The sequence below is a fragment of the Schistocerca nitens genome, chromosome 8 (genome assembly GCF_023898315.1).
Source record: "Schistocerca nitens isolate TAMUIC-IGC-003100 chromosome 8, iqSchNite1.1, whole genome shotgun sequence".
In the NCBI taxonomy this organism is placed as follows: Eukaryota; Metazoa; Arthropoda; class Insecta; order Orthoptera; family Acrididae; genus Schistocerca; species Schistocerca nitens.
The window spans coordinates 285,824,563-285,896,651 of NC_064621.1; the positions used below are offsets into that span (position 1 = coordinate 285,824,563).

General features: G+C 41.7%; 2 protein-coding genes across 4 annotated transcripts in view; one reads left to right on the forward strand and one right to left on the reverse strand.

Annotated features, from left to right (window-relative positions):
• Positions 1-16,461, forward strand: part of LOC126198422 (FAST kinase domain-containing protein 1, mitochondrial) — a 41,059-nt gene extending 24,598 nt beyond the window's left edge. For 2 of the 3 annotated variants that reach the window (XM_049934726.1, XM_049934724.1), the window contains 4 exons: positions 564-687; positions 14,670-14,783; positions 15,445-15,517; positions 16,213-16,461. In XM_049934726.1, coding sequence (XP_049790683.1) covers positions 564-687; positions 14,670-14,783; positions 15,445-15,517; positions 16,213-16,441 — 540 coding nt within the window. In that variant the 3' untranslated portion in view covers positions 16,442-16,461. Of the gene's footprint in view, positions 1-540; positions 688-14,669; positions 14,784-15,444; positions 15,518-16,212 lie in introns of those variants that run through there. The other variant, XR_007540072.1, reaches the window with a different exon arrangement.
• Positions 16,462-26,913: 10,452 nt separating this feature from the next.
• Positions 26,914-28,077, reverse strand: LOC126199525 (piggyBac transposable element-derived protein 3-like). Its single transcript, XM_049936446.1, has one exon. The coding sequence runs from the start codon at positions 28,075-28,077 to the stop codon at positions 26,914-26,916; it is 1,164 nt and encodes a 387-aa protein (XP_049792403.1).
• Positions 28,078-72,089: the final 44,012 nt, after the last annotated feature.

The window sequence follows — 72,089 nt, forward strand, 5'->3', positions numbered from 1 at the left end:
CTGCCTTTCTGTTGGTAACTAATTTTCACTAGTGTAGTGATAACTTTGGGCTTAGTTACCTTTTGCTGTGTGGAGGTGCTAGTTTATGGCAGATGTGTTGTCTACCTGCATATGCCCCACATACTGAGATTTGGGTTATCTCTGTCATTAAATTTGTGCCTTGAAAATGATGAGATGTGCACGTGCCAAAATATTGCCAGTTTCTGAAGGCATCACCTGGCTGCATTCCCATAAGTTATTTAAATATTTTATACGTTTTTGTGTCAGTCTTGTTATTGCAAATCAAATTGGGTGATTGTTAACACCATGTAAAAGAAGAAAAATTCATCCACATTCTTTTATTTATTTGTCCACATACAGAGCAAAGTAACTTGTCAGTATTTCCTGTGTGTTTTCCATTGTTGAATGAAAAGGTTGATTGGCACTAATTATGCTGTAGTTGAGTTTATAATATGCAACGAATCAGTTATGGATCGTTATTTAAGAATTTTGTTAATTTCTATTAATATTCCTTGAAGATGATACATTCTACATTTACAGTTGGTGATTCTGCTGAATTGCAGGATACTTATCCTGTCCGTGTTCGTCATAATTTGATGGAGCTTAACCGTGCAGTTTGTTTGGATTATCCTGATGCTGATGTACCTTGGTTTCATAAAAAATACTGCCAGGAACTTGCTGTTTCAGGTGAGTTTGGCAGTTTGTTTACTCAACAAAAAAAATTTTAATACTTGCCCTTTCTTGGCAAATATCTATGATGAAATCTACTCAGGATATCAGTCACATAGCAGTGCCATCTCAGAGCAACATTTCCGTGAGTTTCCTACATGATATCCTAAAACAAAATCACCTGGAAATAACGTAGGAAACTGACTGAAATATTGCTTCAAGCCAATGTTGAGTTTTGGCTGATATCCCAAAATTTGGCCAAATAAGCATAGTAAAAACTTAATTACATGACGTTTATGCTGCAACATTATTCTAATTTACACTCCAACTACATGCATATACATTTGTATGTCATCCCAGTCACACCATTTCGCTTACATATCACTCACTGTTTCATGAAATACACTTTTTCCTTGGCAAAGTTTGCTTCAGCAGTCTTCTGTCTACTTGCTGCTGATGTTGTTATTGAAGAAGTTGTAGAATTACAGGATGTATTGAGCAATACAGAAAACATGTAGGAGACATAAAATCCTGATTGCATCTTGTATAACTTCCCTTTGGGGGGAAAACAATGTTAAGAAAAAAAAAGAAGATTTTCATTACACTGATGTTTCATTCGTGAGTGTCAGTTTTACTTTTACTCTGTTTTGACAGGTAATAACACTCAAAAACATTACACGGAAACTCAAGGAAAAGGAGGGAAATTTGTGGTCAAAGTAAAAAAAAAGAAAAAAAAATGAAAAATAAGGCATACAGAAAGTTGATGGGCACAAGAGAGAAACATGAAAGAGTGTAAAAAAGGTAACAACAGGAGAGACAAACAAGTTGATGTGAGGCCCATGGTGCTAATCAGGCTCATGATTGGAATTGGGGTCCATGTCATGCATAACACAATGAAGACCTATGGTTTTTGTACAAGTGTGCTGGTACATGAGCTATAATTAGAATACCAGCTGATTTTAATTACAAGTACAATCGCAGCCCTACTTCAGGGCTTCCTTTGCAGCATGTGCGAATGTGTATGCCCACGTGAGACTGAAAATAAGTGTTCAGCAGTTCTTCTCAGTATAACAGTGACTGCTTCTTCACTGGTCTATCCTCTCATGACACTGATTGACCATGACTCAGTCATTCTATCCACTTAGCCAAGATACTAATCAAATTTAAACTTGGATTGAACCTTTCAGAATCATCTGATATGTGCATTTAGTAGACTTTCAGTCTGTATGCTATCTACATTAACTCATGATTTATTCATGTTGCTGCATGTTTCATTAACAGTGTTGTATAAATGTCCACTTATGGATCCCATTTGGATTATTAAAACACAAGATACAATGCAGAGCTGGCTTCCATTTACAGATCTCCGGAGCATTAGAACCACCCAATAGATCTATTCGATGACTCAGAAAGCTAACAAGCAAAAATATGAGGGGTTCAGAGCACAAGTGGCATAACTCCACCTATGGGTTTTGAGTAATAGGAACATTCATTAAGAAGTGTATAAACAATTATTAATGTTAATAATTTATTTGTGTTGATAAATACAGGATAATATGCACAAAAGTCTCTCTAAATTTATTAACAAAAGAGAATATCATACAGGAAATGTGTAGGAAATGACTTGTTAAACAAAAAAGAAAGGAGTTACTTAGTTTGTGCACTGAACACTTTTGTCAGTCATCCACTTAACTGTACCTTGTGTGGATACAGGTTCATTGTATCTGATCCTGGGAATCTGAACGTCAAGTACGTGTCTCCGTAGGCAAGTTCTCGAAGAATGCATGATACACAGGAGGAATAAATTTTAGAAGATCAAGCACATCCTTCTTGTTGGTTGTCACAGTCCATCTGGTCTTGTAAAGTCTTCCTTGTGTCACTGATGCAAGGTTCTGGAGAGGTGTGCCTAATGTATGCTTATGAAAGTCCACCTCATGAAATTCTTCACTGTGATGGAAACTTGATTTAAACCTCATGGACAATGGCACTGCCTGTTCTAATTACATCCATGTGACTTGCTGCCCATTTAATGGATTCCTGTCAGTAGCCCCTTTCCTGATCAATGTGCTGCCTAGCTGCTTCTTTGTTGACACAAAGTCGTCATTCTTCATTATGCGAACAATGAAAGGCTTTTTCTTTTTACACCCTTGGATAATATCTACGCAGTCACCAGCTGAGTAAATATATTGTTTTTTGCGACTGGCTAATTCAATCAGACCAAAGTGTGCATCATTGGGCAGGTAGCTATGGGCAGGTATCATACATTTGTTGTTTATTACTTCCACTTTCATGTCTGCATCTTGTACTAATTTCATCAAGGAACCACACATGTTACAATTATACTTATGTGGATATGGTGTGTGTTCTTGTGGACATGTCCGAAAGAACAGACACCATACCCATATAAGTATATAGTTCTGGCTACACTGGCCATGACCTTCTTCTTCTGTGCAGATGCACACATATTCCCCGAACTCTTACGGGACTTGGTCAGAATGTCTTCCATGAGTAACGAGTGTGTTGGGGTATGAATGTAGTGTGTGGACATACAAGGTGAGAATGTGGGTCTCGTGGGAGGTGTGTGCGAGATGGTCCCTGCAGTCGCGCTATCCTCTGTGCTCTCGGTGGCTCAGATGGATAGAGCGTCTGCCATGTAAGCAGGAGATCCCGGGTTCGAGTCCCAGTTGGGGCAAACATTTTCACCTGTCCCCGTTGATATATATCTATGCCCTTTAGCAACTGAAGGTATTAATATAATTCTAATTTTGTTACAATTATGGCTCTGCCTTGTACATGAATCAGAATATGCAGTTATTACTTTGTATGTATGGCATCCCAGATTATACACATATAAATTTCTCTTATAGTAGGCAATAGATGTCAGCAGCGTTGGAAAGGGCAGTGCCTTTTGTAAATCAAATGCAAACATATAGTGGTCACCAGATACTGTGTTTCTGTCTTGTTTCATCGACTCTTCAGCCTGTGCTAAGTGTTCGTCCTTCTTGTTTTGCAGCCTATGTCTCTTTTGTAGATTGTCCTCAGTAGCAATCTTCGACTATAGTTCATCACACGTTGTACAAGTATCTTTGGATGGAGGCTTGAAGTGTAGATTAAATTTTGAACTGGAAACATGATAGTAATATTTTGCTTTCACCAGTTCTTTGCCAGTGTTCCTACACCATTGAATATAGAGTTCATACATTTTTCTCACTGTGAGGTCTTGGCTGAGATATTGTTGATCAGGATTATCCTTTCTGGTATAATGGCTCTGGTATGATGGAACCAACTTGATATGTTCTTGAACGCTACTGTCGTCTATTTTATTTCCAGGTGTTTTTCTTCCTCGTGAATCAGTCACAGCAAACACTTTTTCCTTTCCTAAACAGCTGTATAATTTCCCTTCATTTATTTGCAGTGTCCTTAAGAAGTATTTTTTGCACACCTGTAAACTGTTATTTCCTACCCTAAGAAAATATTTGTATATGATAGCTTTTGGAGAACAAAATCCACCCTTCAACCATTTTATTTGTACTGAATTTGACTGAACAAGTCGCCATATATACACATTCTGTTTGGAGTAGTCTGCTAATTTCTAAAAATTTTCGAATATTTCTTTCCTCTTACTACTTGCCTCAATTTTTGCATTACGTTCCCTCCTGCAGTTACACTCCTCATCCTCAAATATCTTTTCTGGAACGATCTTACCAATATGAGATATATACGATTGTCCGCTGTTCCTGTTGTTCTTATGGATGTTCCGTTTCCATGCATTGAGAGTTCGCATCCTTTCATATCGCTGGCCAGAGTGGCTGAGTAGCTCTAGGTGCTACAGTCTGGAACTGCGCGACCGCTACGGTCGCAGGTTCGAATCCTGCCTCGGGCATGGATGTGTGTGATGTCCTTAGGTTAGTTAGGTTTAAGTAGTTCTAAGTTCTTGGGGACTGATGACCTCAGAAGTTAAGTCCCATAGTGCTCAGGGCCATTTGAACCTTTTATATCCCCTATGCACTTCCTCAGAATCTAAAAGTATGATAAATAAAGTTACGTCAAATACTGTAGTTCCGTGCTACAATGCAGTTATTGTATGTTCACAGTATACACAACACGTAATTGTTATAAATTGCACTTCTGTTCAGGTTATATGTAATGGTAAAATGCAGCACCCATTGACAGGTTAGGTTAGAAACAGTATCTTATTTATTTTTGCTACATATAGAATATTATTAATTATTATTGGTGTGACTTACCTGTCATAGTATCATTCATAGGAATGTTTTCCTCACTGCCTGGTGGATATTCTGAACAGCACTCCATAAGATGGTCACTACAAGAACCTTTACATTCCATCTTCTACTGACGTACGTACGTTGTGCTCTGAACAAAGTCGGGAAACGGTTAAAGCACTAACACAGTGCTGCACTCTGTGCAAAGATGATGAAACCTCAGAGTTATGTACGTGTAGCTCTGAACTGTAAATGTCTCTCTGTTAACGAATATCTCTGTAACTTGTTTTCAACGAAAAGTGCAGTTACGTCACTTGTGCTCTGAACCCCTCATATATGTCATGTTGTTGCAGTTGATGCTTTTGTATGAGTGTAAGAAGTTATACAATTTATAAATAAAACAGATTAAATCATATTAATGTGAATGAAATTCTTAGGACAAATGTGTGAGGAAATATGAGAATATCAATTATCCTGTTATAAAAGTAAATAAAAATTTTATGGATCCCCCTATAAAAGTAAGCTGTGATCTGAAATAAATAATGTAATATTATTGAGAAAGATCTTCTCATCAAGTGGCAGAAGAATGACCACTGTCTCGTGTGTGTGAGCTGCATTTGTATAAATGTGTGTATCCTTTTCATAATATCGTAAATTTAAAAACAAGTTTTTTTTACAGGCAACAGCCAGTTTTTAAATAGAAATTCATCTATGGAATAGAATGCATTGTCCAAGATAAATTAAGTTATGTTAAATTTAAACCTTGCTTAGCTACCTGTCGTACATTCTATGTTATTGAGGAAATGATCAAAATTTTTGATGTTGCATATTAAACTCCTCCCTGACCCACTGACAGCTGTAATAATGGGTAATAAAGGTCATTTTTACAAGTGTTGTAGGTGTAGACATCACTGCTCTTCTCACATTGTGATGGATTATTTAAGACGAGTTTCATTAGCGAATACATGAATTGAATTGTGACAGTGCAGTGAAAATATGTAACTTCATGAAGAGACACTAACATGACAAGTGTGAGTGAACACCACGTATTATTCTTACTGCTTGCTTTTATACAATCAGTATTTTTTTTCTGAGTGGTGAGTTACCATAGAAGATTATCCTGCAAGACCTTATTGTATGGATATACGCAAAATTTGCTAGGAGGTTGATTCATTTGTTTTGAAGTAGCAATTATACAAAGAGCAAAAGTAGTTTAACTTAAGTGTTTGAGAAGCTCAGTAATATTCTTCTTCCAGTTAAAAGTTTTCGTCAGTATGTACACCCAAACATTTTGAGCATTTTATCCTGTTGACTGACTCCTGTTCATATGCTCCACCAATTGTTGGTATAACTCTCTTTCTTATATGAAATTGAATATTGTGTGCGTGGTGTTCTTTTTTTTTTTCCTCAAAATTTAGGAAGAGTCCATTTTCAAATAAACACTTGATAATTCTTTGAAAAACATCATTAACAATTTCTTCAGCTGCTTTCTCTGCAATGGAATTTATTATAATGCTAGTATTGTCTGCAAAATGTACCAGTTCTTCTTCTGAATGTTAAGTGGAAGGTTGTTCACAAGTTACACAATCAAACACCTGGAAAAGATTACAAAAAATAACAACTCATGATATTTTGATATTTAAAGCATGTAATATTTGGTGAGTAGGGCAACCTCTCTGAAATCCAAACTGTGATATGCTGAGTAAATTGTTTCCTCTCAAATATGAGGCCATTAATTAAATTTCTGATTACTATGGAAAAAGACGTCAGTAAGCAAATTAAATGATAATTATTTAGGTCTTTCTTGTACCTTTGTTGCAAAGATATAATGTAATTGGATAGATAAAAAAGTCTAACCACAAAGCAGTGGTAGGAGAAAACATATGTGAAGGTTAGGTAAGTGTGCAAGCTTTCAGAGCCGGTGGCTCCTTCTTCAAGCAGGAGGGTTGAAGAGGAAGGAAGAGGGATGAAGGAAAATGACTAAAAAGGTTTAGAAAATGGGAAGAGTTCAGAAAAATCGCCCAGAACTCTGGATTCAGGGAGACTTACTGGACAAGATAAGGAGGAAAGACTTATTGTTGAGTACTGACTGGAATGGGATTTGAAATCCAGAGAGTTACAAGTGGAAGATAGGGTAAGAGGCAAACAGAGAGTACTGGCGAAATGTTGTGTAAAAGTTAATAATAGCAGAAGGCTAAGTGTATTGCATATGATAGAGGTTGAGGACGGAAATATAGACAGGTCAGAAAATAAAATATATAAAAAACTAAAAGGGAGTGAAGGAAGGAATAGTTATTAAGAAGAAATGCCAAGACTGGAGAAATTGCCCCAAATTAAGGCAAGGTGGGTGGTGAGAACCAAGGACATGATGTACTGCCATTACCTATTACCTGTGTAGTTCTGAGAAACTAGTGTCTGGAAGAAGAACATAGATGGCACTTGTAGAGCATGCTGTGCAACAGGAAATTGTGTGTGACCAGTATACACCCTCTTGGTAACGGTTGGTGGTAGCAATACCAATGAAGAAGGCCAAAAAATGTTTATATAACACCTGTACATGATGTGTCATTTCACAGGTGGCTCTTCCTTTCATAGTATATGCTTTGTCAGTTACAGGACTGGCATAGGTGGTGGCAGAAGGTTTCATAGGGAAAGTCTTTACAGCAGGGATTGTCACAAGTTTAGGAGCCGTAGGGTTGGGAAATGGATGTAGAATGAGCATGGAGTCTAACCAGTGTATTGCAGAGATTGGGTAGGGGGGCATGGATGCCATAAAGCTATTTTAGGTGGGAAAAATGTCGGGTAGAATGGACCTCATTTCAGGGCATGATTTTAGGAGGTCATAGCCTTGTTGAAGTAGCTGATTAATACGTTCAAGACCAAACAAATACTGAGTGACAAGAAATGTACTCTTAAGCTGTTTTTTGGTGGGATGAACAGTACCAAGATGGGATGTGATTAACCATTAAATCTGCTTTCAATCGAGGCTGGTGGGGTAATTACTTCCAGTGAGGGCTGAAGTGAAAATAGTAGTGCATTGCTGTAAAGAGACTGCATCTGAACAAATACTATTCCCTTGAATGCCAAAGCATTGTAGGAGGCAATGTTTGATATGGAAAGGATTGCAACTGTCAAAATATAGGTGCTGTTGTTTGTTAGTAGGTTTAATTTGAACAGAGGTGCGTAGCTGACCCTCGGTGAGGATGAGGTCAACATTGAGGAAATTGGCAAGGGCTTCAGAATAGAAACATGTAAAATTTGATTGGGAGAATGTATTTAGAGATTCCAAAACTTTAGCTGGTGACCTCACCATGAGTTCATATGGCAAAGATGTCATCAGTGCATCTAAACCAAACCATGGGTTGAAGGATTATGGATCCCAGGTAAGCCCCCTACAAGTGGACCATGAAAAGGTTGTCATAGAAGGGAACCATCCTGGTTGCCATGGGGGGAACCTTGATTTGTTTGCATGCCTTGCCCTCAAAGATACACTAGTTGCTGATAAGTATAAAATCGATTAAGATGAGCACGTAGGATGTCATAGGTTTGCAGTCAGTGAGCATTGTTCGAGGTAATGTTCAGCAGCAGATAGATGATGTATCTGGGGGTGTTGGTATAGAGGAAGGTGGCATCAAAGGCGACAAGCAAGATGTGGACATCCTGTCAACAACGAGGTCATTAGAGATGAGAACCAGCTCGGATTAGGGAGGATTGGGAAGGAAATCAGTCATGCTCTTTCAAAAGAACCATTTGCCTGAAACGATTTAGGGAAATCACAGAAAACCTAAATCAGGATGGCCCAGAGACAGGTTTGAACCGTCGTTCGCCTGAATGCGAGTCCAGTGTGCCAACCACTGCGCCACCTCACTCAGTAAGCAAGATGTGTGATGGGAGTAGGACAGGCACAGTTTTCAGAAGATCTAGGAAATGCAGCAACTAAGGGACACTCTGGGTGGTGACTGGGTTTGTGGATCATAGGAAGAAGGTAAAAGGTGAGTTGTGTAGTTAAATAAAAAACACACAAACACACACACACAAATTTCAAGCTTTCGCAACCCAATGTTGCTTCATCAGGAAAGAGGGAAGGAGAGGGAAAGATGAAAGGATGTGGGTTTTAAGGGAGAGGGTAAGGAGTCATTCCAATCCTGGGAGCAGGAAGACCTACCTTAGGGGCAAAAAAGGACAGGTTTACACTCGCACACACACACATATACAGACACGGATGGATATGTGTGTGTGTGTGTGTGCGCGAGTGTATACCTGTCCTTTTTTCCCCCTAAGGTAGGTCTTTCCACTCCCGGGATTGGAATGACTCCGTACCCTCTCCCTTAAAACCCACATCCTTTCATCTTTCCCTCTCCTTCCCTCTTTCCTGATGAAGCAACCTTGGGTTGCGAAAGCTTGAAATTTGTGTGTTTTTTATTGTGTGTATATACCAGCGCTTTCTCGTTCGGTAAGTCACAGCATCTTTGTTTTTTATATATAATTTTCCCACGTGGAATTCTTCCTTTGACAGGGGCCTGAGGTTTTAAGGTGGGACTGTAGGCCAGTTTGTATCACAGGGATAGGATCTTGATGGCCGGTGCTGTACATAGAGTTGTCAGACAGCTAGCACAGACCCTTGCTTACATACTCCGGTCAATTACCACAGTGTTAGATCCCTTGTCCACTAGGAGGATAATGATGGAGTAGTTAGATTTAGGGAAAGAATAGCCTGGTGTTGTGCATAGGACAGGTTAGCGACATCAGAATGAGATTTTCACTCTTTAGCAGAGTGTGCGCTGATATGAAACTTCCTGGCGGATTAAAACTGTGTGCCGGACCGAGACTCGAACTCGGAACCTTTGCCTTTTGCAGGTAAGTGCTCTGCCATCTGAGCTGCCCAAGCACGCCTGACACCCCGTCCTCACAGCTTCAATTCTGCCAGTACCTCGCCTCCTGCCTTCCAAACTTCACATAAGCTCTCCCGCAAACTTGCCCGTGAAAGGCAGAGGTCCCGAGTTCAAGTCTCAGTCCGGCACACAGTTTTAATCTGCCAGGAAGTTTCATATTAGGGACATGTACGTACCCAAGAGAGGATTGTGAAGCAGTGCCTTATTAGGGATTCTTGGAATGCTTGTTAGGGATGATTTTGAGGTAGTGGTGGTGAATCATTTTGAGATCAAGCTCAGAACTTTTCAAGGCAGAGTTCAGTGCCCGCTGCTGAACATTATCTGATTGTAAACCTATGATTCCTTCAAGCTCACCTTAATCAACTTTATACTTAACAAAAACTATTATACTTTTGAAGGGCAGACATACAAACAAATAAGAGGCACAGCCATGGAAACCCGGATGGCCACTGCCTATGACAACCTTTCTTGGGTCACTAGTAGGGGGCTTTCCTGGGATCTATAAGCCTTCAGCCCATGGTTTAGTGTAGATACATTGTGATATCTTTGCCACATGGACTGATGGTGAGGCTGACCTGTTAAAAATTTTCTGGATTTGTATATACATTCTCCCAATCAAATCTCATGTGGTTTTTTTACTCAGGATCCCATGGCACTTTTGTTAACGTTGACCCTCATAGAGGGTCAGCTACACACTTCTGTTCACATTAAACGTACTAACAAACAACAATGCTTACATTCTGACTGCTGCAGTCTTTTCCATGTCGGATGTTGCCTCCTATACAGCTTTGGTATTTGAGGCAAGTGTATTTGTTCAGATGCAGACTCTTCACAGCAACATACCACTATTTCCACATCAGCCTTCACTGAATGTAATTACTCCTCCAGCCTAGTTCAAAAGCAGATTTCCCGGGCTGTCACATCCAATCCTGGTACTGCTCATCTCACCAGAAACAACTTAAGAGCAATCTCTTATCACTCAGTATTTTTCAGGTCATGCATGTATAAACCAGCCACTTTGACAACGCTATGACTTCCTGAAATAGTGCCCTGAAATGAGGTTCATTTTGCCCACCTAGAATAGTTTTATTGCATCCCTTGCCTCTCAATCCATGGCATCCCTCCCACAATCTCCACAATACCCTGGTAAGACCCTGTGCTCCATTTCCTTATGCTCCATTTCCCTACCCTACGGCCTCTAAAACTGTGACAATCCCCGCTGTAAGATTTTCCCTGTGCATCCTCCCATCTATACCAATCCTGTAATTGGCAAAGCATATACTGTCAAATAGAGAGCCACCTGTGAAATGACACATCATGTACAGTTGTTATACAAACACTGTTGGGCATTTTACACTGGTATGACTACCACAAATTTATCAGAAGGTAAATACTGGCCAAATGCAATTTCCTGTTGCAGTTCATGCTCTAAAAACTGGCAGTTATGACTATGGTGCCTGTTTCACCACATTTACCATCTGGAATATTATCCCAGACACCAGTTTCTCAGAACTCCGCAGGTGGGAATTGGCGTTACAACATATCTTTGCTTTTTGCCACCCACCTAGCCTTAATTTATGGTAATTTCTCTGGTCTCAATATTTCTTCTCAGTAACTATTCCTGTCTTCACTCCCTTTCAGTTTTCTATGTATTTTATTTTCTGACCTGTCTATGTTTGCCCGCCCTCAACCTATACCGTATCCATATAAGTATATAGTTCTGGCAATACCTGTCATGACCTCCTTCTTCTGTGTGGATGCACACATATTCCCTGAACTATTACGGGACTTGGTAAGAATGTCTTCCACGAGTAATGAGTGTGTTGGGGTGGGACACTATGAATGTAGTGTGTGGACATATAAGGTGAGAATGTGGATCTCGCGGGAGGCATGCGCGAGATAGTCCCTGGAGCCGCACTATCCTCTCTGCCCTCTGTGGCTCAGATGGATAGAGCATCTGCCATGTAAGCAGGAGACCCCGGGTTCGACTCCCAGTCGTGACACACATTTCCACCTGTCCCGTTGATATATATCAATGCCTGTCAGCAGCTGAAGGTATTAATATAATTCTGATTTCTTTCTATACGGCTGCAGGTCATCAATAGTGTCTATTCTTTTGGACATGTCTGAAAGAACAGACACCATTTCAATATAAGTATATAGTTCTGACAATACCGGCCATTACCTTATTCTTCTGTGCGAATGCACACATATTCCCTGAACGCTTACAGGACTTGGTAAGGATATCTTCCAAAAGCCGGCCGGAGTGGCCGTGCGGTTCTAGGCGCTACAGTCTGTAACCGAGCGACCGATACGGTCGCAGGTTCAAATCCTGCCTCGGGCATGGATGTGTGTGATGTCCTTAGGTTAGTTAGGTTTAATTAGTTCTAAGTTCTAGGCAACTGATGACCTCAGAAGTTAAGTCGCATAGTGCTCAGAGCCATTTGAACCATCTTCCAAAAGTAATGAGTGTGTTGGGGTGGGACACTACGAATGTAGTGTGTGGACATACAAGGTGAGAATGTGGGTCTCGCGGGAGACATGCACAAGATAGTCCCTGCAGTCACGCTATCCTTTGTGTACTCGGTGGCTCATATGGATAGAGCATCTGCCATGTAAGCAGGAGATCCCAGGTTCGAGTCCCGGTCGGGGCACACATTTTCACCTGTCCCTGTTGATATATATCAACGCCTATCAGCATCTGAAGGTATTAATATAAGTTTAATATACCACGTACAGTGCACTTCACTTTCTGCTGTTATGAAGTCTTTTATGGTGTTTTGTCTGTATGCTCTGTCTTGCTTATTATCCTGTGTTCCACCTGTAAGCTCTCAGGTTTTCAAATCTCAGCCGGTGCTGTCCACCAGCCGCAATCCTCACTACAGTTTGATGCATGGGTCGATGTGGGTGATGCTTGGACACTCTATAATAGTCACACAGGAACATCAAATAGAGCACCGAGAGCTAAGGATCACTCACTGGGCATCTAGCCAGAGGTCACTGGCCCCCATCCGATTATGAGCGACTTGGGTGCAGCATGTCTCTTCCTGTAGACTGACTATTTAAGCCAACCCAGGGACCACAGCAGACAGTTCCCGTCGGCAAGAGCTGCCCGAGTTACGTGCTGACTGCTTGCAGTCCATCACTTAAGCTCTCATTTGTATGCCATCGGAGAAGACTGTGTCATGCCGATAAGTTATGCTTCTTAACGGGCAACAGTTCTTTGAGTGGAAGGAAGAGGAATGAAGAATCCCAGAGCAATCAGTCTTTCTGTCTTATCCTGTTTGCTAAGTCTCTCCTGACTCGGGATTCTGTGTTACTTTTCAGAACTCTCCTCGTTTCTTATAAATCTTGCCAGTCCTTTTCCTTCATCCCTCTCTTCCTTGTCCTTGAACCTATCTGCCAGAAGAAGGAGCCACTGGCTCCGAAAGCTTGCACATTTACTTAACCTCTGTACTTGTTTTCTCCTGCTGCTGCTTGGTGAATAGATTGTTTTATAAGTACAATTACATTATGTTTTCAAAAAATAATTACTTTCTTGTAAAGAGGCCCCCAATGGCATATTTTAATCTGTCTCGAAAAATTTCATTGCCAGTGATGCAAGATATGTATCACTAAGGACATTACTTATTAAGTTAGAACAACATTCCAGAATTCTGTTTGAAATTCCATAACACCTTATGAGCTTTTGTTCTTTAGAATTTTTATAAATATGTTAACTTCAGTGATGGATATTGGTTTACTTCTAGTTGCTTAAAGTTTAGTGGAATGACATTTTTAATATATTCTCTTGCTTCTTTAACTGGACTCTTAAATCCTGTTTTTGCTGCTACATTTGGAAACTGTTTGTTAAAAGTTCACACAGCTTGTGAATTATTAGTCACAACATTTAGTGTAATTGTTGTGGCATCTCGTACATTGACTGGCTGTCCTGTCTCCCATTTGACAGTATCCCATGTAGTTTTAATCTTACTTTCTGCTTTATTAATTTCTGTCAGGAACATACATACTTCTTGATGTTTCAGTGACTTTCCTTAAAATATTACACATTTTTTTTGTAGTATGCAAGTTATGTTGGGTCTTGACTTATTCTGACCTTTAAACAAATTTCCCTCTACCTCTTACATGAGATTTTAGTTATTTGAATTATCCATAGCTTACTTATGTTTTTTAATGGATTTTCTGGCTAACTTTTTAGGAAAGCCAACTTTCAGGACCCAACAAAAAATTTAATTTGGAGTTTGACATGAGCATTTCTTTCACTATATTCCTTATCCCACATAACTCATTTTAAATCACTCTTAAAACAATGTATCCTGTTCTCATTAACATGCCTCACTGCTTTATATTCTCTATGATGCTACTGTATATTGCTTATTTCCATTACTAATTGCATCATGATCAGATGCTCCATTAACGAATGGGCACATATTAATTGTTTCAGTCTGAGCACTGTAGACAAAAATGTTATCAGAGCCCTACTATTTCGTTGCCCACAAGTCAAAAAAGTTATTACCGAAATTAGATTGAAACACCCAAGTAATTACTCCTGTCCATTTTTCTGTCCCTATCTTTTAAGAAATCTACATTGAAATCTCCAGAAACCACTAAGTGTTTCATCTTGTCTGACAGGTAGCTCAATTATGCATTATTTTAATCAACATACTTATTTTCCTCTGCTTTGTTCACTCTGAGCAGAGTATAGATGATTTCTACAGTCTCTTTGTTAACGGATTTCTCCAGTGTGTCAGTCACTGTTGATATTTATTTTCCCCACAATTTTATGATCTTTGAGTTGGTACTAATAAATTTTTGCAGGAATGATGTTTTGAGGCAGGATAGCTATGTGCTGTTATAATGTTGTTACTTCATTACTTTTTTCCAGAACCAAAACTGAAGTCTGTTTTCCAGCAGGATGTGCTGAAGCATCTCATCACAGTTGTGGGTGGAAAACAGTTTATAGAATCAGATGTGTTTTCACCATATTCATATAAAATTGGTAAGCTGTGCTTCTTAATGTTCTGTGAAAACCTCTGTATTTTCAGTTCCTTAAGCATTTGTGTAAATGATTGTGTGTTCACATGGACAGAAAAAACTTTTCAGTAGAGAATAATTTTCCATTGTGGTTGTACACACAAAGTAACCCAAAAGTGAAAAATCTTCACATTGTGCTTCTTTAGATTATCCCACTGTATTTATTGACAGAATAGTTAGCAGTTGTACTGTCAGTACTTGGTATACTATGGGCACAATATTTTGGTGAACAATGCTGTCACCATCACCACTTATTGGTAGTGACAGGGCTGCTTCCCAAAATATTGTGCACATTGGACACCAAGTACTGACAATACACCTGAGGAATGTATGCTTTTAATGACAACAAGGAGTGATGAAGTGTGTAGAGTGGGACTATGCCAGTCTTCTTGTAACAACATTAGTTAGTTATTGCGAACTTAAGTTCATTTACAATGTTGGTGTGGAGAGCTAGTCTATCAAATAAATTATTATTGGATACAAAGAACTAAAAATGAAACCTTTAAAAATGATGGAGTTCATAATATTATGATGTCATGTATCAGATTTCATGTTGCCGCTAGATATTGATAACATTTGACTTTCAGTTATAATGAATATTAATATTATTTAGTCACCTGTTTCAGATTTCTTGTTGCTGTTGGATGCTGAAAACAATCCTGTCAACACCAAATTCATCTCAGATCATCAAATATCAAAGTAAGTAGAAACACTTTCAATAAATTGCCTTTTTTATGAAATTCACTGTGAAAGAAGTAGGACTGATATTGTCTTACTTCCAATAAACATACGTGATAGCAACATAATCTGTTGTTGCAAGTTTGTCAGAAGCTGTTCAAAGGTCTCCAGTGAAGAATACAAATAAGGGTTTTAATAATTTGCCATCTTTCATGGTATATATTTTGGCAGCCTTATGATTGACACAAGATAATCCTGTATAGTACTTCTTCTATTCCCAATAGTAACATTATTGTGTAATCCTTAGTATGTAAACATCTCCTATTGCTAGCTTTCTTTTGTTTTGCTTACTCATTTTGGTCTTGAAAGCAGTGCTGTCAAATGCAGATCTAACATTTACGTTGTTCAATTTTCTGAATCCGTTATTTTGCTGCAGATGTGGTGGACTGGGAAAACACAGAGAAGAGTGCTTTATAGAGATAATGCTGAACACATTTTGTGAATGTTCCCTTTCCTATTGCTCTTTAATTATGTAATGGAGATTATAGATAGACAAAAGAGACCAACTAGTCCAGTAACCGTTAGCTCATGAATTCACATGAAGTACTTGCAGTTTTGGACTCAAGATTTGTTTTAATAATTAGACATGATATTTTGAATAAAAAATAATTATTCAGTTGCTGTACCCAATTATTAAGTGTGATTACTATTTTCAGAATTGCCGTTTTGTTGCTGAGAGAAGATGCATTCAGTGGAGAGCGGTTGAAGGGGCCCCAGCAGATGAAGCAACGACACCTTGAGATGTTGGGCTATCGTGTGGTTGGCATTGCAGCACGATTGTGGCAGTCAATGTTCATGGCAGAGCCAGAGGCTAAAGCTAGATTCCTAGAAGATTGTATCTTTCAGAAACAACCTACTAAACAGTCTGAATTATACATCAAATAAAGAAACATTGCCTGTTTTTATTCATTCTCTAATTTGGGGGGGAGCAGAGTACAAATATTCTATTACTTTATGTCTCAATAATTATTACATTACCTCACCATGAGATGAGTAGAGTGTTTCAGGGAGTGCATTTCTTGTGTGAAGTTGCAAGACTCTTCATCTGAAAAGCAGCATCCTAAAATGAGAGAGAAATGAGGATGTATACTGAGGTAACGAAAGTCATGGGGTAGCGATATGCACATACACATTTGGCAGTAGTATTATGTACACAAGATATAAAAGGGCAGTGCATGGGCGGAGCTGTCATTCATACTCGTGTGATTCATGTGACATATAGCACATTCCATTTCGGAAATCATTAGGGAACTCAATATTCTGAGATACACTGTCTCAAGAGTGTGCTGATAATATCAAATTTCAGGTATTACCTCTCACCACGGACAATGCAGTGGCCAACGTCGTTCACTTAATGACTGAGAGCAGCAGCATTTCTGTAGAGTTGTCAGTGCTAACAGAGAAGAAACTCTGTGTGAAGTAACTGCAGAAACCAAAGTGGGACATATGATGAACACATCTGTTAGGGTATTGTGATGTTATTTAGCATCAGTGGGCTAGGGCAGCAGATGACTGATGCAAATGCCTTTGCTAATAGCATGACATCCCCTGCAGCACCTCTCCTGGTCTTGTGACCCTGTCAGTGGCACCCTGGACAGCTGGAAAACCATGGGCAGTTCAGATGAGTCCCAATTTCAGTTTGTAAGAGCTGATGGTCAGGTTTGCGTCTGATGCAGACCCAATTTGACAACAAGGTTCTGGGTAAGCTGGTGGTGGCTCCATAATGGTGTGGGCTGCATTTACATGGTTGGTCCTCTGATCCAACTCAACCAATCATTGATGGAGTTTGGCTACTTGAAGATGATTTTCAGCCACTCGTGGAATTTTTTCCCAAATAGCTACAGGGAAACTGGTATTTTACATTTTCGTGTGATCCGGATTTAATAAACATAAAATTGAGGATAATGCAGAATTGAGGAAAATGTTAATACCACCAAAATATGAGCAAAAATATATGTAATAAGCATACATGATTAAAAATCGTAATCCTCTCCAATACATTGTATAAAATCTGTATGAGAGAAAAAAATTAAATTTACAATACCATGTTTATATAATAATGTGTGGTAATGAATTTAATCAGTTCTTAAAAAGTCACAGGTAGAAACTCATCAAAAAATTTAAATTTGTGTCTGGGTACAAGGTAACAGAGATTTTTCGTTTGTGCTCACCCAGAAAAAATCAAAAATTGATGAACATGCTAAATTAAACCAAAAACTGTGAAGTGCAACGAAAGGCATCGGAATCTAATGTGTGGGCGTGTGTGTTCCTTCTGTAGCCAATGGCAGCACAGCGTACTCTGCTGATGTGAACACAGTGACCTCTAGTGTATTGCTTGTAAACTGCCATCGCAATGCATTGAACACCACTGAGGACTACAACAAAGATGCAAATGCCATCCCACAACTGTTCACTCCCACATATAGCAAATGGAGCAGCCTACGTTGGCTGCAGTCAGTAGTGGCACAATATGTTCCACATTCTGTCAACAGCAGGTTGGTAGTGAACAGCATAAATGTTGGGTACTATTTGTCAAAGAACGAAAGTTTACACATTTGGTGGGTTCTATTTAAATAAAAGAATTTCTGACATCTTGAGTTGTCGGGTGTTCTGCCGGATATCAGCGTCGTACTTGCATGATATTTCGGTCATGTAGCTCGTAACCTTCATCAGGTGCAACCTGAGACTGCTCCTCGAGTGGACCTGGTCCAGTATTTATGCCTATGGCCTTCCCCCTCCACCAACGGCTGCAGGCGCTTCCTCTGTGGTCCGCGCCCATTCCCTGCGACCTGCTGGAGTGTTGCTGCTCCCTTTTCCGTCCGCTGCGGTTCTAGGTGTTACCTCTGCGGTCCGCGCCCACCAAACCCGCTCCTGGGGGTTTCATCTACTGTCTGGGGTACCAAGCGTTCCCCCTGCGGTTCGCGCCCGCTCACCACGACCTGTTGGAGCATTGCTGCTCCGTTTTTCGTCCGCTGCGACTCTGGATGTTCCCTCTGCGGTCCGCGCCCACCAGTCCTACTTCTGGGTGTTCCATCTTCGGTCTGGTGTGCCTGGCAGTCCGTCAGGGGCTCGTTTTCCATCTCCATGTCTCTGGTTCTTCTGTTTGTGTAGTGTTGCAGCTGGCCCCCTTGCTCCTTTAACAATTCCAGAGCCGGATCCCAGGCTCTGCTTAGCTGGTACCCTGTGTCACGGTTCATAAGATCGTCAGCCATTTTAATTTCTATCGATTCTCTTATAACACTGTCCCAAAATCTGGGTGTTTGTGCTAGAATCTTGGTATCCTCATACTTCATGGCATGATCTAGTTCTAGACAGTGTTCAGCAATGGCTGACTTAGTCACCTGTCTTAATCTAGTGTGCCTCTGATGTTCCTTGCACCTGATCTCCACAGTTCTTGTCGTCTGGCCAATGTAGGACATGCCACATTGACAAGGTATATTGTAAATCCCTGGTTTTCGTAACCCCAGGTCGTCTTTGACACTCCCCAGCAGTCCCCCGATCTTCTTGGATGGACAGAAAACACACTTGATATTGTTTACGGAGGATCCTACTGATTCTGGCAGAAATAGAGCCAGCATAGGGCAGATATGCCACCGTCTTTGCTTCATCTTGGTCTTCTTCAGGAACCTGTGGTATAGTGGCTGGTTGGAGTGCCCTCTCAATTTGTCTGTCCGTGTATCCATTCTTGGAGAAAACTGTTTTGAGATGTTCTATCTCTATAGGTAGATTCTCTTGGTCTGACAGGGCACGTGCTCTGTGGACCAAAGTCTTCAGAACCCCATTCTTCTGTGCAGGGAGGTGACAGCTGCTGGCCTGCAGATATAAATCAGTGTGTGTTGGTTTTCGGTACACACTGTGGCCAATTGATCCATCTGCTTTCCTCTGGACTAGTACATCCAGAAATGGCAGCTGGCCATTCTTCTCCAGTTCCATGGTGAACTTGATATTAGGGTGGCATGAGTTAAGATGTTCAAGAAACTCATTGAGCCTGTCCATCCCATGTGGCCAGATCACGGTGTCATCCACATACCTAAAGAAGCATGTGGGTTTAAATGTGGCTGTCTCCAATGTCCTCTCCTCAAAACTCTCCATAAACATGTTGACAACCACAGGGGACAGTGGGCTGCTCATAACTACACCTTCAGTTTGCTCGTAATATTGGTTTCTGTACAGGAAATACGTGGATGTCAGTGTATGACTGAACAGGTCCAACAGAGCACCGTCAAATTTCTCTGCAATCAGTTCTAGTGAGTCCTTCAGTGGGACCCTGGTGAACAGCGATACCACATCAAAACTAACCATGATGTCCGAATCTGTGATGTGCAGTTGCTTGAGGCGTTGCAGGAAATCTTCTGAGTTGCGGATGTGGTGAATACATTTCCCCACATATGGAGACAGGAGACCTTTCAAGTACTTGGCTGTTGTGTACATAGGTGCCCCAATATTACTGACAATTGGACGTAGGGGCACGCCCTCCTTGTGTATTTTAGGCAGACCATACAGTCTAGGTGGCACTGGCACTTTTTCCCGTAGTTGTCTGATGATCTTATCGGGCATCCCTGTTTCCTTCAAGAGAGCACTAGTCTTCTTGGCCACCTTGTCCGTGGGGTCAAACTCCAGAATTCTGTATGCAGGGTCCTACATCTACATCTACATCTACATTCATACTCCGCAAGCCACCCAACGGTGTGTGGCGGAGGGCACCTTATGTGCCACTGTCATTACCTCCCTTTCCTGTTCCAGTCGCGTATGGTTCGAGGGAAGAACGACTGTCTGAAAGCCTCCGTGCGCGCTCTAATCTCTCTAATTTTACATTCGTGATCTCCTCGGGAGGTATAAGTAGGGGGAAGCAATATACTCGATACCTCATCCAGAAACGCACCCTCTCGAAACCTGGCGAGCAAGCTACACCGCGATGCAGAGCGCCTCTCTTGCAGAGTCTGCCACTTGAGTTTATTAAACATCTCCGTAACGCTATCACGGTTACCAAATAACCCTGTGACAAAACGCGCCGCTCTTCTTTGGATCTTCTCTATCTCCTCCGTCAACCCGATCTGGTACGGATCCCACACTGATGAGCAATACTCAAGTATAGGTCGAACGAGTGTTTTGTAAGCCACCTCCTTTGTTGCTGGACTACATTTTCTAAGCACTCTCCCAATGAATCTCAACCTGGTACCCGCCTTACCAACAATTAATTTTATATGATCATTCCACTTCAAATCGTTCCGCACGCATACTCCCAGATATTTTACAGAAGTAACTGCTACCAGTGTTTGTTCCGCTATCATATAATCATACAATAAAGGATCCTTCTTTCTATGTATTTGCAATACATTACATTTGTCTATGTTAAGGGACAGTTGCCACTCCCTGCACCAAGTGCCTATCCGCTGCAGATCTTCCTGCATTTTGCTACAATTTTCTAATGCTGCAATTTCTCTCTATACTACAGCATCATTCGCGAAAAGCCGCATGGAACTTCTGACACTATCTACTAGGTCATTTATATATATTGTGAAAAGCAATGGTCCCATAACACTCCCCTGTGGCACGCCAGAGGTTACCTTAACGTCTGTAGACGTCTCTCCATTGATAACAACATGCTGTGTTCTGTTTGCTAAAAACTCTTCAATCCAGCCACACAGCTGGTCTGATATTCCGTAGGCTCTTACTTTGTTTATCAGGCGACAGTGCGGAACTGTTTCGAACGCCTTCCGGAAGTCAAGAAAAATAGCCTTTATCTAATATTTTCTGGGTCTCATGAACAAATAACGCGAGTTGGGTCTCACACGATCGCTGTTTCCAGAATCCATGTTGATTCCTACATAGTAGATTCTGGGTTTCCAAAAACGACATGATACTCAAGCAAAAAACATGTTCTAAAATTCTACAGAAGTTGGCGTACTTTCTCATCATAATCCACCCGCTGCAAGATGACAGTGGAGTTTCCTTTGTCTGCTGGCAGTACCACAATGCTGTTGTCTTCCCGGAGTTTCTTGAGTGCAAGCCTCTCCTCGGTTGTGATGTTCGATTTCGGCGGCCTGGCCTTGGTGAGGGCCCTGCAGGTCTCTCGGCAGACTTCCTCTGCCACATTAGGTGGAAGTGTGGCTGCAACTTGCTCTACTGCACTGACGAAACCTGCAATGGGTACGTTTCTAGGGGTTGTAGCAAAGTTGAGACCCTTGCTGAGTACCTTTAAGGTTGTATCATCAAGAATTACTGTAAATGTGATGCAATGAGATGGACTTTGGCAGAAAGGAATCAATCTGGACCCAGAAATTTTCAGCAGCTACTAGCTAAAGTGTCTTTTTTAGTTCTGTAGAATAAGTTATGAGGTACAGTAATTTTTATTTTATGCACTGTATATGACTAAAATAAAGTAGCAAGGAAAAATATAAAATATCACAGCAGCTAAGTGGTTAAACTATAAGCAAAAATGCAGGCATCTGCTTAATGACAAATTTGTCACCATTGCTATTATTGTTTAACACTTTTCTTATGAGGCGTGCACTTCATATGCTCACCACACTTCATATGCTCCACCCTGTCAAAGTGTTATTTTAGGCTTGAAGAGAGAAACAGAGAAGTGAAAAAATGTGTTTACTTCCCCAATTTACTTTAAAGCTTATTAGAAGTTGGCTTGGTGAATTTCTGTACACAGCGTAAAATGTAAATTTAAAAGAAAACTCGGGCACTACAGTTTTTCTTCATGCCGTCTGTCACTGCTGCCAACCTTTACGATATACAGTGTGTGGCGCAAAGTATATACACGAGTAGTGTATGTAGTTGTTGCAGCTGTATCGTATCAGATTTGCAAATGAAAGTCTTTAAAAACCCTTATTCTATTTCTGTGTGACATCTCTGTCATAGCACATGATCTGCATGAAAAGTATATTTTCAGCACTAAACAAAATGCTTTCACCCTACCTGCACTCTCGTCATTGAAGGGCCACTCCCCCTCTCCACACATCTAGCAGGCAAGCCCATTTTACAAGTGTTAGTGTTTTGTTGTGGCTGTGCTGGCTGTCAAGTGACATAACAAGTCATCAGCCAATAAGAGCTCCTCACTAACTGGAAATGGCTGATATTTCCTTGATTCTGACCAAGCATACATTTTGAGACTCATTGTTTGAATTTAAAAGATTGATGATAGATAATTGTTGCTGAATACAGTACATCGAAAACACATGTAAAAAGACAAGACCAAGTTGTAAATGGCACAAGAATATCTGGCCTCTGGGCCCCTTAATCACATATTGGGTCAGTCCTGAGCACTTTCCATCAGCTGTCCTGTTTTTCCCTTGCTGCCGTAACATAGCAGTAGTTGTATCATAAGTTGTGTTGATAACGCCAATGGCAGATTATGTCAGCATTTCCTCGGCCATGTCTCCCCTCTCAGCATCGGTCTAAAATATTCCCTTACCTTTGCCGACACTCATGATGCAAACCGTCTTGTCCTTCGTGCCACTTACGAGAGTAATCCCAAAAGTAAGGTATACTTTTTTTATAAGTACATAGACCTGTTTATTTCTATAATGTTTTACATCAGTTTACAGCTTGAACATTTAGCTATTTTTCGACATAATTACCATTTCTGTCAATGCATTTTTGTATACACTGTGGCAGTTTTGTATGCCCATGTCATACCAGCTCGCCGCCATGTTGTTTAGAAAGTTATGAACCTCTTCTCACTCCTCATCATTGGAGCTGAATCGCTGGGACCACAATTAACACTGACAGGTACTGTGAGACTCTGAAAAAACTCCAACGGCAATTCAGAACCGGAGAAGAGGAATGTTGAGCAAGGGCGTACACATTCTCCATGACAACGCTCACACACACATTGCTTGGCAAACTGTTGCTCTCCTGCAACAGTTTCAGTGGAACATAATCACCGAGTCACCCTATAGTCCTGACTTGGCGTACAGTGACTATCACCTGTTCTCTAGGTTAAAAGAACATTTGGCCAGAAAGCTATTCAGCTCCGACAACGGGATGAAAGAAGAGGTTCATAACTTTCTGAACAGCATTGCGGTGATCTGGTATGACATGGGCATACAAAAACTACCACAGCATTTACAAAAATGCATCAACAGAAATGATGTTATGTCGAAAAATAGCTAAGTGTTCAAGCTGTAAACTGATGTAAACCATTGTAGAAATAAACAGGTCCATGTACTTATAAAGAAATAGGAGACCTTACTTTTGGGATTACCCTCGTATAACTCAATCAGTCACATCAAATGTCAATAGGCAGAAAATGGGATGAAGTCAAGCAAGACGTCGAGCGAGAATTTAGAATCGGGGTAAAACTTACTAGGAAGAAACATCAAATTAGGGAATTTTTAGCATTGATCTAATGGGTTTTTCACAGGGGCTACAAATTTTATGGCATAGAATTGCGAAAAATGTACAATCAGATAAAGTAAAACTGAAGTTCCACTGTATGCCCCACAATTGTTCACAATTAGTTTGAAGAACATTCTGGACAATTTGAGCAAATGATTTGGCCATCCAGATAGCCAGATGTGAATCCCATGGAACCTTTATGGGACATAACTGAGATGTCAGTTTGTCCACAAAATCCTCCACTGGCAACACTTTCGCAACTATGGACAGCTATAGAGGATGTGTGGCTTAGCTCTTCTGCAGGGGCCTTTCAGTGAGTTGTTGAGTCCATGCCATGTTGAGATGCTGCAGTGCACTGGGCAGAAGGAGGTCTGACATGATATTAGTAGGTATCCCATGACTTTTGTCACCTCTGTGTGTAATTCCTTGTTGACATGTATCTCATGCAGACATAAGTACCACTAAGACAGTTCAGTCACAGCATCTTTACTGTAGCAGTTAATTCTTTCATATTGATTTCAACACCAGTTTCCCACAAAACACTGTACAAACAATAAAGAATGCAAGTATTTGCACAATGTTTTGCTCAACCACAGCTCATAGTCAAGCTTTCACCATATTGTTTGAAGACCTCCGCAGCCTCACTTAGGCCACTACGGGTAGATGTGACAAGGCATAGTGGCATATGATTACCAGAATACAATTGCTGTGTTATGGCCACTTGGCATAACATTTGAAAACCCCTGTTTACCATAACACTGTGGGCTATTGTACAGCAGGAAATTTTCTATAGTGCAAAAACTGTAACATGTTGAAGAGGCTTAAGGAGGTAACCAAATTTATCATGTTATGAAGAAGAAGTCATCTTTGCAAGCTGTATTTGAAGAGACAGAGAAAATATATGAGAATATTGAACAGGTAATGCAGTATGTAAGAAAGATCAAAATGTAATAGTCATGGGGGACTGGAATGTGGTTGTAGGGGAAGGAGTAGAAGAAAGGGTCATGGGAGAATATTGGCTTGGTACTAGGTATGAGAGAGGAGAAAGACTGTTTGAGTTCTGTAATAAATTTCAGCTAGTAATAGCAAATACTCTGTTCAAGAATGAAAATAAGAAGAGGCATACTTGGTAAAGGCAAGGAGATAGTGTAAGATTTCAGTTAGATTACATCATGATCAGGGGTTCCGAAATCAGACACTGGGTCGTATGGCGTACCCAGGAGCAGATATAGACTTAGGTCACAATGTAGTAGTGATGAAGAATTGGCTGAAGTTTTAGAAATCAGTCAGGAAGAATCAATATTCAAAGAAGTGGGATACAGAAGCTCTAAGGAATGAAGAGAGACACTTGGGAGTTTTCTAGGGCTATAGATGCTGCAATAAGGAATTGCTCAGTAGGCAGTACAATTGAAGAGGAATGAACATCTCTAAAAAGGGCAATCACAGAAGTTGAAAAGATAAGCATAGGTACAACGAAAGTAACTGCAAAGATACCATGGGTGACAGAAGAAATACAGTACTTCAGTTGATCAATGGAAGAAGGAAATACAAAAATGTTCAGGGAAATTCAGGAATACAGAAATCGAGTAATTGAGGAATGAAATTAATAGGAAGTGCAGGGAAGCTAAGGTGAAATGGATGCATGAAACGTGAAGAAATTGAAAAAGAAGTGATTGCCAGAAGGACTGAGTCAGCATATAGGGAAGTCAAAATAACCTTAGAATTTAGGAGCAAGGTTGGTAACATTAAGAGTGAAATTAGAAGCAAGGTTGGCAACATTAAGAGTGCAATGAGAATTCCACTTTAAATGCAGAGGAGAGAGCAGATAGATGGAAAGAGTACATTGAAGGTGTCTACGAAGGGAAGGTTTGTCTGTTGTGATAGAAGAAGAAATAGGAGTCGACTTAGAAGAGATAGTAAATCCAGCATTTGAATCAGAATTTAACCCTACACTGCCTGAATTTATTTTTAGTTATCAAATTGTGGTAAAAAAATAATTTTAGTAATTTTGAGCGGAAAAAATTAATTATAACTTTTAAGATTCCTTAAATTTTCATTTATTATTGCATTATGGGTACAAAACGAAAAATGTGCAGAAACACTACATCATGCAGGGAGACTAATGTTTGATATTGTACAAAAATGCTACATCATGCAGTGTGACATGAAATGGGTTAGATTAACACCATTTAACAAACTGTACAATCAATATTTCATAGCTTCTAAGATGTAATTCAGCACAGTATAGAAAAATAGTCATATTTTTGCAAAACTGTCAGTCACCATCAAATATTTAAAAATAAACATTGTAAAAAATGACCCTTATTCAATGTGATAAATTTTGAAGCAATCAATGTTCTTCTTCATACACAGAGCTATTCCACACTTTTCACACTGGACTACTGTAAATGTCTTGCAGCTGACACGCTTACAATGTTGACACTTTTGGCCAATGACCAACACCATCTCTCCGTACATCAATTGTTAGCTGAGCTGCAACAGGAGACCTTTTCACTTCATTCTGAGGACTGGAAGTTGGTCTGCCTCGCTTTCATTGTGTTCCTCCTACTTTGTAGAGACTTCTCCTAATGTCCATCCGAAATTCAGACAATTTTAGTGTTTTTAAACCAGTGTTTTGCTTTGCAACACACTTGTAGAGAATCCATGCACTGGTGGTTGCAACATCTATTAGATGATAAAATAGTCTAAAGTACCTTTTTTTGCTCCTCATTACAGTTTTGTAGCGACCAAGCAGACTGTCATGAAGGTACACACCCCACATGTGTTTGTTATATTCCTGTATCACATAAGGAACATTTATCACTTCCCTCTGTTTCTTCTTGCGATTGTACCTTTCGGCTGCGCACCTCGGTAGCTCCCCTGCATATGTTGAAAGTAATGTTACACCTTTAATGTCTTTCCATACTACAGAAGATACATCTGTTCAACTTATGTTTGTCACATACTCCACAGATGTTCCCCTTGACTCCTTTTGCAAATCATCATCAGTTGGTACAGTCTGGAATTCTGTTTCTCCTAACAGTTCCCAGAAACAAAATTCCTTGAGAAGCCAAGAATGTCATTAGATGTAAGGATGTGTAGTAGTTGTCAAAGTACGACGTATGACCCACGTGCTTTAGAATAGATCGTGTTAATCTGACAACCACATTGCTACTGGCACCCAAATCCGGTTCATCTTGCAAGCGATGTGCTGGAAGATTTTCCTGTCCAGTATAGATTTCAAAATCATAAGTGAAGCCAGATATACCACACAACATGAAAATTTTGTAGCCCCATTTGTGTGGCTTATCAGGCATGTATTGCTTTAGATGGTGCCTTGATTTTGTTGCACACATCTGCTCATCTACTGCAAGATTCTCTTCTAGTGGTATTGTGGAAAGCTGCTCCTTTAGTGACTCTATGACTGGGCAAATTTTGTGCAGCTTATCACAATTTGGCTGATCATGAGGAATTTCCTTGCTATTGTCATTGAAATGCAAAAACTGCCTCAATTTCTCAAATTCATTCACTGACATTGTGTCGCATTTCACAGATAACCCCACAGCTGGGTTCCAAAACAGCCTAGTGTTTCTTGATGACATAACTGATGATAAGATAAAGATTCCTATGAGTTTTGAAAGATCTTTAGAATTCGTATTATAAGGCTTTGTTGGATCTTTTTCAACACTGTATAATATTGTTTGTTCTGCAATGTGATTCAGTAAACCGTATGTAAACATATATTTGAAGAATTGAAATGGTGTTTCCAAAGCATAAACTTCATCTGGTAGATGGAGGTTTCTCTTGAATATTTTTTTAACAACTGGAAAATCAAAACTACGCAGCTTCCATGTTACATGATCTCTCCTCAGCTTTTTCCTTGATGACTCAGATTTATCATTCAGATTAGGCATATGAGGCAAGGAATCTGGTGCTGGGACTGTGGAGACATGTGAAGTTTCATTATTACAGTTGTCAGATTCAGAGTCTGTTGGACAATACTCCTCAATATTGTTAACTATTGTGTCTATGTTTACAGTTGGGGCAGCAATTGAGTCATCAGATGAGATATCATCTTCACTTCCAGAAGGCATCTCAAGAATGGTAAGAATATCATCCTCCTCTAACTCTCTTTTCTGACCTTTGTCGTCAATGAATAATACGTCCATACCTCTCAAATAAAAATAATTAACATCCATTACTACTTCCATTAGCAATAAAAACTTTTATTTAGATTCAAATAGCGATTTTCTGTGTAACAAACAACTACAAATAAATGAATCTGGCAATTATTGTACACAGTAAAAAATACCTTTGTTGCATGTTGTAGCAAAAACGCTACACTTATATTTTGACATATTTTCCACACTAGAACCAAAAGAAAACACAGTTCAACATTGATACCTATAATTCCATACCTTTTCTGTAGAAAAATGATTTTTGAAGACTTCAAAATTCCGTATTGGCTTCGTAAATGAAGACACTAATTCAATATCAGTAGACAGTCGCCATTACAGATCACAGAATACATTTGTCAAAGATACAACAGACAATAAAACAGAGATTTAAGAGAGTTAAGAAACAGCAATGTTACACATAAGCTCACAGAAGTCAACAAGACACTCTGACACAGGCACTGTTGTCATCTGTTAGAATTCTGCAGATTTACAAGCAAATAACTTACATGTGTTAAAACAGCCTTGGAAGACTTGATATCAAATAAGACAGAAGGGATAGATAACATTCCATCAGAATTTCTAAAATCATTGGGAGACGTGGCAACAAAACAACTGTTCATGTTGGTGTGTAGATTGTTTGAGTTGGGCGATACATCATCTGACTTTCAGAAAAATATCATCCACACAATTCCAAAGACAGCAAGAGCTGACAAGTGCAAGAATTATCACACAATCAGCTTAACAGCTCATGCATCCAATTTGCTGACAAGAATGGTATTCAGAAGAATGAATAAGAAAATTGAGGATGTGTTAGATGAAGATCAGTTTGGCTTTAGGAAAGGTAAAGATAGCAGAGAGGCAATTCTGATGTTGTGGTTGGTAAAGGAAGGATGACGTTCATAGAATTTGTCGACCTGGAAAAAGCATTTGAAAGCTCAAATGGTGCAAGATGTTTGACATTCTGAAGAAAATAGGGGAAGACGAGTAATATACAAAATATACAAGAGCCAAGAGGGAATAATAAGAGTGGAAGACCAAGAATGAAGTCTTTGAATTAAAAACTGTGTAAGGCAGGGATGTAGTTTTTCACCCCCACTGTTCAATCTGTACATCGAAGAAGTGACGAGGGAAATAAAAGAAAGGTTTAGGAGAGGAATTAAATTCAAGCTGAAATGATACCAATGATATGATTTGGTGATGACATTGCTATCCTCATGAAAGTGAAGAAGAATTACATGATTTCCTGAATGGAATGAACAGTGTAATAAGTACAGAATATGGATTGAGAGTAAATTTAAGACAGACGAAAGTAATGTGAAGTGGCAGAAACGAGAACAGCAAGAAACTTAACATCAAGATTGCTGGTCATGAAGTAGATGAAGTTAAGGAATTCTGTTATCTGGGCAGCAAAACAACCAATGACAGACGGAGCAAGCAGGACATCAAAAACAGACTAGCATTGACAAAAAGAGCACTCCTGGCCAAGAGAAGTCTACTAGTATCAAACACAGGCCTTAATTTTAGGAAAAAATTTCTGAGAATGCATGTTTGGGGCACAGTGTTGTGCAGTAGTGAAACATGGACTGTGGAAAAACTGGAACAGAAGAGAATCGAAGCATTTGAGATGTGGTGCAACAGACAAATGTTGAAAATTAAGTGGACTGTTAAGGTAAGGAATGAGGAGCTTCTGCGAAGAATTGGAGAGGAAAGCAATATATGGAAAACACTGACAAGAAGAAGGGACAGGATGACAGGGCATCGATTAAGACATCAGGGAATAACTTCCATGGTACCAGAGGGAGCTGTAGAGGATAAAAACTGTAGAGGAAGACAGAGATTGGAATACATCCAGCAAATAACTGATGATGTAGGTTGCAATTGCTGCTCTGAGATGAAGAGGTTTACGCAGAGGAATTCAAGGCGGGCTGCATCAAACCAGTCTGTAGTAGTAGTAGTAGTAGTAGTAGTAGTAATTCTGCTGTCTGTAATCTAGTTTCTAACAGGGTAATAAAATGTTATGCTGCTCTTAAACGATCTGTAATTGTCAATGGTTCACATAACTTTTCTTGACACACTTAAATATGCTGTTATAACACCCTCCTCCAAAACTGGAGATATGGAAACTGTCTTGAATTACAGACCCACATCCACTCCATCTCATCTTTTCAGAAACTATTGAGAATGTGTGACCTGTGATAGAATACTGACACATTTTTCTGATCTGAACTTGTTAACTGCCTCTTGTTAGAATTTTGTATAGAAATTTCCACGGATAAACCCATAACAGACCTCCCAAACAAAGTGCTGTACTTGAAAAACTAAACAAGACAAATTATCCTATTGGTGTGTTCTGTGGCTTTGCTGAAGTACTGTATTATGTGGATATCAAAATTCTACATAGTAGATTGAAACAGGACAGTAATGACATGCCTCTAGCAAGGATGGATGCATAAGGCAGAGCTCCACATTAACAGACTGCACCACAGGGATGAAACTCACCTCAGAACAGGGGAATTTAACATGTCTGGGGTCCCTTCTTGTCCTTAACCAACATGAATGACCTTCCAGTGCCTTTAAAGAGCAGTTCAAAACCTGTAATTTTGGCTCATAATGCAGTCAAACAAATCAAGGTTCCAAACTCTTCCTCACCAGAAACTACCCAGATTATAGCTGAAAGTTACTAAAACTGGTTCACAGTGTAAATTTCAAGCCTTTATCTCGCAGTGAATGGATAACTGAAAAAAGACTCATATTTTGCTGTTTCAAACAACCAAAATCCACAATCTAGCACCAAAAGTAGACATTAATAGTCATACACTATATTAAATATTGTGTGTAAAATTACTTTGGGGTAAATCCATATGAAGTGGTCCAGTGATGGTTGCTTGGCCATTTTTAAATATTTTAATTTTTTAAAATGTGATTTCCCTATATTTGAGAAGTTCAAAACAGTTTTTTAAAAATAATTTATCTTGCACTTTTACTGGATGGCAGCCATTTTTATTTGTAGGTGCACGAGGATTTTTCAGTCTGGAGACATTAGTGAAAATTTGAATATCTCTGCACTGGGTTATGTTACAACATTGCAATTGACATGATTGTTTTTAGAAAAGTGTCCTCTACAACATTGTCTGTTACACAAAATACCCTAAATTCAACAATAACCAGTCAAAATGACCTCCAAAGTTTGGTATCAAAATTTTCAAAAATCCACTTTTTAGGCCCAAAAATAACAAACAAGGACTGATTTAAGAGAGTCTATTTTTTCCTATAGTTAGATATCATACACTACTAGCCTCATATAGAGCAAGAACACTTACAAATGTTTCCTTAATTTTTTATGAATTTTTGAAATTTGAAAATTTTCATTTTGTTAAGTTAGGGGTTAGTCATATCCAGTGGGACTGAATATAGAAATATGATTTTTGCACAGTTTGTACACCTATATGACAGCAACATACTGTAAAAATTTCAACACTGATATCTGACTGAACAAAGATAAGAATTTTTGAAAATGAGGAAATAATTCATTTTACTCTACGACTGATCTTATGGCTGTTGCCTATTTAAATGGTTTATTGTTTAATTGTTATAAAATTTAATTATGACATATATTTAGTTAACATTCTCATCCAATATTCATTTAGTTTATTTATTTTTAATAATGCAATATTAAGCAATAGAAGCTTTTGCTTTTGTTCTATGGTAATAAAAGTGCCCATTTATGTTTAGGTTTGTTGTCAGTAAAGAAGTACATTATTGCTAGGTGTGGCATTGTAGAAGTGCATTATTGCTGGATGTGGGTGGCATTGTTGTAGTCAGTCTGTTCTGAAACCTCTGTTAGAGTGGATGTACATACTTCATCGAGAGTGTATAATTTGGTATGTGCTTTGTTCTGTGTGTAATTTATAATTAATTTTGAGAGATTAACTGGAATGCAAGAACATGGATGAACAGAGCACTGTTTGACAGATAGCAAGTGAAGTGTGTCACAAAACAGTTTTTGGTTCAGTTTCAAAAAACTTGAAAAATGTCAATGACTTTGATGAAGTTAGACAAACTTTATTAAAATTTCAAATAAGTTCTTCTGTAACATCATTGTGTGAGTATCATGAGAAGAAATATATTCTGAAGTACAACCACATTTTTGGAAGAAAGTGCTGTGATCCACTTAAATTTCATAAAAAGCCTATTACTAAAGGTTTGAGGGAAATAAAACTTGAACATTTGTCCTTGTTATGTGAGAGTGAAACAACTTTCCAAGTGAAACATAATGTGATTCCTGGAAATTCCGTGTGCCCAAATTGTTATTCAAAATATTTGTTGTGAATCCAGAACCAGAATCATGTAACCTTGTTAATGACATTTATATTCCTAATGAGGAAGCTGTTAGCCTATTGAATTTTGCTTGTTCTAAGTTAGATGTATCTCCTGCTTCGAAAATAATAAAATTAAGTAGCAGAAAAATAAAAGCAGCTATTGAAAATAAGGTACAACAAATTTCAGGCAAAATTAGAAAAGACTTGGAAACATGCTTCAATAATACAGATACCAACATTATGTCTAAAGAAGAAGTAAACCTACCACCAGCGTCATCTGACACTGAATACTTGAACTTAATTGAGAAATTAAAGTTAAATGTTCAATGACATCTAAAGAGGAAAAAGTTAAAATTTTAAGTTTGTTCCCTGACTCATGGTCAAGAGAAAAAATAGTTCATGAATTCAACATTTCTCATTGTTTGGTTAAATTAACCCACAAATTAGTGAATGAGCAAGGCATTCTTCCAGTTTTAGGAAAGAAGAAAGGAGTAGGTATAAGTAAGAAACAATTAAAAAGATCCAGCAGTTTTTTGAAGATGATGGGAACAGCAGAATGTGCCCAGGTTGCGAAGATAGCAAAAGAGTTGTTATAAATGGAGTTAAAGTAACAAAGCAGAAATGACTAGTGCTCTCGAATTTAAATGACCTTTATGTAACTTTCAAAAATTCTCATCCTGAATGCAAAATTGGAAGGTCAAAATTGTGTGACCTCTGCCCTAAGTGGTGTATTTTGGCTGGATCCTCAGGTAAACACTCCATATGTGTTTGTTTATTTCATCAAAATGTCAAACTGATGATTGCGGGTGCAAAACTCAGTGATCTTAACTACAAAGAGTCACTAGATTTATTGGTCTCTGACACTAACAGTTATGACTGCATGATGAGTTTGTGTAATAAATGTACTGATAAGGAAATCGTTACTGAATTGTTTCACGAATATGAAGAGGAAATGCCAGAAAGTATTGCCTTCAAACAGTGGGTCACAACTGACAGGGCAGAAATTATAACAGTGGTTAAATTGATAACTTAGAAAAACTCAGTAGTCATCACTATGTTTCTAAAATCCAGAATAAGTTTTTGAAGGACAAAAATGCACAACTTCATGAAAACGAATGCATAGGCTAGATGATTTTGCAGAAAATTTTACATTTTTGATTCAGGATGCAATACAAGGGTACCACTGGGTCAATGACTAGACAACAGTGCATCCATTAATTCTCTACTTTCAAAATGAGAAAGGTGAAGTCTGCAGTTCTTCAATTTGCATTCTAAGCGACTACTTGGAGCACAACACTTTGGCTGTACATGTGTATCAAAAGTATGTAATAAATTACATTAAAGAAAATTTTCCCACGGTTGAGAAGCTGATATACTTTTCAGATGGAAGTGGTAGTCACTATAAGAACAAAAAGAATTTTTCAAAACTGTGCAACCACAAAGTAGACTTTGGGTTGGAGGCTGAATGGCTTTTTTTTGCATCTTGCCATGGTAAAAATGCATGCGATGGATTAGGAGGTACAACAAAATGTGAAGTAAGTAAAGCCAGCCTACAAAGACCAACCACAGACCAAATTCTCACAGTACAGGACATGTATGTCTTTTGCAACGATAACATTAAAGGCATTACCTATTTTCTGATCAAGAAAGAAGAAGTGGTTCTGCATATGAAAACAACACTTCAAACCAGATTTGAATACTGTATAGCAATAAAAGGAACAAGGCATTTCCACAAATTACTTGGCATTGCAGAAAACTTAGTTCAATGCTATTTAATATCAGAAACCAAAATTTATGAGGATCATTGTGTCAGTAAAATTACATATCTGTCTTTAACATTGAATGACATAGTGGCATTTGTGTATAATGGACAGTGGTGGCTTGCAGAGGTTTGAAAGAATAAGTTTGGAAAACAATGGTGTTTTTGTGCATTTTTACCACCCTGCTGGCCCAAGAACATCATTCTGGAAACCTACTAGTGACGAAGTTTGAATGCCAATGAAAAATGTTTTAAGGAAATTTTCAGTGCTTGAACTTACCACAGCAACTGGGAGATCTTATTCTATATCACAGAAGCTGTCTGAAGAAATAAGTGTTCTTAAAGTTCACCACCAGGCTTAGGAACAGTCTCATCTCAAATGATGTTAATTGAAAATGTTTATTTTAAGTATATCAAAATAATATAAATGTTAATTTCAGTGATGTTACCATTTTTTGTACATAATTCAGTACCTTACATCAATAATAATTGCATATATCCTGCCAATATCACACTATCACACATGAATAGGCAACAGCCATAAGATCATTGTAGAATAAAGTGAATTATCTCCTCATTTTCAAAAATTCATGTCTTTGTTCACAGTCAGATACCAATGTTGAAATTTTTACTGTACATTGCTATCATATAGGTGTACAAACTGTGCAAAAATAATATTTTTATATTCAGTTCCACCTGAGATAACTAGACCCAAATTTTACAAAAAATGAAAATTTTCAAATTTCGAAGATTCATATAAAATTAAGGAAACATTTGTAAATGTTAATGCTCTATATGAGGCTGTGGATTTTTGAAAATTTGTACACTAAACTTTGGAGGTCATTTTGACTGGTTATTGTTGAATTTAGGGTATTTTGTGTAACAGACAATTTTGTAGAGGACACTTTTCTAGCCGGCCGAAGTGGCCGTGCGGTTAAAGGCGCTGCAGTCTGGAACCGCAAGACCGCTACGGTCGCAGGTTCGAATCCTGCCTCGGGCATGGATGTTTGTGATGTCCTTAGGTTAGTTAGGTTTAACTAGTTCTAAGTTCTAGGGGACTAATGACCTCAGCAGTTGAGTCCCATAGTGCTCAGAGCCATTTGATTTGACACTTTTCTAAAAACAATCATGTTAATTGCAATGTTGTAACTTAACCCAGTGCAGAGATATTCATATTTTTGCTAACGTCTCTAAACTGAAACATCGTTCCGTACTTACAAACGAAAATGGCTGCCATTCAGTAAAGGTGAAAGGTAAAATTTTTTAAAAAATTGTTTTTAACTTCTCAATTATAGGTTAATCACGCCGGCCGTGGTGGTCTAGCGGTTCTGGCGCTGCAGTCCGGAACCGCGGGACTGCTACGGTCGCAGGTTCGAATCCTGCCTCGGGCATGGGTGTGTGTGATGTCCTTAGGTTAGTTAGGTTTAAGTAGTTCTAAGTTCTAGGGGACTTATGACCTAAGATGTTGAGTCCCATAGTGCTCAGAGCCATTTTTAGGTTAATCACATTTTAAAAAAGTAAAATATTTAAAAATGGTCAAGCAACCAACTTAATTTTTATTGCACCACTTCATTTGGATTGACCCTTTGACATCTGATTCAATAACAAGTTAACACTTAACTCAAAACATCTCTCAAATGTGCATAACTAGAATCATGGGGTCTATCAGATCACGTAATGTTTTTTATCACTGAACTCCACATTAGTTGCCAAAAATTAAGTAAATAGCTGATTAGCACTACAAGTAAATTTGACACTATTCAGCACATATAAAGTCTTGGTTGATTACATGATCTAAAATGAACACAAAATAACAGGAGTATTTGCATCTTTTAGTATCAGTCTTCAGGTGTTTGCTAACATTGTTACAGTAGTCATAAAATGAAAAAATAACAGAAAATGTGAGTGAAGTTAATGATCAAATGAACTGAAAATATTAAAATCACAACACTTTTGAATAATCGAAGCATACCTTTCTACGATACTCCAGATTCATTGGTTGACCTCAATTGGTGCATTTGTATGCCGTTTTCCTTTTCTTGGAACCAGAACACTTTACAAATCCTTCCTCTTTTCCGTTCTATAACTTGGTATGCCTCTAACATTTTGCCACCACATAAACCCTACAAATATTTGAGTTTTAGTAGGCCTTTCCCCAAAGATCTAATCTTGGCCCTTAAGTATTTTCTTCACTGGTATCACCCTCTATTTCATAGTGATTGTTAACTACCACAAAATCAGCATCAGAATCGTCAAAAATATCACAGCCATTCCCGTTTATCTCTTCAGCCATATCACCTATCAGCTCTTGCACCCAAGCTTCAAAATTTGGATTAAAAAAAAATCCCAGCCTGACAGCACTTAATTTCAGTGACCTGATGGGAAGCGGTTTTACCACTGCTGCAAGGCCATTGTCTATGCTTATAATAAACTGTTATAAAATAAAAAAAAATATCTGAAAAATCAGTTGAGAGCAAACTACGTAGTAATTAGAATATACAGTGGAAAAACCAGGATGGAATGTAACAATATTATGAAAAGAATAGTTGCTACTCACAATATAGCTGAGATGCTGGGTTGCAGATAGGCGCAACAGAAAGACTGTCACAAAATGAGCTTTCGGCCAACAAAGCCTTTGTTGAAAAAAAGAAAAAACACACACTCACATGAATGCAAGTCACACACTTATGACTACAGCCTCTGGCAGCTGAAGCCAGACTATGAAGAACAGCGCATGATGGGGGAGGCAACCAAGTGGACTAAGGAGGTGTCTGAGGTGGGGAAGAGGAGGGATAGCAGGGTAGGGGTGGGAGAAGGTAAAGTGCTGCTACTGTGAGTGTGCAGGTATGAGGTGGAAAGAGGGTAGGCAGCTAGGCGCAGCTGGGAAGTTAGGTGGTGGGCAGGGGAGAGAAAGAGGAGTAGTGGAAAAGGACATGAGTAAACTGACTGGGTGCGTTGGTGGCAATGGCGGCTGCTATGTCAGAGCAAGGAGCACATGAATAACCTAACTTTTGACACCTTGCAGATTTATTGATTATATTTCTTTGAATGTTGTTAAATATAATGTAGATGAGGTAATCTGAAATATACGTCCCTTAAATCTGTCACACTACTGCTCTGCTACACTCCGTGAAACAATGACATCAGGGTCGCGAACACATCTTCAATTGTGCACGAATTAAGGAGCTTTTGCACTTGAATAGCTGGCAAGACATAATTGCCTTAGGGGTCAAATATATACGGATTTGATTAACAATGTGCATGAGTCATGATGTGCACAGCTACCCCTTACCACTCAACTACAAGTTTAAGACTGTGCGACTAGGTGGTAGCACAGTGCAGCAGATGGTGATCTTTGTTCTTTTGGCAGTTGGCATAAAGTCCGTTAGATGGTAGCACCCTCCTCAGATATGTCAATTCACGCACTATTAATAAAATTAGATCGGACATCATTGTTATGTTATTATTACTATTATTAATATAACAAGGTGTTTCAAAAAGGACTTATAACTTTAAAAATTCATATACATTTATTGAAAAAAGATATAGAGGTGGGTTTAGTGTTATTTTGAGGGAAACACACAAAGTTTTTTTATTCCTTAAGCTAAAGATGTATGTGGCTTCAGTTGGTTATCGTGCACACATCCCATCAGTAGTCAATTTCTTCCCAAATGCACTGTAGCATTGCAGGTGTAACTTGTTCAGTGGCGCCGTAAATTCTTGCTCTACGTTCAGGTAGAGAAGCCAGCACAGTAGGTACAAACACAATATCCTTGATGAATTCCCATAAAAAAAGATCGAGTGGTGTCAGGTCTGGGGAACATGGGGGCCATGCAATTGGTGCATCGTGGCCAATCCATTGACCTGGAAAGCGGTTACTGAGAAAATCCCGGATGTCAGCCAGGTAGTGGGGTGGTGCACCATCTTGTATGATGGAAACATTTTGTTCTTGGTCTTACTCATTGACCTGCGCTATCAAATATTGTTGTAACATATCCAGGTACACTATTCCGTTGATGGTTCTCTCATGGGAAAAAAGGAGCCGTACACTTTGTTCTAGCTCAATGTGCAAAAAATGTTCAGTTTAGGGCTATCACAAACATGATGGAATGTTTGATGTGGATTTTCACTCCCCCAAATTCTACTGTTGATGCCGATTTTGATTCTTCAAACCAAAACACACAGCTAGCACACTCAAGGCCAGTGAAGGTAGCCATCTTTAACGTAACTGCTGCTAGCACTCCTTACAGTGCAACTCGACACTAGCAAACTACAAGAGACAAAAGTTGATTTACTTCCATAAAGATTGACACTACAATCACCTCTGTAGGTATTATGAGTTAATTTATATGAATTTTCAAAGTTTTAAAGTCCTTTTTGAAACACCCGGTATTGGCAGTGACTGCAAATGTATACATTTGTTGCCGTATGGGGTAGCTGCGTGGTCTGAGGTGCCTTTCACAGTCTGTGTGGCTCCTCCCGTTGGAGGTTCAAGTCCTCCCTCGGGCATGGTTGTGTGTGTTGTCCTTAGCGTAAGTTAGTTTAAGTTAGATTAAATAGTGCGTAAGCTTAGGGACCAATGACCTCAGCAGTTTGGTCCCATAAGACCTTGCCACAAATTCCCTATACATTTGTTCATAATTATAACTGTCATACAGCAGTTAATGTTTCATACTTTGAAGTTCATGTGAATCAAAAAAAGTGTGCATATTGAAAATGTGTACTCACAAGCCACCACTGGTTGGTGGAATAGAGGGCTACATAGTGCTGGAATGGGGACAGTGAAGGAGCTGCATGGGTAAGGACAATGGGCCGTAAGAATAAAGTGAAGCAAATGCTTTTCCTTTGAATTTTGAAGCTAAAGCTTCGGAATTTATGAATAAAATGTGAAGCAAGAGTTTTTGCTTGTGGGAACAAAAAGAATAATGAAAGCTTTTGCTTTCTCCCTGAGCTCTTGCTTCGGTATTAGATGAACAATAAGAATAAAGAGCTCTGACTTCATTCTGAAAGCAATTGCTTGTAAAACTTGAAGGCTAGTCAGTAGCAGGCTCACGTTTGCAGAGTGCGGTTATGGCTCAAATAGCAGCACGTTTACACTGCAAAAAATGCTACAGACCACTTCGATGTCCATCTGGAGAACATTATAAAACTGTGTATCATTTCAACGAAGAACATGTTAAGTGGTTTGCAAAGCATTTTCTGCCAGAGACAGGGGAAAGAAGAGGTGGAGCACTATCGTCGGAACAGAAGATCAAGATTTTCTTTTGGTATGTAGCTGATCCAGGATTCCAGTTTGGAATAGCAGAAGAAATGGGAATTCATCAAATTACAGTGAGTAGTGTTTCTAAAAAGATAATGGAAAAAGCTGATTTGTGGATCAAGTTTCCATCATTAACACATGATATTACTGTGGCTAAAACTGAGTGGCTACAAAAATGTAAATTTCCAAGTGCTATTGGTTTAATTGACTGTACACATGCGAATTCCAAAACCTGTGCAATTTGGCGATGAATATATCAACAGAAAGGGTTTTGCAGGTCTAAATGTGCAGGCTACATGCAATGTGAAGGAACAGTTCACTAGTGTTGAGGCTAGCTGGCCCAGGTCTGTACATGACAATCGAATATGGAGAAATTCAAGTGTCTAGAAAGTGCTGAGTGAATGTAAGAACACTGTTCTTTTGGGTGATGAAGGGTATGGCGTAGAGCCCTGACTGATGACCCCCTTTCGTAATCCATCTGAGGACAGTCACAAGTCATTCAATAACCTTCTTAAAAAATATAGAGTAGTGACAGAGCGTTGCTTTGGTCAGCTGAAGAGGCAGTTCTGTTTAGCAGTATATGTGCAGAGTTGCCTTACCAAATGTTCCAACAATAATAGCTTGCTGCTTTATACTGCATAATGTTGCGAAACATCTACAAGATCAAGATTTTGAAGACACGGCACAGGATTAACATGAAGATGGTGATAATGAGGAGGAGCCTTTAACTGAATTGGATATTCTTCAGAGAGGACGTCAAAGAAGACAAGAAATTTCAGTTCTAATACAAAATGCAGGATTTTTAATTTTTTATTTATGAAAAGATACAAAACTACTGATTGTCTACAACAAAAGGAATAACACAGTCTACAGAATGGTATATACATTAAAACTTTTTTCACTTTCCTACTGTTGCCAATTGTTTACATTATTCATCTTTATATTAAGAAAGTTCATCATCATAGTTTCTTTTTCCATTTGCTGTTGAGTGAGCGTCAGTTGCTCCAGCAGCACCAGCCTATGCAATTCTGTGATACTGAGCATCTTCGTCTCGTCTGTTTCTGGCAATTCTCCTTTCTTCAAGGGTGGTGGCCTGGCATATGGAAATGCTCTAGACGAAGAGAATGGTGGGCAAGCATGAGGTGTAACATCTGTTCCTAGGAACATACATGTATGCAAGAGATGTATACAACGGTAGAACTTAACGCGTGTTTCCATTTTTATGAAGATTTACTTTACAAAGATAACAGCGGAAGCTTTCCTTCACAAAGGGTTACGAAATGTTGGTGGCCCAAGTTAACTCTAGCCATGGTACTTAATGAAACTAAATAGCAAAAAAGGCTCTTACATATCATATTACTTCTAGCACGACTAATAATAGTAATAGTAGTAGTAGTAGTAGTAGCATACTTATGATAAAGTAATAACAACATTTCGTTACTCTCGCGAAAAACAAATTTCCACTAGTATCTTTATAAGTAGCAGTAATTAATTTTGTTTGACTAACAAAAACTATCCCCTCGGTGGTCCACAACTCTTTTGTGGATATGTGCTTGGCGAGGACAGGGCCCCGAGCTAGTGCAGCCCGCTTTTCTTTCTGGGCTGCATACCTTCCTTTTCCCATTCTTCCCCATTCCAAATCCAACCCCCCCCCCCCCTCACCTCTGCCTCTTCCCTTCCCCTTCTCCCCCTCTGGGAGTAAGGTTTGTGCCTACGTCTGGAGACGTAAGACAGTCTCTCTTCTTCACTTTCTATGCTGGAAAGTCTCTGTCCTTCCTTTGTCCTTTTCTTTTCCTTGCCTCCTCTCCTTACTCTCTTCTCTGCTGCGGCGTTTGAGACCTCTCTTCTTTCCTCTCCTGTTCTTTGTTCCCCCCTTTCTCTTTTTTCCTCCCTGTGCGTGTCTGAAGGCTGACCCACACATTCCCACGCATAGACGGTGACGGGGTAACGTGTAATTCCCTGCCCCAGGTAGACGGGCAGAACACGTACATACACCCTGGTAATGGCCAGGCCAAGGGAGGGGTGATTACCCGGGCTGGTACCTTCCGAAAATGCCGATTGGTCCCTCAATCCGTTTCTCGGGAGGTGTGACCTGAGGTGTGAACAAAGGCGGGAGTGCCCTCAGAGAGGGCCCCACAAGGAAAGAGCGCGCCATCGGAGACGCCGGTAATCATGGGGGATACTTCCGCAATGGTTTCCTCATCATCTACAATGTCTGCTCACAAGCGAAAGTTAAATGAGACTCAACCACGGACAATTCTTCCATGAGTGCCACAGTTCCTTGTTATTTCTCTGTCGGATGAAGGTCGAGACTTTTCCACAGTCAACCCTTTCATCATTCACAAAGGTGTCGACGCAATTGCAGGTCCTGTAAAGTCTTGTTCCCAATTACGAAATGGCAGCTTGTTGTTAGAAGCAGTCAGTGCCCTCCATCTACATCTACATGATTACTCTGCAATTCACATTTAAGTGCTTGGCAGAGGGTTCATCGAACCACAATCATACTATCTCTCTACCATTCCACTCCAGAACAGCGCGCGGGAAAAACGAACACCTATACCTTTCTGTTCGAGCTCTGATTTCTCTTATTTTATTTTGATGATCATTCCTACCTATGCAACAAAATATTTTCGCATTCGGAAGAGAAAGTTGGTGATTGAGATTTCGTAAATAGATCTCGCCGCGACGAAAAACTTCTTTGCTTTAATGACTTCCATCCCAACTCGCGTATCATATCTGCCACACTCTCTCACCTACTATGTGATAATACAAAACGAGCTGCCCTTTTTTGCACCCTTTCGATGTCCTCCGTCAATCCCACCTGGTAAGGATCCCACACCGCGCAGCAATATTCTAACAGAGGACGAACGAGTGTAGTGTATGCTGTCTCTTTAGTGGCCTTATTGCATCTTCTAAGTGTCCTGCCAATGAAACGCAACCTTTGGCTCGCCTTCCCCACAATATTATCTATGTGGTCTTTCCAACTGAAGTTGTTCGTAATTTTAACACCCAGATACTTAGTTGAATTGACAGCCTTGAGAATTGTACTATTTATCGAGTAATCGAATTCCAACGGATTACTTTTGGAACTCATGTGGATCACCTCACACTTTTCGTTATTTAGCGCCAACTGCCACCTGCCACACCATACAGCAATCTTTTCTAAATCACTTTGCAACTGATACTGGTCTTCAGATGACCTTACTAGACGGTAAATTACAGCATCATCTGCGAACAATCTAAGAGAACTGCTCAGATTGTCACCCAGGTCATTTATATAGATCAGGAACAGCAGAGGTCCCAGGACGCTTCCCTGGAGAACACCCGATATCACTTCAGTTTTACTCGATGATTTTCCGTCTATTACTACGAACTGCGACCTTCCTGACAGGAAATCACGAATCCAGTCGCACAACTGAGACGATACCCCATAGGCCCGCAGCTTGATTAGAAGTCGCTTGCGAGGAACGGCGTCAAAAGCTTTCCAGAAATCTAGAGATACGGAATCAACTTGAGATCCCCTGTCGATAGCGGCCATTACTTCGTGCGAAGTTGCACAAGAAGGTTTTTTCTGAAACCATGCTGATGACGTATAAATAGATCATTCCCTTCGAGGTGATTCATAATGTTTGAATACAGTATATGCTCCAAAACCCTACTACAAACCGACGTCAATGATATAGGTCTGTAGTTCGATGTATTACTCCTACTACCCTTCTTAAACACTGGTGCGACCTGCGCAATTTTCCAATCTGTAGGTACAGATCTATCGGTGAGCGAGCGGTTGTATATGATTGCTAAGTAGGGAGCTATTGTATCAGCATAATCTGAAAGGAATCTAATCGGTATACAATCTGGAAGACTTGCCTGTATCAAGCGATTTGAGTTGCTTCACAACCCCTAAGGTATCTACTTCTAAGAAACTCATGCTAGCAGCTGTTCGTGTTTCAAATTCTGGAATATTCCATTCGTCTTCCCTGGTGAAGGAATTTCGGAAAACTGTGTTTAATAACTCCGCTTTAGCGGCGCAGTCGTCGGTAATAGTACCATCGGCACTGCGCAGCGAAGGTATTGACTGCGTCTTGCCGCTTGTGTACTTAACATACGACCAGAGTTTCTTCGGATTTTCTACCAAATTTCGAGACAATGTTTCGTTGTGGAACCTATTAAAGGCTTCTCCCATTGAAGTCCGTGCCAAATTTCGCGCGTCTGTAAATTTTAGCCAATCTTCGGGATTTCGCGTTATTCTGAACTTCGCATGCTTTTTCCGTTGCCTCTGCAACAGCGTTCGGACCTGTTTTGTGTACCATGGGGGATCAGTTCCATCTCTTACCAATTTATGAGGTATGAATCTCCCAATTGAATTTGAGCCATCTCGTCTACATTTGCATAGTCAGTTCGGAAGGAATGGAGATTGTCTCTTAGGAAGGCTTCTAGTGACACTTTATCCGCTTTTTTTTAATAAAATTATTTTGCGTTTGTTTCTGGTGGATTTGGAAGAAACGGCATTGAGCCTAGCTACAATGACCTTGTGATCAATAATCCCTGTATCAGTCATGATGCTCTCTATTAGCTCTGGATTGTTTGTGGCTAAGAGGTCAAGTGTGTTTTCGCAACCATTTACAATTCGCGTGGGCTCATGGACTAAGTGCTCGAAATAATTTTCGGAGAAAGCATTTAGGACAATTTCGGAAGATGTTTTCTGCCTACCACCGGTTTTGAACAAGTATTTTTGCCAACATATCGAGGGAAGTTTGAAGTCCCCACCAACTATAACCGTATGAGTGGGGTATTTATTTGTTATGAGACTCAAATTTTCTCTGAACTGTTCAGCAACTATATCATCGGAGTCTGTGGGTCGGTAGAAGGAGCCAATTATTAACTTAGTTCGGGTGTTAAGTATAACCTCCACCCATACCAATTCGCACGGAGTATCTACTTCGACTTCACTACAAGATAAACCACTATTGACAGACACAAACACTCCACCACCAATTCTGCCTAATCTATCTTTCCTGAACACCGTCTGAGACTTCGTAAAAATTTCTGTAGAACTTATTTCAGGCTTTAGCCAGCTTTCTGTACCTATAACGATTTCAGCTTCTGTGCTTTCTATTAGCGCTTGAAGCTCAGGGACTTTCCCAGCACAAATACAACAATTTACAACTACAATTCCGACTGTTCCTTGATCCAAGCACGTCCCTTATTTGCCATGCACCCTTTGAGATTGCAACCCACCCCGTACTTTCCCGAGGCCTTCTAATGTAAAAAACCGCCCAGTCCACGCCACACAGCCTCCGCTACCCGTGTAGCCGCCAGCTGAGTGTAGTGAACTCCTGACCTATTCAGCGGAACCCGAAACCCCACCACCCTATGGCGCAAGTCAAGGAATCTGCAGCCAACACTGTCACAAAACTGTCTGAGCCTCTGATTTCAGACCCTCCACCTGGCTCTGCACCAAAGGTCCGCAGTCGGTTCTGTCAACGATGCTGCAGATGGTGAGCTCTGCCTTCATCTCGTAAGCAAGACCGGCAGCCTTCACCAAATCAGATAGCCGCTGGAATCCAGAGAGAATTCCCTCAGATCCAAAGCGACACACGTCATTAGTGCCGACATGTGCCACCACCTGCAGCTGGCTGCACGCTGTGCTCTTCATGGCATCCGGAAGGACCCTTTCCACATCAGGAATGACTCCACCCGGAATGCACACGGAGTGCACACTGGATTTCTTCCCCTTATTAGCCGCCATGTCCCTAAGGGGCCCCATTACGCGCCTAATATTGGAGCTCCAAACTACCAATAAGCCCACCCTCTGCGATTGCTCGGACCTTGAAGGCTGAGAATCATCCTCTGAAACAGGGCAGGCAGCTGCATCTGGCTCAGCCAGAGACAGTATCTGAAACTTGTTTGTCAGACGCACCGGGTGGCTTTCTGATCAGTCTCTGGGGACGTCTTTCGCTGCCTGCCATGCCTTGGAACGACCTCCCGATCAACCACAAGCGAGAGCTCAGCCCCACTGCGGGCAGCAACTGGGGCAACCACTGTGGCAGACCGATCTGGGGACAGACGGGATGAGGTTGGCATCCCTGTGATACCCAAGTCCGGCTCCCCACAGTGGTACCCATTGGCAACAGCCTCAAGCTGCGCAACCAAAGTCAGCGCCGAATGCAGCTGTGAGCAAAGGGACGCCAACTCAGCCCTCATCCGAACACAGCAATCACAGTCCCTGTCCATTCTAATCAATGTTGAACAACAGTTACTGAAACATGAGTCCGTGCCTAGATAATGCAAGGGAAACACGCAAAGAATATATGAACTAACCTGTACAAATGCCTCCAGGCACAAAAATTGCTGGGAACTTCACTGCTACACACCTTCCCTGTCTGGGTGGAAGCACACCGCACTTTAAATTCATCACGCGGGTTGGTTTATACACGTTCCCTCAATGGACTGTCCGATGAGGAAATTCAAAACTAACTGTCTGACCAGGGCATGACGGCTGTTCATAGAGTCATGAAAAGTGTTGACAATGACTTGATTCAAACCCATACTATCTTCTTGACATTTGACAGAGTTCAACTTCCATCGAACATAAAAGTGGGCTATGAAATAATTTCAGTTTTCCCTTACATCCCCAACCCTATGTGTTGCTATCAGTGTTAACAGTTCAGTCATACGAGCCAGTCGTGTTCCAATCCAGCCAAATGTGTTACGTGTGGCAAGGATACCCATGAGGGTGCTTGTCCACCTCCATCCCCTCGTTGCGTCAACTTTATGGGTGACCACGCTGCTTCCTCTAGAGATTGCCCCGTTTTCAAAGATGAATAATTATTCAGGAAATGAGAGTGAAGGAAAAGGTGTCAACATTCGCCAGTCGAAAGACCACTGTGCCTCCCGCAGGTAAATATAGCACTGTCCTTGCATCTCCTCCTACTAAGGAGGCAGCCACGCAGACTTGTGATCTTACCTTTAGTGCCACAGTCGTCAGATCGGCCAGAGCAAAGATCGCTCGTTCAACCTCCCCACTATCACCTGCTCACTCTACAGCTCACCCTTCATCGGCTTCTGCTAAATCACGAGCCCCAAAATCTGACACCTGGACTTCCAAAAAAGAGCCTACTCGTGAAGATTTTTTACGTACCTCAACTTCACAACCATCGATTCCTCCCTCATCTCAACGTCCTGTTTCCAAGAAGGCTCTTAAGAAACCCAGTTCCTCACCTTCTCCGCCACGGCGTGTCTCATCTACAGTGCCCCCTGGCAGTAGCCACCCTCGGGTGTCTTCTGTGTCGCCAAGGCGCACTGTTGGTGGCCGATCAACCGGCCAATCGCTAGTGGCAGGAGCTGCTCCTGAACAACCTATGGATCAGGATCTTCTGCCTTCGGCTCAATGTCGTTCCACGCTGTCCGCCGCAGTGTCGCCAAGGCGCACTGTTGGTGGCCGATCAACCGGCCAATCGCTAGTGGCAGGAGCTGCTCCTGAACAACCTATGGATCAGGATCTTCTGCTTTCGGCTCAATGTCGTTCCACGCTGTCCGCCGCCGTGTCGCCAAGGCGCACTGTTGGTGGCCGATCAACCGGCCAATCGCTAGTGGCAGGAGCTGCTCCTGAACAACCTATGGATCAGGATCTTCTGCCTTCGGCTCAATGTCGTTCCACGCTGTCCGCCGCCGGCTCTCAGCAGTCGTTGAGTTGAGAGCAACTGTGGTAAGATTCTTCTACCTTTTCTGTCCACCCTATGTCCATTATCCATTGGAATATCCGCGGCATTAGAGCCAATCGGGACGAATTGTCGATGCTCTTACGATCCTACTCGCCGGTCATCTTCTGTTTTCAGGAAACAAAGCTGCGTCCCCACGATCGCTTTGTTTTCCCTCATTTTCAGTCAGTCCGGTTTGATCTCTCCTCTGCTAATGGCACTCCAGCATATGGAGGACTCATGATTCTTCTCCATGATACTGTCCATTATCACCCAATCCCCTTAAGCAGTTCCTTCCAAGCAGCTGCTGTCCGTCTTTCCCTTTCTGGATACACCTTCCCTATTTGTACTGTATACATTCCATCATCCACACCGATGGCAAGAGCTGATCTCCTTCACCTCCTTGGTCAGCTCCCGCCCCCCTGTTTGCTGGTTGGGGACTTCAATACCCACCATCCACTTTGGGGATCTCCGCTTCCTTGTCCGCAAGGCTCCCTATTGATTGACATCTTCCACCAAGCGGATCTTGTTTGCCTCAACACTGGGGACCCTACATTTTTGTCTGCCTCCACGACAAATTTCTCTCATTTGGACCTTTCGGTCGGTACTGTTCAGCTAGCTCGGCGCTTTGAATGGTTCGCTCTTGCTGATACACACTCGAGTGACCATTTCCCATGTGTCCTTAGATTGCAACCACAATTGCCATCTATGCTCCGGAGACGCTGGAAGTTTGCCCAAGCCGATTTGACACTTTTTTCGTCTCTAGCGACATTCGATGACCGTCACTTTCCTAGCGTCGACGATCAGGTCACTCATATTACAGAAGTTATTCTTACAGCCGCGGAACGTTCAATACCTAGCACCTCCGATTTGCCGCGGCGCCCCCAAGTTCCTTTGTGGAACGAGGCGTGCCGTGACGCAATACGTGAGCGGCGACGCACTCTTCGCATTTTCCGGCACCATCCTACTTTGGACAACTGTATCCGCTATAAGCAGTTACGTTGGCGATGCCGTCGCGTCGTTCGCGATAGCTAGAAGGCAAGCTGGGACTTCTTTACTCGCTCTTTTAACACCTTCATTTCCTCCTCAGAAGTTTGGAGTCGAATTCGACCGTTATCTGGCGCGCCTAGTTTCTCCCCGATCTCCGGGCTCACTGTCGCACATGATACCTTAGTGGACCCCGTCGCAATTTCTAACTCATTGGGTCAACACTTTGCTGAGATTTCGAGCTCTTCAAATTACCCGCCAGCCTTCTCCCGAAGAAACGTGCAGCGGAAGTGCGACCTCCTGCTTTCTCCTCTCAAAATAGCGAAAGCTATAATATTGTTTTCTCCATGCGGAAACTCCAGCACGGACTCTTCTTCTGCCGGCCGAAGTGGCCGTGCGGTTAAAGGCGCTGCAGTCTGGAACCGCGAGACCGCTACGGTCGCAGGTTCGAATCCTGCCTCGGGCATGGATGTTTGTGATGTCCTTAGGTTAGTTAGGTTTAACTAGTTCTAAGTTCTAGGGGACTAATGACCTCAGCAGTTGAGTCCCATAGTGCTCAGAGCCATTTGAACTCTTCTTCTCGCTCTTCCGCCCCAGGACCGGATGGTATCCACATTTAAATGTTGCTTAATTTATCATACCATAGTCTGCGCTACCTCCTTCGCCTTTATAACCGAATTTGGACCGACAGTGCTTTTCCCAGAAGATGGCGGGAAGCTATCATCGTTCCTGTTCCGAAACCTGGAAAGGACAAACACCATCTAGCTATCGTCCCATTTCTCTCGCGAGTAGTGTATGTAAGGTTTTGGAGCGTATGGTGAATTGCCGTTTAGCCTGGTGGCTGGAGTCCCTAAGCCTTTTAACACCTGCCCAATGCGGTTTCCGAAAGCATCGTTCTGCAGTTGACCATCTTGTTGCTCTCTCCACTTATATCATGAACAATTTTCTCAGAAACGCCAAACAGCAGCAATATTTTTTGATCTGGAGAGAGCATACGATACCTGTTGGAGGACAGGCATCCTCCGCACGCTGTTCTCTTGGGGCTTTCGAGGTCGGCTGCCCCTTTTTATTCGTGAATTTATGGCAGAGCGCACATTTAAAGTGCGGGTGAACACTTCTCTCTCCCGTACTTTCTCCCAAGAAAACGGGGTACCCCAGGGCTCCGTGATAAGTGTTGTGCTGTTTGCCATTGCCATAAATCCAATTATGGATTGTCTCCTTCCCGATGTCTCGGGCTCGCTCTTTGTGGACGATTTTGCGATCTACTACAGCTCTCAACCGACCAGCCTTCTTGAACGACATCTTCAAGGATGTCTCGATCGCCTCCACTCTTGGAGCATCGAAACCGGCTTCCGCTTTTCTCCCAGTAAGACCGTTTGTGTCAATTTTTTCGTCGTACGGGGTTTCTTCCGCCTTCCCTACATCTAGGCCCTGTCAACCTTCTGTTCGCGGACGTCGCTAAATTCTTGGGTCTTATGTTTGACAGAAAACTGTGCTGGTCCTCCCACGTTTCCTATCTTTCGGCTCGCTGTCTGCGATCCCTCAACACCCTACATGTCCTGAATGGTACCTCCTGGGGAGCGGACTGAGTGGTCCTTCCCCGCCTCTATCGCGCCTTAGTGCGCTCGAAATTGGACTATGGAAGTGAGTTTACTCCCCTGCTCGGCCGTCTATTCTTAGGCGTCTTGACTCTGTCCACCACTGTGGATTGCGTTTAGCGTCTGGAGCTTTTTACACCAGCCCTGTGGAAAGTCTTTATGCTGAGACTGCTGAACCTCCGCTGTCCAATCGGTGAGCTGTCCTGAGTCGCATTGCTAGCCATCTGTCTTCCATGCCTGCTAATCCGGCCCATGGCCTTTTTTTCGACGCCTTCTTGGATTTAGGGTATGCAGGCCGCCCTTCCTCTCTACTACCATCGGGAGTCCGCTTCCGTCAACTGCTACGTTCTCTTTCCTCCCACTTTCCTAAAACTTTCTTGACAACTTGGGGTACAGCACCGCCTTGGCTCTGCCCCCAGACCTGCCTGTTCCGTGACCTTTGTCAGTTTCCCAGGGGTGGTACCCCTTCTCTCGTTTATCGTCGAGCATTTGCTGCTCCATGCGCACAGATGAAGGATGCCACATTTATTTACAATGACGGCTCAAAAACATCATTTGGTGTTGGGAGTGCCTATTTTGTTGGCGACACCCCTAATTGATTTCGGCTTCCCTACCAGTGTTCGGTTTTTACTGCGGAGCTTTACGCTGTTCTCCAGGCTGTCCAATACATCCGTCGCCATCAGCGTATGCAGTATATTATATGCTCAGATTCGCTCAGCTCTCTCCTCAGTCTCCAAGCGCTCTACCTTGTCTAACCTCTGATCCACCGGATTCAGGACTGCCTCCACTTTCTTCACTTGGGGGGCGTCTCTGTGGCGTTCCTCTGGACCCCAGGACACGTTGGTATCCGCGGAAACGAAGCGGCCGATATAGCGGCCAACGCTGCAGTCTCTCTTCAGCGTGCTGTTCGCATGGTTACCTTCGCCGATCTACAGTGTTTAATGTCGTCGTGTTGCTCTTTTATGGCACGCACATTGGTCTACACTTCCCAATAATAAATTCCGGGACTTGAAAGCTCTTCTGTGCTTGGACCTCTTCCTCCCGAACTCGTCGTCGGGAGGAGGTAATTTTAACCAGAGTCCGGATAGGGCACTGTCTTTTTAGCCATCGACATCTTTTAAGTGGCGATCCTACCTCGCTTTGTCCCCATTGCTCTCAACTGTGGACGGTGAGACACCTTTTACTTGAGTGTCCCTATTTTACTCCGTTACGCGCCCGTCTACAGCTGTCGCCTGATATATCTTCCACTTTAGCAGATGACACGCGCTCAGCCGATCGCGTTCTCGAGTTTATTAGTGTCAGATAGATGCCGTCAGTCATTTGAAGCTCTTTTTGGAGACAAACAACTCCCCCCTTCTATAGTGGTTTTCTAAGCTTTCCTTCTGTTTTTTAATTTCCCCATTTTTTTGAGTTTCGCTCCCATTGCTGCTGATTTCCAATTTGGTTTTTTACCTTTTCCTAAACCACAGACCGGGCGCTAATGACCGTAGCAGTTTTGCGCCCTAAAACCATAACAAAAAAAAAACTATAACTGAATCTTATCAGATGACTTCCAGTGCTCTACTGGCTTTACTGGCGATAGTGTAGATATGGACGGTGCAACCCCTAGTGTCACTGCCCCTGAAAGTTAACGATTTGAAAAAAAGAAACTCATTTTAACATTTACAGACTGTGTGTAATTTTTTAACCGAATGAAAATAAATAATTATTAACATCACACGAGCTTGTAATTTATCTTACCTGGTATCTGGTTCATTGTAGGATTCCCATCTCCTTGTAGCAAGCTGTAAAACTTTTTCTCCCAAACATTTAAAACAATCGGTTTATTTCCCATTCTGTTCTTATCCGTTTTCCTTTTCAGTCTCGTTTTCATGTTACTTTCTTTAGCAATTGTTTCCTGTCAATTTTAATGCCGATATTACTTTCAAATGAATGTATAATATTTCGGATTGCTTCTTCTTTCTTTCTTTTTGCTTCTGGAAGTTGTGACTTCGCTAATAACTCAGGATGATTTTCTAAAGCTGTGACTAAAAACAACATCGTACTTTGTGCACATACCGAGCTTTCATCTGAATCGGGCGAGGACATCTTCAGTCGATAAGTGACAATACTCGAAAATAAATGAAGCGAAACGGTCTCACGGCAAAGGAAACAGTGATGAAGCCTACTCTTGCTCAACAATGGTTCGCTGACAATGCATACCAAGCAGGCGGGTAGGAGCTTTTGCTACTGTGTTAGAAGTAAAAGGTAGATAGGAAAAGCAAAAGGTTATTCTTACAATCAGAAGCTGGTGCTTCTGCTTTTACCTTTTGCTTCTAAGTGCATGCTCTTACTTCTACCTTTTGCTCCAAGCTTGTGCTACAGTTTTATTCATATGGCCCCAATGAGTAACAAAGTTTGAGGCCAGAAGGGTTATGGGAACGTAGGATACATTGCAGGCAGTGTGCTCACTTGCGTAATTCTGAAAAGGTGGTGTTCATGGGAAGGATCCAGATGGCACTGGCTATGAAGCAGCCATTGAAATGAATGTTGTGTTGGGTGGCATGCTAAGCAACAGGGTGGTCCAGTTATTTCTTCACCACAGTTTGTTGGTGGCCATTTATGTGTACAGACAGCTAGTTAGTGGGTTGTCTTGCCCATATAGAATGCAGCACGTGAATCCAGCTTAGCTTATAAATCACATGACTGGTTTCACAGGTAGCCCTACCTTAGATGATATAGGTGATGCCTGTGACCAGACTGGAGTAGGTGGTGGTGGGAGAATTTACGGGACAGATCTTACATCTAGACCTATTACAGGGATATGAACCATGACACAAGAGGGTGGGAGCAGGGGTTGTCTGGGGAAGGACGAGGATATTGTATAGGTTGGTGGGCAGCGGAATACCAATGTGGCAGGGGTGGGAAGGATATTAGGTAGGAATTTCCCATTTCAGGACATGACAAGAGGTAGTTGAAACCCTGGCAGAGAATTGTTCCCATCATGGGTGGTACTGAGTCTTGAGGAGGATGCTCCTCTGTGGCCAAATGGCAGAACTTTGGGAGGTGGTGAGTGACTGGAAAGATAAGGCACGGGAGATCTGTTTTTGTACAAGGTTGGGAGGGTAACTATGGTCTGTAAAGGCCTCAGTGAGACCCTCAGTATATTTTGAGAGGACTGCTCGTCACTGCAGATGCGACTGCCATGGTTTGCTAGGCTGTATAGAAGGGCTTCTTGGTATGGAATGGGTGGCATCTGTTAAAGTGGAGGTATTGCTGGTGGTTGGTAGGTTTGATATGGGCAGATCTCCCGTGCCTTATCTTTCCAGTCACCCACCACCTCCCAAAGACCCACTGTCCAGCCACAGAGGAGCATCCCCCTTGTGACTCATACCATCCAGTACTGGAGCAACTGAATTATATTCTCTACCAGGTTTTCGACTTCCTCTCCTCCTGCCCTGAAATGAGAAATGTCTTACCCATTATCTTTCCCACCCCTCCCACAGTAGTATTCCGCCACCTACGGAACCCACACAATATCCTCGTCCATCCTTACACAGTACCTGCTCCCAACCCTACGCCTCTTGGCTCATATCCCTGTAATAGATCTAGATGCAAGACCTGTACCATACATCCCCCACCACCACATACTCCAGTCCGGTCACCAACATCACCTATCCCATCAAAAGCAAGGCTACCTGTGAAACCAGTCATGTGATCTACAAGCTAAACTGCAACTGATGTGCTGCGTTCTACATGAGCATGACAACCACCAAGCTGTCTGTCCCCATAAATGGCCACTGACAAACTGTGGTCAAGAAACAACTGGACCACCCTGTCACTGAGCATCCCAACGAAAACGATGTTCTCCATTTCAATTACTGCTTCACAGCCTGTGCCATTCTTCCCACCAAAACCACCTTTTCTGAACTGCGCCAGAGGGAACTCTCCCTGCAATATATCTTACATTTCCATAATCCTCCTGGTCTCAACCTGTGTTAGTCATTGTCCTTACCAATCTTGCCCCTTCACTGTTCCCATTCCATCACTACACAGCCCTCTATTCCACCAACCAGTGGCAGCTCGTGAGTATGCATTTTGGATGTTCATAAGTTTTTTGATTCAGATAAGCTTGATAGTATGCAACAATTGCTGTATAGCAGTTATGATTATGAACAAATGTATACAAATGCAGTCACTGCCAATACTACTAATAAAGAATAAAATCTTCTCAGTTTACATACCATGTTAATTTGAATAACATTCTCTAGCTTACGATGGCTAGCACCACCTTCATCATCAGGAGTAAAACTACTAACTGGGGGGCTGGCACTATTTCCCGCTTATATGCCTACAATTATGGCCACTGGCACCTATCAGATAGGGCCAAAACGATACGTGTGCAGAAGGTGAGTTGGGCAGCTCATAGCAGCTCTGGCCTGTCGCCGGACCGAGTGATGTCAGGTGGCACGAGGTGCTGGCGCCACATTTGAAACTGCCGCTCCCGCCTACTTACAAGCATTATGCATCCGTCGTTGCTCCCTTTCAAGCTCAAGATATCTTCAGCGCCCCTATATTTAAAATAGTATGATAAGGGGCAAAATTATGCTGCCACCTTACAGACTTTGGAGGTCTACGTGTCTGGCACTGTGAACAGAGACAGTAAAAGAGAAGAAGGGTGCGTTAACAATAGAAGGCCCGCACCCGCCATTTTGACGGGTATTCTACTTCTGTAGACTTATTTCCCCTAAATGTATTCTTCTGCTGCTACCATTTTCTATGACGTTTCATAAATATTTGTTAGGTAGACGTCTGCAAAGAATTTACCCAGTAGGACCATTCTGAAAAGTGTCCCAAAGAACTCCTACTACAAGGACCGAAATCCGTCATTTCGACGGGTGCCCAAATGTGAAAAATAGCTTTCGGACATGTCCAAAGCTATTATTGTTTACCACCCTAATTTGATTATTGTCTTCCGCACACCCATCGTCGATGAGCAACGAAGCTCTGTTGCTCAAGTGGCGCAGTTTGTGTTGTCCACATTTCAGTTGTTTCGGAATGGCGGTTCAAAGACGCGGTTTGTCTGATGAAGAAATTTTAAAATATTTGATGTCAATGTCAGATGGTGAATCCAAAGGAAAAGATCCTCGTGATGTTTGTGAAGCCTATGAATTACGAGAAGATGACGCTGCAAGCGCTATTGATGATGAGGAATATATCCCTCCCATCAGTGAAATCAGTGACTCTTCAGACAGCGATGTTGCAACTACTGGACAAGAGCAAACGGAGAAGTTGCAAACCAATGTTGCTTTGTCTATAGCAGCTGCGTTTGTATAGCCATTGTATTATTATTTTATATTTTATCACAACTGATATTTCAGAAAACATTATAAATGTTTTCCATTTTGTTGTATTATAATTTGAAATTAATTGTTTTTGTTGTAGCTGAATTATCCTATTATATACTGTATATTCAGGTACGTCAAACAACAGTGTGCACTTACCTCCAGCTAACAACACTAGAAAATTCAGATGGAAGGAATACACACACTTATATATACGTTGCGGTCCATTCAGCCATACAGCGATCCATTTTGCCTTATGAACTCTAACAGATGCACGTTTTTTTTTTTTGTTTTACATAAAAGAGTGAAATATAAAGCTATAAAACCTTTTCATTATCTGTCCATGGAATAAAATACATTCCAAGACAATAAAGCGACGCACGACGAAGCAGTTACGCAAATTGGTAAAAACTGACTTCAATACGGGTATCGATGAGAAACGCAAAAATGTAAACTTTGGCAGCCGATAGATGAATGTGTGAGGCTGCAACGCAATTTCACCCTGCGGCTGGCGAGGATATTAAACAAGAGACAAGTCGGTACCAGGACGAATTTCATTCCGTGTACTCAGCTGGTAGTTTTCTGCGCTTGTAAGAGGACGTGCAGTTGAGCTCAAAGAAGCCGACTGAAGTAATCAGCCTATGAGTGAACCATAGCCGAACACAGTGTCGAGAAGGAAGCGGTCGACCTAGAGAGACGACAGAACTTGAGCGAGCACTCGGGCCCCGGATTCATCATCATTGAATCTACGTGCAACTGCTGCTCCGGTGACTATTAACTAGGCACCTCACAGAAAGGAGGCTGAGCTCACAGCGCATCTTGTGCCAACTACCATTGACCTCTGTAAACCAACAAACCCGTCTGCAATGGTGTTGGGCACATGAGGCCTGGAATCTCATTCACTGGAGTAGACTTGTCTTCTGTGATGAGTCTCGCTAGGAATTTAGCTCCGATGACCAGTGAAAATGTATCTCGGGACGCCCCCGACAAAACAATGGTTCTGAGCACTATGGGACTTAACTGCTGAGGTCATCAGTCCCCTAGAACTTAGAACTACTTAAACCTAACTAACCTAAGGACATCACACACATCCATGCCCGAGGCAGGATTCGAACCTGCGACCATAGCCGTCGCGCGGTTCCAGACTGTAGCGCCTAGAACCGCTCAGCCACTCCGGCCGGCCGCCCCGGACAGTATTGGGTTTCCAACCTGACTGCCGCCAGCCAAACGTCCCCACAACCAGGAGTAATGGTCTTGGGCGCCATTTCGTATCATAGCAGGGTCCCTTTGGTTATCACCCGAAGCTCCCTTACGCCACAGCGCTATGTCGACGATATTCTATGCCCCGTCTTGTTCCCTTTCATGACAAGCCATCCTGAGTTTACATTTCAGCAAGATAATGCCCGCTCGCGCATGGCGAGAATTTCTACTGCTTGTCCTCGTGCTTACCAACCCCTACCTTCGCCATCACGGTCACCGGATCTCTACCAGATTGAGAATGGAGTTTTGTGGGCAGGTCCTCCAACAATTTAACGCTCCAATTGGACAGAAGTTGGCGCGTTATCTCTCAGGAGGTAATCCAACAACTCTGTCAATGAGAGCCAAGCCGAATAACTGCTTGCGTATGGGCCAGAGGTGGCTTACTCGGTTTGTGAAGCTCTTTCTCTTGAATAAATCATCTATTTTTTCTGAATCTGCAATCATTTATTTTTCTGTACATGTACGTCACATCTACCGATTTTCGTCTCATTCGGATTTTTTGTCTTAGAGGGTATATCAACGAAAGCAGATGTGTTTTCGTATGTAGATTAAAGTTCTTTCTCCATAACGAGTCCCCCTATACTGTGGATCAGTGCTTGAATAGAAATAAGTAGTCACTCACATATCTGTAAGCAAAAACCACATCTGAATAAGATATGTCTTTCTACAACCAGTGATTTGACAGGTACAAAGAAGTTATGATCTCGAACTCAATACATATCTATTGTTGCACCTGTAAACTATGTTCTTCATGGTTTTAACTATTAGCTCTGTTTCTTCTTGCAGTTCTTCTAGACGAGGCCACTTAGGGATTTTAATTTTACCTCGTATTTCCTCCGTGGCACTATTGTTAAAGCACTCCACATCTTCCTGTGTGTATGCCAACTGCTCTTCTCCTACACATCTTGAGGAATTTCTAACTAGAACTTAAAGGTCATAACTTTTGCAACTGAGTGTCCATTAAATGTAGATATTCCATTGGTTTTAAATGGCGCACGTGGCTATTCTGTTGCTAGGTGCACAACATTCAGTAAGCCACATTTAGATATAATATAACCATTTTTAAGACAGTCCAAATAAGAATGAAAATTTATAAAAAAAATCGTGTATCCTTTAATGTAGTAAACCTTCTCAATTCCACCGATTTCGGCCAGCATTCCAACACATGACCACTTTCCAGTGCTGTTTATTGTTAATACAGATATTTTATATTCCCCAGTCGTACCCAGATTTCACCATACACTGTGTTTAAAGCCACACGTAAACTTTGGTTGCACATGTCCAATAGCTACTTCTTTTTCCAATTGCAGTTAACATTCTTCCTTTATGGCTGTTATCTTCATCACACACTCCAGTGTTCGTTTCTTGATTTCAATGTTCTCCATTTCCAATTTTCTTTTTCGTGCACATAACACATTACCTGCACTTTGGTGAGTGATTTGCTTAATGTGGAGTGGTTTAATCGTGTTCGGCACATTGGTTCTTTTCCTATACACTTGTGGAATAACATCGTGGGAACCAGACCCAGTTCGGAAATATCTACGCTGATGTGCCAAACGTTATGACCACCTTAGCTTGTTTGTCCGTCTTTGGAACTAAATTCTTCACTGATTCTGCATATGAGGGATCCGACAGTTTGTTGGTAGGTTTGTGGAGGTACGTGGCATTTGATTTATGCACAGATCATGTTGTTGTTGTTGTTGTGGTCTTCAGTCCTGAGACTGGCTTGATGCAGCTCTCCATGCTACTCTTCCTGTGCAAGCCTCTTCATCTACCAGTACCTTCTGCAGCCTACATCCTTCTGAATATGCTTAGTGTATTCATCTCTTGGTCTCCCTCTACGATTTTTACCCTCCACGCTGCCCTGCAGTACTAAATTGGTGATCCCTTGATGCCTCAGAAGATGTCCTACCAACCGATCCCTTCTTCTAGTCAAGCTGTGCCACAAACTCCTCTTCTCCCCAATTCTATTCAATACCTCCTCATTAGTTATGTGATCTACCCATCCAATCTTCAGCATTCTTCTGTAGCACCACATTTCGAAAGCGTCTATTCTCTTCTTGTCCAAACTATTTATCGTCCATGTTTCACTTCCATACATGGCTACACTCCATACAAATACTTTCAGAAACGACTTCCTGAAACTTAAATCAATACCCGATGTTAACAAATTTCTCTTCTTCAGAAACGCTTTGCTTGCCATTGCCAGTCTACATTTTATATCCTCTCTACTTCGACCATCATCAGTTACCTTGCTCCCCAAACAGCAAAACTCCTTTACTACTTTAAGTGTCTCATTTCCTAATCTAATTCCCTCAGCATCACCCAACTTAATTCGACTACATTCCATTATCCTTGTTTTGCTTTTGTTGATGTTCATCTTACACCCACCCTTCAAGACACTATCCATTCCGTTCAACTGCTCTTCCAAATCCTTTGCTGTCTCTGACAGAATTACAATGTCACATGTAATTCGCGTAAATAGCGGGCCGCTGATTTGCGTACACGGTGATGACGCCCTATAGCAACCCAGATGGGTTCCGTACGATTTACATCAGGCGAATAAGGCTACCGAGACATCAAGGTGAGTTCACTATAATGCTCCTCAAACCGCTGTTGAACAGTAGCTCGACCGTGCATCGCGCCATGGACGTAGGCTGGCTCCGAGACATGAACAGTTATCCTGCTGAAAGATGATACCGCCGTCGGGAAGACATCAAGTATGAAGGGACGCAAGTGGTCCGCAGCTATCAGCGTGTTCTCGATTACTGCCACAGGTCCTATGCAAGCGCCGGAGGATGTCTCCCGCCAACTTGTGTCCATGGCGTGACGCACGGTCGAGCCACCGTTCACCTCGATGACGGCGTTTATGGAGACGACCATCGACGTAGTGTGGCAGAAATGTGAGTCACACCAAGAGCCGACACTTCTCAATTGATCAACGTTCGAATCCCGATCCCCATAATTTTACGTGCAATTATTTTAAAACTCACTTTGAAATCCTTTCACTAGAGGAATGAACTCTGAGAAGAGGCACACAACTGGCAGATCAGTAAACAAACACACAAAGTGACAATAGACGTTTCAAGCATGACAAGAAATTCCTCAAGATGATATTCAGAAGTTGTTCGTCTCCATGCTACAGTGAAGAAAAAAAATGGTTCAAATGGTTCCTAGCACTATGGGACTTAACATCTGTGGTCATCAGTCCCCTAGAATTTAGAACTACTTAAACCTAACTAACCTAAGGACATCACACACATCCATGCCCGAGGCAGGATTCGAACCTGCGACCGTAGCAGTCGCGCGGTTCCGGACTGCGCGCCTAGAACCGCTATACCACAGCGGCCGGCTACAGTGAAGAGGAAAGTGTGTTCGCACCAATGGGGGTGACATCTCACACTGATGTTGAGAGTGGACATCAGTTCCAAATGGAGTGAAAGTTAAATCATTTAATGTCTGCTATATGATAAACAGGTCCACGAAGTTTGATAAATGCCAGACAGATACTTCATTCTGTAAAATATGGACAGTGGAAGTGGTTCTTCATTTCATCCGAGAAAGTAGTTTTAATTCTAACGTACAAAGTTTTAAATGTATTAGGAAACTTCTTGAAGAATGTAAATACTTTAGGACTAAAAGAGACTACTCACCGAAAAGCAAAAGCATTGAGATGTCGATAAACCTGCTAGCTTTCGGAGCCGTCTTTTGAGCAGCTGGTGTGGAGTCAGCACTACAGGTATGTGGGGGCATAGGCATGTGTATGCATGTGTGTGCGCGTGTGTATTTTACTCTAGCTCGTTAAACGATAACCTCAAAAGCTAGTACGCTTCCTTTCTTTTGTGAGTGCTTATCGACAACCCAGTGCTTCGGTTTTTTGGCGAGTGGTTTCCTTTAATCCTAAAGTATTTACATATAACATTTTAAACTGCTTTTGGGGTGTGGGGAGGATGGCTGGGATTGGGGTATCTCCCACCACATGCTGGCCTGAGACACACTACACTCCCTCTCCTGCCAGTCCACTTGGTTAGCCTTCTTTTACTCTGCTTTAATTGCTTTTACTTGCTGTTCGCCCTGTTTTCTGCCACATCCAATTTCACTCTTTAGGAGTAGCATCCTGATGAAGGCCAGACTTTTTTCACTTATCCCTGATACTAGCTGCTGACGAAAGTACTGTTCAACAGGTTTCTATGTTTCCGCCGAGAGAGGGGGGCTCTGCTTTCCATCTTGAACACTGACTATGACGGATCGGGGCTGGGACGATTGTGGGAGGGTCGGCCTCCATCACATGCTGAGCCTTGGGGGACACTCGACTGTGTCCACCCACATACTGACCTAATTATTTCTCTCACTTTATTTTACCATCGTTGGTCCTTCTTATGTTCGTTACATTTTTAGCCTTCTCACTTTTGCTGTTACCAGTCTCTCTAAAAGAAGGCGTTATTTATTCTGTTAGGTACTATCTTAGCCCTATAGCAAATTGGTGGGGTGGGTAGGGTCAGATGCGGGTAAGGTGTCTGTCGCCACAGATGAGCTCTGGGGCAACCATCAGCTGTTCAGTGACCAACGTACCCTCCAAACCAATATACATTTAACGCCAATTCACACTGACCTCACGTCGTATCACTTCATGCCATGTCGCGTCCTGTCAGAACATTCTGCAATGCGTTTCAAATGGCGGCATTCACACTGGCAGTCCTGTTACGTCACAGCGCCGTGAAGTTCTTCGGGAAAAAAGTTCTGACAGCTGACGTCATCTGTCCATTGTTGATCACGTGACCTCCAAGCTCATTTGCTCCTGATAGACGGTCATGCACACATCTCCATATTTCGTTTCGTCATGGTTTTCGTGGTTTATATCAGCTGTTTCTTGTTCGTTACTTTAGTTGTGTGAAATAAATTGTTCCGTTGCGTTGTTAAAATTTATAATATTATGATAAATGGCGAAAGTTTAGTTGAAGGAATGAGGCAGCAGTCTGAACTGGACGACAGGAGCACATTAAATTACTTGCCATCTACTACATTTACAGATTGGATTTCTATACATACTGGTACCGCATTTAACATTTACAATGAAATGGATTGCAGTACGGCTGCAACTTGAACTGGAAAACGTACTGTGGGTAGAATCACATTGATAAGTAAGTGCCATTTTAGAAGTTTCATGAAGTAATGGATTGAAACCTTCAGACACTGCAACAGTGGCAAAATGCTACTTTTGTGAAGTATTCGGGTGCATCAAGTAATATATTAGTATTGCTTGTCTAAATATGTGTTTATGGCAGGCTTACGTACTGATTCCTTCTATTCTAGTCTCGCATTGTTCGTGGAAAGAAAGATTGTCGGTATGCTTCTGTGTGGGCTCTAATCTCTCTGAGTTTATCCTCATGGTCTCTTCATGAGATATATGTAGGAGGGAGCAATATACTGTTTGATTCCTCGGTGAAGGTATGTTCTCGAAACTTCAACAAAAGCCCGTACCGAGCTACTGAGTGTCTCTCGTGCAGAGTCTTCCACTGGAGTTTATCTATCATCTCCGTAACGCTTTCGCGATTACTAAATGATCTTGTAACGAAGCGCCGGCCGGAGTGGCGGAGCGGTTCCAGGCGCTACAGTCTGGAACCGCGCGACCGCTACGGCCGCAGGTTCGAATCCTGCCTCGGGCATGGATGTGTGTGATGTCCTTAGGTTAGTTAGGTTTAAGTAGTTCTAAGTTCTAGGGGACTGATGACCTCAGAAGTTAAGTCCCATAGTGCTCAGAGCCATTTGAACCATAGGAAGCGTGCTGCTCTACGTTGGATCTTCTCTATCTCTTCTATCAACCCTATCTGGTACGGATCCCACACTGGTGAGCAATACTCAAGCAGTGGGCGAACAAGTGTACTGTAACTTCCTTCCTTTGTTTTCGGATTGCATTTCCTTAGGAATTTTCCAATGAATCTCAGTCCAGCACCTGCTTTACCGACGATCAACTTTATATGATCATTCCATTTTAAATCACTCCTAATGCCTACTCCAAGATAATTTATGGAATTAACTGCTTCCAGTTGCTGACCTGCTATATTGTAGCTAAATGATAAAGGTGATAAAGGATCTTTCTTCTATATTCGCAGCACATTACACTTGTATACATTGAGATGCAATATATAAGCTATCCCTGCAGGCCGGCCGGACTGGCCCAGCGGTTCTAGGCGCTACAGTCTCGAACCGGGCGACCGCTACGGTCGCAGGTTCGAATCCTGCCTGGAGCATGGATGTGTGTGATGTCCTTAGGTTAGTTAGATGTAAGTAGTTCTAAGTTCTAGGGGACTGATGACCTTTAGAAGTTAAGTCCCATTGTTCTCAGAGCCATTCGAACCATTTGAATATCCCTGCAGGCTGCAAACCATTTTAGACCTATAAATGTCATTTACGTATAAATTCGGACTCCGGCATCTACACACGCGTAATATATGCTACCGCAATGCGAATGTGTACTTCAGTTGAAAATCATCTTGCGAAGATCGCAGTTCCCGCGAAAATAACCGTTGAGGGTCAGCCATGCAAGTTACGATCACGTGACGAACTGAGTTTGCGTGACGGTGCCGTCATGGCCTGTGTGAATTTGCTTCTAGTCCCCTTTAAATTCTCATCTGTGACATCAAATATTGATTTCAGTGCCTCGATTTCACCACTCCTACATACTGCCACAATTCATTCAAATTTCTGACTGGCGGCACTAATCCCAGACACACTATCTCTTGATCGAAGGACTGATGACGTATCTATTTAGTTCCTTAACCCCCTAAACCAAAAAACCAGGAGTGATCGTGAATACTTCCCTTTACCGTCAGTTTATGTAGTCTTAGAAAAAATGTAAGACGACACACATCCGCCGGCCGAAGTGGCCGTGCGGTTAAAGGCGCTGCAGTCTGGAACCGCAAGACCGCTACGGTCGCAGGTTCGAATCCTGCCTCGGGCATGGATGTTTGTGATGTCCTTAGGTTAGTTAGGTTTAACTAGTTCTAAGTTCTAGGGGACTAATGACCTCAGCAGTTGAGTCCCATAGTGCTCAGAGCCATTTGAACCATTTGACACACATCCTAGAATAGGGACGTGTCTCGCTTGACAGCTTCAACCACAGACAGGCCAGCGCGAGCAGCGTAGAGTACTCGGTGCACGTCGCAGTCGCAGGCGGGTCCACAGCTTATAATGGCGGGCGACGCCCCGCCGCGCCCGGCTTTGACGCGCGCTGTGGCCGTCCACTGTCACCTGGCGCACAATGGCGCCCAAATGGCGCTAGCTTCCGCCGGCCGAGGCCCAGGTGGCACTTGGCGGCTCCGACAGGCTGCTACGTAGCCGTCACAAGCTGAAACACGTAGCTGGAAAAAATTATGACGGCCGTTCAATATATAACGCTCCACTACAGTGGCCTGTACGAGGTCAGTTCAAAAAATTCCGAAACTTGCTCCGCACAAGTTTTCCACACTTACCTTTTAGTTATTGTACATGGTCATGGCAGGGGTAAAATACAGGGAGCTAAAGGCTATTCACGATTTGTACAGAAAGCAGATGACAGTTATAAGAGTAGAGGGACATGAAAGGGAAGCAGTGGTTGGGAAGGGATTGAGACAGGGTTGTAGCCTCTCCCCGATGCTATTCAATCTGTATATTGAGCAAGCAGTAAAGGAAACAAAAGAAAAGTTCGGAGTAGGTATTAAAATCCATGGAGAAGAAATAAATACTTTGAGGTTCGCCGATGACATTGGAATTCTGTCAGAGACAGCAAAGGACTTGGAAGAGCAGTTGAACGGAATGGACAGTGTCTTGAAAGGAGGGTTTAAGATGAACACCAACAAAGCAAAACAATGATAATGGAATGTAGTCGAATTAAGTTGGGTGATGCTGAGGGAATTAGATTAGGAAATGAGACACTTAAAGTAGTAAAGAAGTTTTGCTATTTGGGGAGCAAAATAACTGATGATGGTCGCAGTAGAGATGATATAAAATGTAGACTAGCAATGGCAAGCAAAGCGTTTCTGAAGAAGAGAAATTTGTTAACATCGAGTATAGATTTAAGTGTCAGGAAGTCGTTTCTGAAAGTATTTGTATGGAGTGTAGCCATGTATGGAAGTGAAACGTGGACAATAAATAGTTTGGACAGGAAGAGAATAGAATGTGGTGCTACAGAAGAATGCTGAAGATTAGATGGGTAGATCACATAACTAATGAGGAGGTATTGAATAGAATTGGGGAGAAGAGGAGTTTGTGGCACAACTTGACCAGAAGAAGGGATCGGTTGGTAGGACATGTTCTGAGGCATCAAGGGATCACCAATTTAGTGCTGCAGGGCAGCGTGGAGGGTAAATATCGTAGAGGGAGACCAAGAGATGAATGCACTAAGCAGATTCAGAAGGATGTAGGCTGCAGCAGGTACTGAGAGATGAAGAAGCTTGCACAGGATAGAGTAGCATGGAGAGCTGCATCAAACCAGTCTCAGGACTGAAGATCACAACAACAGCAACAACAACAACAACATGGCCTCCTTCTAAATACTCTCCTCCACAATTGATATGCTGGTGCTGACGCCGTTTCCCCTTCCGGAAGCACTTTTGTACGCGTCTTGATCAATCGCGCGAAGCGCCCTCTGCGAATTTTCTTTTATCTGGTCTATCCTTGCAAATCTTCGTCTTTTAAACGGGGTTTTCAACTTTGGAAATTAAAAAAAATCCGCAAGGCCCTGGTTTCGAGAGTACGAAGGTTGAGGTAGCACAGCGATTTCGTTTTCTTGTGCGTCACTCACCAAGAGGGATGAATGTGCGGGTGAGTTATCGTGATGCAAGAGCCATGAATTGTCTCGCCACATTTCAGGCCGTTTCCTTCTCACATTTTCTCGCAGGCGTCGCAGTGAGTCCCGATAGTACCATCGATTAACAGTATGTCACTGTGGCTCGAATTCATATGAACTAATTCTTCAAAGTCAAAGAAAACTGCCAGCATGGCTTTCACATTTGACCTGATCTGACGAGCTTGTTTTGGTCTTGGAGAACCTTTCCCGACACATTGTGAAGACTGAACCTTGGTCTCAACATCATAGCCGTAGAGCCACGTCTCAACACCAGTTATGATTCTTTTAAGGAACACCTCGTTCTCATTCGCACGATCCAAAAGCTCTTCACAGATTACGTGGCGAAGGTCTTTTTGATCTTGAGTCATGAGTCGTGGAACGATTTGGCGGCAACACGATGCATTCCAAGATACTGTGTCAGGATTTCATGACAGATCCAAGTGAAATGTTACGTTCCTCTGCACCCTCTCGGACAGACAGTCTTCGATTGGCACGCACAGTTTCGTTGACATTCCTGACATGAGCGTTGTCGGTAGACGCCGAAGGGCATCCTGCACGAGGGTTATCTTTAACTGCTACGGTCATGGATGTGTGTGATGTCCTTAGGCTAGTTAGGTTTAAGTAGTTCTAGGGGACTAATGACCTCAGATGTTGAGTCCCATAGTGCTCAGAGCCATTTGAACCAATTTATCTTTAACTTCCGTCCAGTCATTTTCAAATCGTGTGAATCATTCGAACACCGAGTACGGCTTAAGCACTCTTCAGCGTAAGCTTCCTGCATCGTTTAATGCTCAAGTGAGTCACATCCCAATGCAAATCTGTAACTCAACCAGCTTTGTGACGTGCTTATAATTATGTATTATTTATATTTTAGGATAACTAATCAGTAAAACACGCAGCACATGTTGTAATGAAAGCCGTCTGACGATGAATCGTAATGATTCGAGACCGGTAACGGTACCTATTGAATAAAGGAACTTAAAATAAATTTGTGGCTGGTTGCTGTTTCAACACCATCAAGAAAAATCCCTTCGAAAATTTACACACATACCTTTCACTACCCCTCGGCCCACACAGGATGAGACACGCAATTAAAAAGATTAGACTACAAAATCCGCTAACGAAGTTAGAACACAAAATACGTAAGGAGCCCATAAATATCGCCGTGCTCAAAGCATCACTATGAAAACAAATGTGGTAATATCATTCACGGTAACGGGTTGATTGTTTAACTCTGCACTTACACTCCTGGAAATGGAAAAAAGAACACATTGACACCGGTGTGTCAGACCCACCATACTTGCTCCGGACACTGCGAGAGGGCTGTACAAGCAATGATCACACGCACGGCACAGCGGACACACCAGGAACCGCGGTGTTGGCCGTCGAATGGCGCTAGCTGCGCAGCATTTGTGCACCGCCGCCGTCAGTGTCAGCCAGTTTGCCGTGGCATACGGAGCTCCATCGCAGTCTTTAACACTGGTAGCATGCCGCGACAGCGTGGACGTGAACCGTATGTGCAGTTGACGGACTTTGAGCGAGGGCGTATAGTGGGCATGCGGGAGGCCGGGTGGACGTACCGCCGAATTGCTCAACACGTGGGGCGTGAGGTCTCCACAGTACATCGATGTTGTCGCCAGTGGTCGGCGGAAGGTGCACGTGCCCGTCGACCTGGGACCGGACCGCAGCGACGCACGGATGCACGCCAAGACCGTAGGATCCTACGCAGTGCCGTAGGGGACCGCACCGCCACTTCCCAGCAAATTAGGGACACTGTTGCTCCTGGGGTATCGGCGAGGACCATTCGCAACCGTCTCCATGAAGCTGGGCTACGGTCCCGCACACCGTTAGGCCGTCTTCCGCTCACGCCCCAACATCGTGCAGCCCGCCTCCAGTGGTGTCGCGACAGGCGTGAATGGAGGGACGAATGGAGACGTGTCGTCTTCAGCGATGAGAGTCGCTTCTGCCTTGGTGCCAATGATGGTCGTATGCGTGTTTGGCGCCGTGCAGGTGAGCGCCACAATCAGGACTGCATACGACCGAGGCACACAGGGCCAACACCCGGCATCATGGTGTGGGGAGCGATCTCCTACACTGGCCGTACACCACTGGTGATCGTCGAGGGGACACTGAATAGTGCACGGTACATCCAAACCGTCATCGAACCCATCGTTCTACCATTCCTAGACCGGCAAGGGAACTTGCTGTTCCAACAGGACAATGCACGTCCGCATGTATCCCGTGCCACCCAACGTGCTCTAGAAGGTGTAAGTCAACTACCCTGGCCAGCAAGATCTCCGGATCTGTCCCCCATTCAGCATGTTTGGGATTGGATGAAGCGTCGTCTCACGCGGTCTGCACGTCCAGCACGAACGCTGGTCCAACTGAGGCGCCAGGTGGAAATGGCATGGCAAGCCGTTCCACAGGACTACATCCAGCATCTCTACGATCGTCTCCATGGGAGAATAGCAGCCTGCATTGCTGCGAAAGGTGGATATACACTGTACTAGTGCCGACATTGTGCATGCTCTGTTGCCTGTGTCTATGTGCCTGTGGTTCTGTCAGTGTGATCATGTGATGTATCTGACCCCAGGAATGTGTCAATAAAGTTTCCCCTTCCTGGGACAATGAATTCACGGTGTTCTTATTTCAATTTCCAGGAGTGTAGTACGTGAGTCCACTTTTAAGAAATTCGTTGTGTCAAAAATCTGAAGATACAACTTCACTGAAATATCACACTTTTTTCCACCATTGCAATAACTATGTTGCCATCGTTGATGAATTATATATGTATTCAGTGAAAATCGTCTTTACATTGAGTGTACCCAGTATACCACTAAAGAAAACTGTTCGAAGTGTGTCTTGAAGTAAACTTGTTTTGTCGAAGACTCAATGCATAAAAACTGTATGACTACATCACTGTACCGGTTTATTTGTGAGGGGACTAAGACCAGACTCAGAGGATGCACTATTGATCCACAAATATTCCATTGGCAACTCAGAGCCAATGTCTCTCACAACAGTACTGTAAAGTTCCATAGTAGAACGGAAACGTAGCATTAGTTCACAAATGTCTGAAATAATTGCGTAAACCGAGCTGGAGTGACTAACATACAGCTGTCGTAAAAAAAGTGCAGTCGGTGCACAAGTGTCTCGCAGTGCAGAAGAGTGCGCTTAAATATTTCTATGAATGTTTTGACTCAGCGTATACATAATAGACAAACATTGTTACAAATTAAAATGTGTGTCTTTTATCAAAAGGTTACGCAAACAAATACCTAAAGTACGTTTTCATAAGAGAATGAGTTTGGTGATGGCATTTAATACCAGTCCACAATACATAGCTAAAGATGACAAATTACCATAAAGGTGGCGTAGTAACACACAAATGAAATTCTTGACATCAGTGCTACACATAATTCTGGTAAGAAAACATGAGTACAACATAGTATGCATAAAAAAATAGGAATTGAAAACTAAAATCATAGCATTAGCGGACCAAGTATCTGTCGTAATACAGTTACAAAATTAAAAGCTTCCTTAAGGGAGTCTTACAGTGTACAGTAACCATAAAACATAATACTATTTTCTGCAAAAATTTCTATCTCGAGCAACTATTCAGAAAGAAAGTGGACGAGGGAAGGGAATGAAGGTTTGTGCACAAAATTATGGTTGTACCTGTCGAAAGAAATTAATTACATTAAGGCATCAGTCGTCAGTCCGTTACAAAACACAATTAAATTGAACATGTGGCTACAGATACTTACTTTGTGCACATACTAACTAATCATTATCATCTAAAAAAATGCTTAGCATACCCCAAAACAAGAAAGGTGAAATGATACATAAAAGTACCTTACAGCTATGCATAAATAAGGTAAAGATTATTTGTGCTAAATGGTTAATACACACATTTAAATCTGTTAAGATGAGCTGAAAAGGTAAGAAAGTCATTAACCTGTTAAGGGAGAAAGAAAAGTCTTTAGGACAAGCAAAACCAAACAGCCATCAAATCAAGCACATGAACAGAAGTGTCATCTCATATTAATATCACTACCCACACAGTAAAATGCTTACAAGCCGAAAAGTCGGCATCATAGTGTATCAAATAAAGCAGCAAGTTTCCCAACACATCTTGCTTCCATTGATAAGAAACCTCCTATCCCAGACAATAATTACTAAACCACAACTCAAAGAATTCACAACAAGCAAATCATCTCGTAATCCCTACCAGTCCCTAAATCCCTACAATTAGTACCGGTAACAAAAGATGTTAAATCCAGCTAAAGGTCTCCACCTGTTCCACAATTACGTAATATACAACATTTGCCAAATACCGTCCAACTTTTGCATGACTCGGCCTATAAGAAAAATTCCATTATCTTACGCAGTTCCCGACGTTACCATTCAACACTCATGGTTTAGTGCCATCATGCATTTCTACTCGACTAAAAGTTGCTGCTTCTTTTTTGCAGTGTTGTTTTGCCAGAATCTTTGTGTGACACATTCCGCTAGAAAGTTTCACTACTGGTGACTTTGTAACTTATATCTTCAAAGTAAAGCGTATTATATCAACAAAAATGCATAAACCCGTCAATGGGAAAATAAAGTGTATCACAACATGACAAGGCTAAGAAATGTCAACTGACTAAAAAAATGTTCAAAGAATTACCATACGAAATGTTTTACATTGGAAATGTGGTGTAGTTCACGGGATCTTTTGTGCTCAATGTTTCGACTTCAGTCGCATTCGAATGGGTTATTCGGTGAATACTGAGTGGTCCAATGTAGATTAAGAAGAATTTTTGAAACTAGTTCTTTGATTTGCATGACAACTGGTTAGGATGAATTAAAATCTTTTGACCTACTTTGAATTATTTATAGTCGCATCTCCTCTTCTGTAGCCATTTCCTTTTCACTGCTGCATTTTTTATGTTTTTAAGAGCTACTTCAATGACTTCATGGTGTCTGAAGCACCGTGACTTTGGAAAAGGTACAGTTTCTCTGATTTTATTAGGCAGTTGTTTATTTTTTAGTACTGCATGTGGAGAGAGTAATGTGTAATCATTAAGTAAAGAATTTATGGTACCCAGAACGAACTGTATATACCTATCCCATTCTGCATGCTTTTTATAACAGTACAAGCCGCATAATTTTCCTTTTGCTTTCATGATTCTTTCAGACAGTTTGGAGGAAGCATGGTACCGCGAAATGAAAAGTGATGTAATATTTCAATATGTGTATCCAAAGACGGGTCGAAATTGAGGTTCATTGTCAGAGATAACATTTTCGACAAGTCCAGCTTCTTTTACACAATTCTTGGTAAATGCTGCAGAACCAGTTCTCGCAATTGCTTTACAAAGTGGTGTAAAAGAGACTCTTTTTGATGTGAGTTCTTCTACTACCACAAAAATGTACGAGAAACCTTGTCTGCTCGTTGGAACAGGTCCATACAGGTTCACGGCTGCTGAATGACGTCATTTAATTGGAATGATAGGAAATAGCAGAGTAAAATGTGAAGTGGTGGTTGTTTTAGCTTTTTGATAGAGGTTACATGTGCTTAGAACGCGTCGAATGTATTTTTCCAGGTTGAGAAAGTAAGAGGTCTGACGAAGTATGTAAAAACATTTGCCAACATCACGGTCTTCATAAATAAGATGAATGTACCAAACTAACTCGTTGACCAAATCATGTCGCATGTAAACACACCAGGTACTGATGTCAGGTTTCAAACGTTTGAAGAGGACGTTGTTCCTAACCAAATAAAAATACCTAAATGTCGATTTATTTGTGTCTCGCAACTGTGCGCTATTCTTCCATATTGGAGGTTTATCTTGTTCTTTCGCAATGTTCTTTAAAGCAGAAGAAACATAATTTCCGCAAGCAACCTGTTGTATTTATACAAGACTGAAATTTGACTTACAGAATTCAGTGGATGTATCATTTTGTGAGCCATCAAGAGATAGTAAAAAGGCGTCAGCAATAATATACAGCTTTCCAGGAATGTGTACATTAATGATATGGAATTCTTGTAAATATTAAGCCCATCTCCCCACCCGATCATAGGATAATTTGTCGGTCATAAGTAACTGCAATGCACGGTAGTCTGAGTATACATTTGTATGTTTCCCAAATAAAAAATATCGAAATTTTGTAAAAGCGCGAACGACAGCTAATGTCTCAAATTCTGTGGCTGAATAATTTCGTTCAGATGTGGAGAGAACATGGATGCCAAATGCAGTACTGTTGGAAACAATACCACCATTTTCCTTCATTTCTTTAGACACGTAAAAGACAACGTCCTTCTTGGACCTGTCAGTCGCGATGTAAAAACCACGCGAAAGGTCCGGGTGCGAAAGTAAAGGTGGATTTAGTCGAGCTTTGTTTCAATTTATCAGATTCCACTTGTTGAGCTTGTTGGTTCAAAAACCAATCTGAATTTTCACCACTTAACTGACATAATCTTAGTGTGTCCAGAGCTTTGAAGCGAATGAAACAGCGAAAAAAACTAACAGGGCCTAAACTCTATTCTCTCAAAACATTTAAAGGACAGAATCACCACTCATGTTCAAACCTCTGATGAAAGCTGCAAATCAAACATTAAGACCAAAAGGTAGTTTGCAAAATTGATAACAAATTCCGAAGCATAAAAAGGCTGTTCATTTGCGACAATTGAGGTGTAATTCGATCTGCCAGAATCCTGATCTTAAATCGAGTATGGAAAACACGGTGACTCCACGAAATTTTTGGAGCGACTCATCTAATGTTAGCGGTCTGCCTGTCTCTGTTACTAAGATGTCAATAATTAGTCTCGAATCTAAACGAAGTCTCAGAGAACCGTCCTTTTTGGAACAACATGTAATGGACTATTATGAGGCTAGCTGCTGTTACAATTATGCCTTGTTGGAGGATGTATTCAGTTTCCTGTTTTACTTTGTCTCTATAAATGAATGGACTGTTAACATCTAC

Excerpts from the sequence above, each read along its gene's own strand:
- LOC126199525 (XM_049936446.1), bottom strand. The coding sequence starts at position 28,077 with ATGGACGTATTATTCATTGACGACAAAGGTCAGAAAAGAGAGTTAGAG.